The sequence below is a fragment of the Schistocerca nitens genome, chromosome 8 (assembly GCF_023898315.1).
Source record: "Schistocerca nitens isolate TAMUIC-IGC-003100 chromosome 8, iqSchNite1.1, whole genome shotgun sequence".
Classification (NCBI taxonomy): domain Eukaryota; kingdom Metazoa; phylum Arthropoda; class Insecta; order Orthoptera; family Acrididae; genus Schistocerca; species Schistocerca nitens.
The window spans coordinates 556,811,425-556,883,513 of record NC_064621.1 but is presented as its reverse complement, the minus strand read 5'-3'; positions in this window follow the sequence as shown (position 1 = coordinate 556,883,513).

The window sequence follows — 72,089 nt, the reverse complement described above, 5'->3', positions numbered from 1 at the left end:
CTTCAGACGTTAGTCGAGTCCATGCCACATCGTGTTGCGGCACTACTGCGTGCTTGTCGGTGGAGTTCTGGTTCACCCTATTTGTACTATGGAAGACGGCTTTTGGATCACTGTGTATAACGGGGACTATTTTGAAAGCGATGACATTAATGTAGACGAATAATTCTCTCCAAAAAAAAAAAAATTCTCGTTATTTTTTAGTACATTTTGTATACACTACCGACCATTAGTTTAGTATCTAAAAATACTAAGATCTTAACCCTCTTAATCTAATTTCGACCCTAAATGTTTGACATGCCCAGCACGAGTAATAACCCTTTCTAAAAATTATTTTTTGTTTGCAAAATTTTGTGTTACGATTCCGGGCGAAAGAGTCCATATTTTAACATTTACATTATCTGTCGAAATTAACAATTTTTTCGAGGCCAGCTATGAGATGCTTGGCTGTTCGTTTTGTCGTTTACAGTCCTGATCGTGCCATGCACGCATTGTTCTCTGTACCTCTGAGTAACTTATAATATATTAAAGTGATTATCAGTCAAAATGCTTTAGAATACTTTCTTGCCACAGCAGTCCACTGAATTATGCTATCAGTGTGTTAACGGTTTCATATTTCAGCCTTTGTGGGAGAGACGCATCATTTCGACCCCCAGTGGCGTGACTTTGTTACACATTTTTAGTAACTTAATTTCACTTATTGTGCGACCTATAAATGGAGTCATTCTAAGAAGAAATCCGAGAATTTTAACTAATTACGGAGTACAGAGGGATTACGTGATCGTGATATGCGGTATATTCATTTCAAAATTTCCATCACTCCACACACACCAGATATAGACTGGGACACTCAGATGTTTAGAACGGGTGGTAGGGACAGAGCATCGAATGATATTGTACTGAGTGCACTATCCGAAAATTACCCCGAGCAATTAAACAGAGAATAGACTCGTGGAGATAACATCTTGGACCTACTGATAACAACAGACCCGAACTTTTCGACTCTGTAAGCGCAGAACAGGGAATCAGTGATCATAAGGCCGTTGCAGTATCCCTGAATATGGAAGTAAGTAGGAATATAAAAAAAGGGAGGCAGGTTTATCTGTTTAGCAAGAGTAATAGAAGGCAGATTTCAGACTACCTAACCGATCAAAACGAAAATTTCTATTCCGACACTGACAATGTTGAATGCCTATGGAAAAAGTTCAAGGCAATCGTAAAATGCGTTTTAGACAGGTAGGCCTAAGTGCCGATTAAAACTGTGAGGGACGGGAAAAACCCACCGTGGTTCAACAACAAAGTTAGGAAACTACTGCGAAAGCAAAGAGAGCTTCACTGCAAATTTGAACGCAGCCAAACCTCTCAGACAAACAGAAGCTAAACGATGTCAAAGTTAGCGTAAGGAGGGCTATGCGTGAAGCGTTCAGTGAATTCGAAAGTAAAATTCTTTGTACCGACATGACAGAAAATCCTAGGAAGTTCTGGTCTTACATTAAATCAGTAAGTGGATCGAAACAGCATATCCAGACACTCTGGGATGATAATGGCATTGAAACAATGGATGACACGCGTACAGCTGAAATACTAAACACCTTTTTCCAAAGCTGCTTCACAGAGGAAGACCGCACTGCAGTTTCTTCTCTAAATCCTCGCACGAACGAAAAAATGGCTGACATCGAAATAAATGTCCAAGGAATAGAAAAGCAACTGAAATCACTCAACACAGGAAAGTCCACTGGACGTGACGGGATACCAATTCGATTTTACACAGAGTACGCGAAAGAACTTGCCCCCTTTCTAACAGCCGTGTACTGCAAGTTTCTAGAGGAACAGAAGGTTCCAAATGATTGGAAAAGAGCACAGGTAGTTCAAGTTTTCAAGAAGGGTCGTCGAGCAGATGCCCAAAACTATAGGCCTATAACGCTGACATCGATCTGTTGTAGAATTTTAGAACATGTGTTTTGCTCGCGTATCATGTCATTTCTGGAAGCCCAGAATCTACTCTGTAGGAATCAGCATGGATTCCGGAAATAGCGATCGTGTGAGACCCAACTTGCTTTATTTCTTCATGAGACCCAGAAAATATTAGACACAGATGCAATTTTCCTTGACTTCCGGAAGGCGTCCGATACAGTTCCACACTGTCGCCTGATAAACGAAGGAAGAGCCTACGGAATATCAGACCAGCTGTGTGGCTGGATAGAAGAGTTTTTAGCAAACATAACACAGCATGTTGTTCTCAATGGAGAGACGTGCACAGACAAAGTCACTTCAGCCGTGCCACAGGGGAGTGTTATGGGCCATTGCTTTTCACAATATACATAAATGACCTATTAGATAGTGTCATGGTTCCATACGGCTTTTCGCGGATGATTCTGTAGTATACAGAGAAGTTACAGCTTTAGAAAATTGCAGCGAAATGCAGGAACATCTGCGGTGGGTAGGCACTTGGTGCAGGGAGTGGCAACTGACCCTTAACATAGACAAATGTAATGTTTTTCGAATACATAGAAAGAAGGATCCTTTATTGTATGATTATATGATAGCGGAACAAACACTGGTAGCAATTACTTCTGTAAAATAATTGGGAGTATGCCTACGGAACGATTTGAAGTGGAATGATCAAATAAAATTAATTGTTGGCAAGGCGGATGCCAGGTTGAGATTCATTGGGAGAGTCCTTAGAAAATGTAGTCCATCAACAAAGGGGGTGGCTTACAAAACACTCGCTCGGCCTATACTTGAGTATTGCTCCTCAGTATGGGATCCGTACCAGGTCGGGTTGACTGAGGAGATAGAGAAGATCCAAAGAAGAGCGGCGCGTTTCGTCACAGGGTTATTTGGTAAGCGTGATAACTTTACGGAGATGTTTAGCAAACTCTAGTGGCAGACTCTGCAAGAGAGGCGCTCTGCATCGCGGTGTAGCTTGCTGTCCAGGTTTCGAGAGGGTGCGTTTCTGGATGAGGTATCGAATATATTACTTCCCCCTACTTATACCTCCCGAGGAGATCACGAATGTAAAATTAGACAGATTCGAGCGCTCACGGAGGCTTTCCGGCAGTCGTTCTTCCCGCGGACCATACGCGAGTGGAACAGGAAAGGGAGGTAATGACAGTGGCACGTAAAGTGCCCTCCGCCACACACCGTTGGGTGGCTTGCGGAGTATAAATGTAGAGATGTAGATCTTTAGTTGCACTGTTGCTGACACCAATCTGGCGCAATTACATCGTGCGTTACCAGACAGCTCCGGTGCATGTTCAGTGAGCGGAGGTGGGAGCCAGCTGACATGTGGTAAGAGTAACCAGAGGGGCCACTTTTTCAGTTCTTATAACTGGTAAACAGCCCGTTATCGTGGGCGGGTGCGCAGCAGGAAGCCGCCGCCTCGGCAGCGGCAGGTCGCCGGCCCCGTGCTTCCCACAAACGCAGAGCGGAGGAAGTGGCTAATTTCTCAGGTTTCGCGCCACGGAGTGCAGTCGGTAACGTACGCCGCGGGGTCACGGCCCAGCGGACGGGCGCGCGCCAACTGCCCCAGATTCTGTCCCCCGACACCCAGGGACACGGCCGGCCGCGGAAATTCATCCAAGGGCGGGTTGGGAGGGGCGGGTGGTGGGCGGCAATATACTAAACTACCGGGTGATCAAAAAGTCTGAATAAATTTGAAAACTGAATAAATCACGGAATAATGTACATGGAGAGGTAAAAATTGACACACATGCTTGGAATGACATGGGGTTTTATTAGAACCAAAAAAATACAAAAGTTACGAAAATGTCCGACAGATGGCGCTTCATCTGATCAGAATAGCAATAATTAGTAAGACAAAGCAAAGATGATGTTCTTTACAGGAAATGCTCAATATGTCCACCATTATTCCTCAACAACAGCTGTAGTCGAGGAATAATGTTGTGAACAGCTCTGTAAAGCTTGTCGGGAGTTATGGTGAGGCATTGGCGGCGGATGTTGTCTTCCAGCATCCCTAGAGATGTCGGTCGATCACGATACACTTGCGAATTCAGGTAACCCCAAAGTCATTAATCGCACGGACTGAGGTCTGGGGACCTGGGAGGCCAAGCATGACGAAAGTGGCGGCTGAGCACACGATCATCACCAAACGACGCGCGCAAGAGACCTTTCACGAGTCTAGCAATATGGGGTGGAGCGTCATCCTGCATAAACATCGTACGTTCCAGCAGATGTTTATCAGCCAGGCTGGCGATGATGCGATTCTGTAACATATCGGCGTACCTCTCACCCGTCACGGTAGCAGTTACAAAACCAGAATCACCCATTTCCTCGAAGAAAAAGGCCAGATAACGGTAGATGTGGTAAATCCAACCCACACCGTGACTTTCTCGTCGTGCAATGGAGTTTCCACGACAGTTCTAGGATTTTCGGTAGCCCAAATTCTGCAGTTGTGGGCGTTGACAGACCGTCGGAGCGTGAAATGAGCTTCGTCGGTCCACAACACGTTACTCAACCAATCGTCATCTTCCACCATCTTTTAAAACACCCACACCGCAAATGCCCTCCACTTCACTAAATCGCCAGGTGACAGTTCATGATGCCGATGGATTTTGTACGGATAGCAGTCACTGACGTTTTGCTGTCCAGCGCCATCTGTCGGACATTTTGTGAACTTTTTTTTTTTTGGTTCTAATGAGACCCCATGTCATTCCAAGCATGTGTGTCAATTTTTACCTCTCTATCTACATTATTCCGTGCTTTATTAAGTTGTCAAATTTATACTGACTTTTTGATCACCCGGTATATATTTTATTTATTTAACTTATGGCATATAACACATCATATAGAAAAGACCTAAAAATCATAAGACACAGAAATAAAGAGTAGTCACAGTGTGTAACATGTAGTTGTAGATATAAAAGTGTTTAAAAATAGTGTATATAACAAACAAAAGTTCACAAACAAACATCCAGATTTGTGACATAGTCTATTGCACTTTCAGTCGCGGTCAGAAACACATTGGGGTCTCCTGCAAAACGTCTCAGAGGGCAATCTTCCACGATGTGACGAATCGTCTGCCGGTCCGCACCGCAGTCGCATCTCGGGGTGGTGATTTTACCCCACCTGTGGAGGCTGTCTGCACATCTGCCGTTATTTGTCCGAATTCGATTCAGGGTCGTCCAAGTTTTCCTTGGCAAATTGAATCCTGGTGGTTGGACGTTGATGCATGGCATATTCTGCAGGTTTTGGGGCACAGATTCTCTCCATCGCATTTTCCAGAGGTTGCCATAATCCGGGTTGAGAGGATGCGTATTTTTTGCCTTTTTTAAAGAGGGGTGTATTGAGCGCAATCTGTTCATCTCCAGGGCAGGAACATCCTTATGGATTGGCAGTTTCTCGTTGTTCAGCACTTTTCCATACTCGCGTAAGAGAGCGTTCTCTCTGCGCAGGTCCGGTGGGGGAATGTTGCTTAGTATAGGTAGCCAGTGTAAAGGCGTTGGCTTTATTGTTCCTGATATCATCCTCATTGTGTAGTTTAGTTGAGCATCGATCAAGCCTGTGTGTTTACTGTTTAGCCATACCGGTGCGGCATATTCTGCTGTTATGTAGACAAGTCCCAGAGCCGAAGATCTCAGTACAGCCGCGGAAGAGCCCAACGTGGTCCCACATAGCTTCTGTATGATATTATTTCAAGTTTTAAGTTTTGCGGCTGTATTACGTAGGTGTTCCTTGAATGTTAGGGTTCTGTCAAAGGTGACGCCTAGATATCTGGGGTAATTATTATGGTTTAGCTGCCTGTTTTCGAAATGAACGTTGAGCTTTCTTTTTGCTTGGGCATTGTCGAGGTGAAAGCATGTCGCCTCCGTTTTTGTCGCGTTTGGCCGTAATCTCCACCTTCGGAAGTAATCTCCCAGCTTTGTTTGATCCTAAGTTAATGTGTTTTCCGTTGCCTCCATTGATCTGCCTCTAGCAGCTATTACCCAGTCGTCGGCATATCCGAATTTTTGAGAAGTGGTTTCAGGTAAGTCAGATATGTAGAGGTTAAACATCAATGGCGCCAGAACGGAGCCTTGTGGTAAACCATTGTTGAGCTTCATTTGGTCACTTTTTAAGTCGCCCATTATGACTCTGAAACTTCTATCTGTGAGCATGTTATCAATGAGGTTGGCCAGCTTATTACATGGTATGACCCGCAGCAACTTAAATATCAGGCCTTGTCGCCAAACGGTATCATAAGCGGCTGATAGGTCAATAAAGGCTACTGATGTTTTGAGTTTTTTCTGAAAGCTCGCCTCTATATGAGTTGCTAGGGAGAGGATCTGGTCGGTGCAACTGCGGTTGGGTCGAAAACCTGCCTGTTCAATCGGTACCACTTCAAGAATTTTTCCGCTTATTCTATTGTAGATGATACGTTCCAACAGCTTATAGACACAGTTCAGCAGAGCGATAGGGCGGTAGTTTTGGGGCATGTCATTAGGTTTGCCTGGCTTTAGTATCGCTATAATCTTTGCTCGTTTAAGCTGGTGTGGGATATTACCCAATTCTAAAATATCTGTTAAGAAGTTTGCGAGCCATGTTCTAGTATATTTTCCACAGTGAAGTAGGAATTCCGGGTGGATGCCATCGAAGCCGGGAGCCTTGCCACTTTTGATTTTTGACAAGGCTGCTGCAACTTCTTCCGCTGTAATAGGCTGGGAAAATTCGGAGGTAGGCGATGCCCTTTGTTTTAAGGATCTTAATTCACGTTTGACGGTTGTGGTGTGTGTTCTGTCCCTTGGTGCTCTTGAGGTTCTAACTATGTGTGCGGCCACGTTGTTAGGGGTTATCGGGTGGGTGTCTTTTATTTTACGTTTACTGCCTCCCAGGTTACGGAGTAGGGTCCATGCTTGCCTACTGGATTTAGTGAAATCTAGATTCTCCACGGTGTCCATCAATTTTTCCCGTCGAGCTGCGTCTAAGCTGTGCAACAGTTCGTCCGCGATTTCTTGGTTGTTGGTTTCGGTAAATTCCTGGTACAGGTCTTCGCATCTCTCATTCCAGCCAGGGATGTACTCTTTCCGGTAGCCTCTGGGAACATTCCTCTTAGCCGTGGCGATGACTGCTCCCACAAATCTGTCATAGTTGTCCCTAGTCGGGGGTATCCAACCTAGACACTTGACAAGGTTTTCTGCAAAGGAGGCCCAGTCTGACTTCTGGAAATTCCATCGTGGGCGAGGAAAGGATTTTATGATTGGGATGTTAATTCCGACTTTTAAGATAACAGGGCGATGCTGGCTATGTGGGAAATCGGACAGGACTTCACGAGTTGCGGCTAGCGGTTGGTTGTTTTTGTTTTTAGTGACAAAACATAAATCAGGGTTATAATCTCGTCTCCATGCTGCTGATCGAAATGTTCCGCGGTCCTTGGCGTCGAAAATCAGGTAGGTGTTAGTCTCCTCACTCCAGCTCATCAGGGATTCACCGTTCTGGTCGTTTCGTGCGTACTTCCAGTTCTCATGGTGACTATTAAAGTCTCCTACGTAGATAGCAGGGTGGGGATATTCTTGGAGTACTTCTGGAGGCCATGGACAGCCAGGAGGCTTATAGATGTTAACTATAGTGGTCTCGCCAATTTTGACAGCAACTTCATGTATGTTGTTGTCTGTAGATATCTTACACAGGGAAGCATTTTCTATCTTATTTCGTATGTAGGTTGCCACGCCGTAATTGCGGTGATAGGTGGCTCCCAGTATCTCGAATCCAGGGATTTTTCCTCTAGAGGCCAGCTGATCTATGTTTTCCGCGTGAGTCTCTTGTATCGCGACTACGTCGATTTTGTTCTGAGTCAGAACTCTCTGGAGAAATTCACATTTGCTCCTACTTATGCCTTCAATGTTTAGGTGGCAGACTCGGAGGCACGGTCCGAGTGCTCTAGTCAATTCTTCATCGTTCATTTGGTCGGTATCATTCATGATGTGTTTACCAGGAGATCCAGCACAAGATTATCTGGATTATCTGGTTGCCTTTAGTGCTAGTTCATTTAGCGTTACCCAGGGTGCACGTGTAGTATTCTACTACGGACGCGAACTAGCCTTACACCCCACCCGGTATATAACCAGCTGAGTATCCAGCGTTGCACGGGTATGTATTTGTTCCGGTCTCCTTCTTCTCTGTCAGTCTGCTTCTCCCCCTCTGTCCTTCTGCTCCTTCCCCCACTCTCTATCTCCTCCTCCCCCCTCTAATTCCATTTTCTCTTCCCCCTCTCTGCCCATATAGTCCACACCCCTTGCTCTGCCCATCTCTTCTCTCCGTCCCCCCCCCCCCCCCCCCCTGTTTCTGCCCAACTTCGTTTCTTTCGTTTCGCTGTCTAACTACACCCTCCCCTCTCTCTGTCCATTTCCCTCTAACTCTCTCTCTGTACATCTCATTCTCCCCCCTATCTGTTTCCATATCGCCGGCCGGAGTGGCCGAGCGGATCTAGGCGATACAGTCTGGTGCCGCGCGACCGCTACGGTCGCATGTTCGAATCCTGCCTCGGGCATGGATGTGTGTGATGCCCTTAGGTTAGTTAGGTTTAAGTAGTTCTAAGTTATAGGGGACTGATGACCACAGCAGTTAAGTCCCATAGTGCTCAGAGCCATTTGAACCATTTTCTTGTTTCCATATCTACATCTACATCTACATTTATACTCCGCAAGCGACCCAACGGTGTGTGGCGGAGGGCACCTTACGTGCCACTGTCATTACCTCCGTTTCCTGTTCCAGTCGCGTATGGTTCGCGGGAAGAACGACTGCCGGAAAGCTCCCGTGCGCGCTCGAATCTCTCTAATTTTACATTCGTGATCTCCTCGGGAGGTATAAGTAGGGGGAAGCAATATATTCGATACCTCATCCAGAATCGCACCCTCTCGAAACCTGGACAGCAAGCTACACCGCGATGCAGAGCGCCTCTCTTGCAGAGTCTGCCACTTGAGTTTGCTAAACATCTCCGTAACGCTATCACGCTTACCAAATAATCCTGTGACGAAACGCACCGCTCTTCTTTGGATCTTCTCTATCTCCTCCGTCAACCCGAATGCTCAAGTATAGGTCGAGCGAGTGTTTTGTAAGCCACCTCCTTTGTTGATGGACTACATTTTATAAGGATTCTCCCAATGAATCTCAACCTGGTACCCGCCTTACCAACAATTAATTTTATATGATCATTCCACTTCAAATCGTTCCGTACGCATACTCCCAGATATCTTACAGATGTAACTGCTACCACTGTTTGTTCTGCTATCACATAATCATACCATAAAGGATCCTTCTTTCTATGTATTCGCAATACGTTACATTTGTCTATGTTAAGGGTCAGTTGCCACTCCCTGCACCAAGTGCCTATCCGCTGCAGATCTTCCTGCATTTCACTGCAATTTTCTAATGCTGCAGCTTCCCTGTATACAACAGCATCATCCGCGAAAAGCCGCATATCCTCCTTCCCTTCTATGTACGTCCGTCTCTTCCTCTGCCCTTCTATCTATACGTTTCACAATACTCCAACTGATGGCTGGTTACCCCACACTACCTCTTCCCTAATCGTAGCTAATACGTGTATCAAATTTAGTTGAAACCGTTCCAGCGGTTTAGGATGACCTCTTTACTAGTGGCTTTGCCCTCGTACGCACATATCAAATATAGGTAATATACACTCCTGGAAATTGAAATAAGAACACCGTGAATTCATTGTCCCAGGAAGGGGAAACTTTATTGACACATTCCTGGGGTCAGATACATCACATGATCACACTGACAGAACCACAGGCACATAGACACAGGCAACAGAGCATGCACAATGTCGGCACTAGTACAGTGTATATCCACCTTTCGCAGCAATGCAGGCTGCTATTCTCCCATGGAGACGATCGTAGAGATGCTGAATGTAGTCCTGTGGAACGGCTTGCCATGCCATTTCCACCTGGCGCCTCAGTTGGACCAGCGTTCGTGCTGGACGTGCAGACCGCGTGAGACGACGCTTCATCCAGTCCCAAACATGCTCAATGGGGGACAGATCCGGAGATCTTGCTGGCCAGGGTAGTTGACTTACACCTTCTAGAGCACGTTGGGTGGCACGGGATACATGCGGACGTGCATTGTCCTGTTGGAACAGCAAGTTCCCTTGCCGGTCTAGGAATGGTAGAGCGATGGGTTCGATGACGGTTTGGATGTACCGTGCACTATTCAGTGTCCCCTCGACGATCACCAGTGGTGTACGGCCAGTGTAGGAGATCGCTCCCCACACCATGATGCCGGGTGTTGGCCCTGTGTGCCTCGGTCGTATGCAGTCCTGATTGTGGCGCTCACCTGCACGGCGCCAAACACGCATACGACCATCATTGGCACCAAGGCAGAAGCGACTCTCATCGCTGAAGACGACACGTCTCCATTCGTCCCTCCATTCACGCCTGTCGCGACACCACTGGAGGCGGGCTGCACGATGTTGGGGCGTGAGCGGAAGACGGCCTAACGGTGTGCGGGACCGTAGCCCAGCTTCATGGAGACGGTTGCGAATGGTCCTCGCCGATACCCCAGGAGCAACAGTGTCCCTAATTTGCTGGGAAGTGGCGGTGCGGTCCCCTACGGCACTGCGTAGGATCCTACGGTCTTGGCGTGCATCCGTGCGTCGCTGCGGTCCGGTCCCAGGTCGACGGGCACGTGCACCTTCCGCCGACCACTGGCGACAGCATCGATGTACTGTGGAGACCTCCCGCCCCACGTGTTGAGCAATTCGGCGGTACGTCCACCCGGCCTCCCGCATGCCCACTATACGCCCTCGCTCAAAGTCCGTCAACTGCACATACGGTTCACGTCCACGCTGTCGCGGCATGCTACCAGTGTTAAAGACTGCGATGGAGCTCCGTATGCCACGGCAAACTGGCTGACACTGACGGCGGCGGTGCACAAATGCTGCGCAGCTAGCGCCATTCGACGGCCAACACCGCGGTTCCTGGTGTATCCGCTGTGCCGTGCGTGTGATCATTGCTTGTACAGCCCTCTCGCAGTGTCCGGAGCAAGTATGGTGGGTCTGACACACCGGTGTCAATGTGTTCTTTTTTCCATTTCCAGGAGTGTACTTCACAAGTTTACGTACATATATTTCACCTGGATCTCTAGCATATTTGTCCCTGCAGATTTGTTCTCATGCAAGTTAAATGTTTATGACCTCATATCTCTTGAACGTACAATGATACAATTTTGTAGGTACATTCAGCAACATGTGGTTATTGTTTGCGTAAAGTATTATGAATATAGTTACCAGGACAGAAGTAATAAAACCTCATATGTGATGCGGCGCTTTTCCATGCATCTCACTGTTTATGTGGTCTTCTCATCAGACTTACATGTCGTACAATGACATAACTTTGCTGATTCATCCAGTGGTATATGTGAATAATATCTGCAAATGTGACGCGAATACGTTTGGAAGTAAAGAAGTAATAAATTAAACCGTTATACTTCATGCGGTAATTTTCCCGCCCGAACAGAAAAAGTGCAGTATTTATGGGGGCGTCAGGGATAGAAACCTTCATAAAGGTTTGAAACTATGTGTAAAGTTTGTTGCAAGTCATTGCGTGCTGTCGGCTGGTGTGGCCGAGCGGTTCTGGGCGCTACAGTCTGGAACCGCGCGACCGCTACGGTCGCAGGTTTGAATCCTGCCTCGGGCATGGATGTCTGTGATATCCTTAGATTAGTTAGGTTTAAGTATTCTAAGTTCTAGGGGACTGATGACCTCAGATGTTAAGTCCCATAGTGATCAGAGCCATTTGAATCATTTTGAACCATTGCGTGCTATCGTTCTTAAATACTGGATGAATAAAACACTGGTATTCGCGCTTCATGAGCTAGGCTGCATTTCACCCCACCCTCATCTCTTTGATGGGTAGGCCCTACGGGGCTTTTGTACCCACAGCGATTCTTTCCAGGCGGTGAGTGATATGCGTGTCGAGTTTGTTTGAAATCTGTCCAGTGGTTTAGGAGGTGTGGAACACACACACACACTCACACACACACACGCACACACACACACACACACACACACACACACGCACACACACACACACACACACACACTTTTAGCAACGGCTGAGAAGTTCAGGTCATATATATATATGTGTGTGGATTAGGTGAACTGGAAGACGTATGTGCACCAATAAGAACTAAATCTGACAAGAAGTATATAGGATACGCATTGAATGTTTAATAACTTATAGCTGTCCACACAATATAGGCACCGTATGACACCAAATTGCTTTGAAACCTGAAGATTAAGCATATGATATTAGTAGGCCTATGTGGAAAGGACATCTTTTATATTTTTCGTTTTGTTACTGATGTCTTCTATCTAGATTTAATGATCTAAAATTACATTCTCATAGGATTAAATCAAGCACATGCAACGAGTTAGGAAATGAACCTAGAAGGTATTCATTAAAATGTACAGAGCATTAAAAAAGTATTCCATATTTTGAGGGGACCAAAATAAGACAGAAGCGGCGAGTGGACACGGGCGCTTAAGAGCTATGGACATTTGTTCATATTGGCTACAGTGATAAACATCTCTGTTGGTGCAAGCTCTTCGCTATTACTAACGAAATACAGAATGCGTAAACAAATGAAGGCACATTCCACTGTTATTTTCCATGGATACAGGATGCAGTTAACATATGTTAGTGTCGTTGCTGTAAACAGTAATCACTGTTCTCGTTAAGTGCTGTGCATACTTCACTTCTAATGAAACGAGTTTGTGTTTTGATAAGTTTGCGAAATAACTTTACATTGTTGTTTTATCTTTCCACTTGCCAGCTTAATGGATGTCTATGAATGAATGGACACCTCACTAACCTCTTCCTTTTAGCAACAGCTGAGAAGTTCAGGTCATAAGCAACGGCAAGCAGATGTCGTTAGAAGCTCTGCTGTTTGACAGTAGCGGAATAATTTATCCTCATTTGTTTGCTGCATTCTGTAGATCGTTCGTAATAGCAAAAATCCTGCCGTAGAAGAGATGCCGTAGAGAGTAGCGAAGATGAGCAAGTGCTCGTAGCTATTAAGGGATGCATTTTAGGCTCCCTATTTGCTGGAGATTTTTTTCCTCGTTCTGATCCATATCAGGACCTCTCAAAATATGAAATACTTTTTTTAACACTCTGTATTTGTATTCCATTCATTTACCGGTAACAATATTGTTACGCTGACACTGAAAATTATTGCAATAAATAGTATGTCAAGTGTAGTTCTAGAAAGATCTGCTAATGATATTTTCATGGATATTAATAAATGGTGTAAAGCCAACTCACTGACATTAAACTTCGAAAAGACTCACTATATGCAATTTAGAACCTGTAAGAGGTTTCCACCCAGCATATGCATAAAATACGAAGAAGAGCAGATAGAAGAGGTTGACAGTCTTAAATTCCAGGGATTACAACTTGATAATAAATTCAGTTGGGAAGAGCACACCACAGAACTGCAGAAACGCCTTAACAAATCTATATTTGCAATTCGAGTGTTAGCAGACATAGGCGACATAAAAATGAAAAAGCTTGCATACTTTGCCTACTTTCATTCCATAATGTCATATGGTATAATATTTTGGGGTAACTCTTCAAGTCAAACAAAAGTTTTCAGAGTCCAAAAGCGTGTAATACGTATTATTTGTGGAGTATATTCACGGACGTCCTGTAGAAACCTCTTCAAAGAACTGGGTATACTAACTACTGCCTCTCAGTATATTTACTCATTAATGAAATTTGTCCTAAATAATATATCTCTTTTTCCAACAAACAGCTCAGTTCATACGTACAATACCAGGAACAAAAATGATCTGCACAAGGACTTAAAAGCACTTACTTTAGTTCAAAAAGGGGTCCACTACTCAGGAACACTCATCTTCAATAATTTGCCAGTAAACATAAAAAATTTTGTTACAAATAAAGATCAGTTCAACTCCTTCTACCCCATTGACGAATTTTTTAATAGAAACAAATGATGTATTGTATATATTCATACTATTGGTATTGTTATTTCAGCTTTAAAAAAAAAATTGACATGTTCCACATCCACGAGGATCTCCTCAGCACGGATCTATGGAACGTAAACTAATCTAATCTATTAAAAATTGGACGTCCGAAACGAGTAAAAATGACAGAAAATCTTGCTGGATGTCAACAAAATAACTAGTAAGGAATGTCACTCTTAAAATTGGAGAAACAATAAACATACATTAGATGGTTCAAATGGCTCTGAGCACTATGGGACTCAACTGCTGAGGTCATAAGTCCCCTAGAACTTAGAACTACTTAAACCTAACTAACCTAAGGACTTCAGACACATCCATGCCCGAGACAGGATTCGAACCTGCGACTGTAGCGGTCGCGCGGTTCCAAACTGAAGCGGCTAGGACCGCTCGGCCACACCGGCCGGCTAACATACATTAGAAAATCGCTTATACAATTAATGCTATATATGACACATTGTTGAGCTAACAAAGCTTCAAATAGGATCGTGTTAAAGGAAGTATTGCGTCACTATAATGCCTTCTATTTTTTTATTTTTAATAGTGACTTCAGGTTTTCTACTTAATCGAAAACGAAACTTAAACGAATTTAAATTAATTATTTTCAGGCACGTACGAGCTATAATGAGTTGAAAGTCTGTTACCCGACTTCCGGAGGTGGGGGGAGGGGGGTGGTGGTTGGAGCCGCCTCCCTCTTTTCTGTCCTAAGAGTTTAACGCCCCGTTGTCACCGACGTCATTAGAAACAGGGAAATGAATCGAGTCGGTCGAGGAACACATCTACAATTATACTTCGCAAGCTACCTTACGGTGTATAGCGGAGGGTACTTCGCACGCTGCTGTTCCTTCATCCTGTCCATTTTCAGTCGCAAATGGTGCGCGATCTCGCGTCCGTCGGTCGTCGTATTTTAATATATTATTATTATTATTTTTGTTGCCTACTTACGTGGTGGGCCTTAATAAAAATGATATTTCAGTCAAATTTTAATTTACGATTAAATGCTTTCGTGAAGTTCTCCTTCTTAACAATATTAATCTTAAATTATTTGTTACGTTAATGACTGTTAGACTGGCTGAATCTTAAAACATGAGCATGTAAATTGAACAATGGAATAAACTTTTCATATTAATTTCCTCGGCTAGTCAGTTCACTTTAAAGCAAAAAATCTTTAGTTATTCATTACAACTGCGGCCCATACACGCGCGAGAGTATTTTTTTTTTTACCTCCGTTAACCATTGTATTGTAGTCGGAGTCCTGGCTCTGGCTCTCGGCTATGGTACTGAAAATAAGAATCTTAAAGCTACGCACTTTCTTCAACTTCGTGCGGCTGTGGAGAAAAATGAATATTATGTTAATAGCGGGCGAGTTTTTCGCTTCCGCTAGTTTTTTATAAGTTAATATCGCCACGTAATGGCGTCGTTGGCTGCATAGGCCGCTGCAATTGTTGAACTGTAAATTACTTGAGTGCAGGTTAATTCAAGGAAAGCGGACATGAAATCGGGATCACCTCTTAAAAATTAAAAGTGCACAATAATATCAATATATTATCTGCTTAACTCATACAAATATACTTACATTTGCCAGCACTCGCAAGATGTCCGTCTACATGCAACAAAGACAAGAGAAGAAGTGAAGACGACTAAAAAATTAACAAAAGAGCGTATCTTGTCGTCTCTTTAGATCATTTTGTTATATTCCTTTGCACTCGAAACTTACACAGAGAAATTGTTGTTTTACGGGTACATTATAAAAAATATATATACATTATTCAATTTTTAAATGTCTCTTCTTTATAAATACCGTTTTTTAAGTCTTTTCGTAATATAGCACTGGGGACGCTATAGCGGGAAGAGCGATTGCTGGTAGGACTTCACGAGAGCTCCAATCTCTCTGATTCTATCTTCATGGTCTTTTCGCGAGGATACGTAAGAGAAAGCATAATACCAGTTGACTCCTCTTGGAACGAACAGTCTCGGAATTCTGGCAGTAAACTGCACCGTGACGCACAACGTCTCCCTTGCTGCGTCTATGACTGCAGTTGGGCGAAACATCTCCGTTGCACTTTCGCACTTGCTAAGTGAATCTGTAACGAAGCATTCAGCTCGTCCTGGGATCTCTGCTTCCTCTAACAACCCTGTCTGGTACACTCGCTAGACTGGTTAGCAATAATGGTTTTGTAGGCTGCCTCATTCGTAAATGAACTACTTATACACATTCGGCAAATCACAATACGGTGCATGGCGGTGGATCCCTTGTAATACTGTCAGCGATTCCGTTTCCTGTCCCATTCGCAAATTGGGACGAGGGAAAAACGACTATACATATCCCTACGAGCCGTCATTTCTCTTAACTTGTCTTTCCGGTCCTTACTTGAGGCGTATGTGTTTAGCGGTCTGTCGCAAATGCCGGTTCTCTAATCTTTCTTAAGAGCTTTTCGCGAAAAGAAGGACGTTTTTACTGCACGGATTTTCTTTTGGAGTTCAGAGAGCATTTCCGTATTACTCATACGTTGATCGAACCTACTGTAACAAATCTAACAGCACGTCTCTGAAGTGCTTCGATGTTTTTCTTTAATTCGACCTCACGGTACGAATTTTCTACTCGTCGTCTCCTACATAGGTGAGTTACACTTTTTAGTATTCGTCGATAAACTCGACCATTCACTTTCCCTACAATAAAAGAAAAGAAAAAAACCTTACGATCTGCTTCGATTTCTTATCGATTTGCAACATTACGCCTCGTTATTTGATCGATGTGTCTCTATCAAGCAGCACATTAATTATGTACTCGCACATTAACGGATTGTTTTTCTCACTCATCTGAATTAGCTTACAAGTTTCTACACTTAGAGCTAGCTGCCGTGCTGTTAAGGATTCTTAAAATGAGTTTCATTCTGCCATCTGCCTTATCTGCTATTAGTTTTATGTGCACGTTCCATATTAAATTGCTACTTATGGATACTTCTAGATATGTAAGTATTTGAATGACGTCTGTTCTGTCGGACATTTTTAATGGTGTGATTACTTCCAGTGATGGCTGTGCAACTCTGAAATCATAGAAAAGTGCCTCTGACTGCCTGTTTACCCACAAGATGTTACCCTGGTTTATGTTGTTGGTCTACTGCCAGTCCCTGCACCAAGTGTCGATACTTTGCAGATCTTATTGCATTTCACTACACTTTCCTTTGTATATAATAGCATCGTTTGCGATAAACCACATGGAACTTACGCAACGTCATGTATTTATTTTTGATTTTCCCTTGGGCCCGCAGTATTGTAGATGTCTTGCAATGACGTAATAAAATAATAGACGATAATGCCGCTATAATTGCTAGTTGCTAGACGTTTTACATTAGCAAATAGGCCTATTTCGGCATTATCGCCACCTTCAGGCTATCTGCAACCAGATACGCTTTGTTAAAAGTTGTAACATCATAACTAATAACAATTTTGTTTTACTGTGTGCTAGTACTTGCTTCCATATTGCATCGTGGCGCTGTCGCTGGCTTATAAACTTACTGCTGCGTAGGTCGTTTCCAACTGCAGCCAAGTTTTATTTATCTTAATTTCTGTTAATTGCTGTTGTCCGTAAATGTAAGCTACATCTTTTATCTCTTTATGTACTGTTGTGGTTTTGACAGCTACGACTGACAGCTAATCTAGCGATGCTGTATGGTTCGTTTGTCTGAGTACCGTAATTATCTGTAGCTGTGTCATAATCTTTGTTATTTGTAGTGTGTATATATCTGTCTTTTTATTTTAATCGACTAACCAGATCCGAGCTGTATGATTTCAATAAAGTTACTTACAAAATTTTTATGTTTTAGGTCCGTTTGTTCGTTTAATATTTTATCAGGGACTGACCGTGAGTGTGTATAGATTTGGACCTCTTTAAAAACGTTCATTTTAAATGCCTTTGGTGTAATATGTAGGATTTTCATTGCGGTTTGTTATGTGATCAGCTTCATGATTTTCTGTTTTTAAATGGTTAAAGAACGGAGATTGGTTTATGTCGCTAATTCTTGAGTGTTGTCTCTACCTAATTTTAAAGATTCTGCCTTCTATCCCATAAAGAATTTAGTTCTTAGATTTTATTTTATGTATGCCTGGTTGTGTGTGTAGTGCTGGTTGTAATTTATCGGAATGGATTAGTGTTTTGACATTGTGTCTGTTTCTGTACGCGAATTTAACTGCTGTCTTCTTTAGTAATGTGTTTAGTTTGTTGGATATTTGTCCTATTTAAGTTTGCGGCATGTATTTGAGCTTTTGTTTTGTGGGCATTTCCTTCGTTAATTTTATATCGTTACGGATCTTATTGGATTTAGGTTTAAGGCGTTAGTCGTACAGTGTTCTCACTATACTTGAATCAAAGTTATTTTGTTGAGCTTCGCAAAAACGGGGCAACGGCCTTGCCGCAGTGGATGCACTGGTTCCCGTGAGATCACGGAAGTTAATCGCTGTCGGGCGTGGTCGGCACTTGGATGGGTGACCATCCAGGCCGCCATGCGCTGTTGCCATTTTTCGGGTGCACTCAGCCTCGTGATGCCAATTGAGGAGCTACTCGACCGAATAGTAGCGGCTTCGGTCAAGAATACCATCGTAACGGACGGGAGAGCGGTGTGCTGACTCCACGCCCCTCCTATCCGCGTCCTCCACTGATGATGACACGGCGGTCGGATGGTCCCGGTAGGCCACTCGTGGCCTCAAGACGGAGTGCTTTTTTTCGCAAGTAAGGACTGCCAATTATTTTTGTATGGCTGTATGTTCTAAAGATAGATTTGTTAGTGTGTTAACCATAGTGTAAAAGTATGCGTATTTGTGTCTTTTCGGGCAGCAAGAATTTGCCTTAGTAATGTTGTCTGTGCGTTTTCGGTATATTTCAAGTTTGTACTCATTGTTACTATTTTATTTATTTATAGCGAAAAGAAATCGACCTAAAACACTCCCTTTTGGTACGTCCAAAGCTACTGTTACGCTCTCCGTTACGAATTACGTACTGTGTTTGCGCTACCTCACCAAAGCTGACTGCCTCTGTTTTCGTATCCCAGTAGGCCTCAATAAAAAGAGCTTGCACCATTGTGCGGGAGAAAAACTATTGATAGGCTATCGGGATCTCATATTATTGTTCTACTGAGTATCAGACCATGGGGAAGGTATGGACTACAATACAGCTTGCAGGAAGCCATTGATCTGAATCGATACGGGGGGAAATGTGGTAGAAATCGCAACACTAATATCGTAAAAGTTTTAGAAACTAACACCAAGAGATGCATTCTGAAATTATCAAGGAACAACGTACTCTTAACGGAGGGTAGCCTCCACCGACAAAGCACATTCACAGAACGACATATAGACACATCACTGGCCTATAACTGCACAAGTGTAACTCGAGCGCTGTTCAGCGAGAGAACACTGAACCACGAGAACCGGGTTTCGGCGAGAGAAAGGGGAGCTGGCAGATTGCGGTGAACCTTGCCGCATGGCTGGCGCTACTGCTCTCCCGTAGTATCGCGAAATGATTGAGTTCGCCAAACGACGGAAACGGTGATCGAATCCGAGCACCATTACTAGACAGTGCTTGAAGTAACCAACGAACCGTTAAGCTTTACCACAGCATGGCGGAGCATACCTATAGACAAGACGCGATCGTGGGCTTCGCGTTGCAGAATGCCACGGAACGCCGATGCTCGGGGGGTTTTGTTAGCTGGCCGGCACCTCACACTAGTGTGCAAACGACTGGAAAAAAAAAAAATAGTAGTGGTGCCAACCTGCTGAGTGGTCAAGCGGCTAGCTGTCGCCTGCTGGGACATAGAACTCGCCACTTCCTTTTTGCCCCAGAGGTTTCCTAACCTGGCGCAAGCTCGGCCTTTGGGACGGGGGGCTTTTTCGTTTCTGTATTCACGAGCACCTCCAGACCAAGGAGACGCTCCGCTTCAACTTGAATCTCTTCAACGGCCGCCGCCGTGTTGAACAATTTATTAATACCGTTCAAAATGACGGCAGCCGAAACCCGTTTATTTATTACAAGGTTTCTTTCTAATTATTTCGGTCCTTTAATTCCCTATTGAATCTTTAGATATCTCGAAATGAATGTGATACGCAAATTATGTATACAGCAGCTGTTTGCTGCTCATCAAAAGGTCCCGAATCTGTCAACTGATTTTACATTCATTAATGACTTCTCGAATCATCCTTCGTTTCACGCCTTGTCCCCCACGCGCTGGCCACTGCGCCTAGCGCTCTTGGGATTTTCGTAACACGTTGTCTTATATGCTGTCTGTCTTTGTTAGGCACTCTTCAGTCGAATGACACAGCTGGTCTTATACGCCGTACGCCCGTATTTTCTTCATTATGCGGCAGTGTGGAACTGTATGGAACGCCTCCTGTAACTGAAAGAACACGACATGAAACCGGGAGCGTGTTTGTAAAGTAACGTGTGACGAGGGCCTACCGTCGGGTAGGCCGTTCGCCGGGTGCAAGTCTTTCGATTTGGCGCTACTTCGGCGACTTGCGCGTCGATGGGAATGAAATGGTGATGATTAGGACAACACAATACCCGGTCCCTGAGCCGAGAAAATCTCCGACCCTGCCGAGAATCGAACTCGGGCCCTTAGGATTGACGTCCGTAAAGTGAAGAGCGAGCAGGTTTGGGATTGGGGGAAGTAGACCATCCAGGAGGAAACTTACAACAGCTGTACAGCACGACTAATAATCGATTTCGTGTCTAGGTGCGCTGTGCAGCATGCTGTCACTTACATTCCGTGTGCGCTTCTTATGGAATACTAATTACTATATTCTGTACTATGTTGGCACATACAGTGGGGAATAATCAGCCTCTCCCCGACTGCGATTGTGCACTGCGTCGTCTTTGATACAAAAAGCGGGCCGTCGAAAGGTCGACATAACTTAAGGAAGGAGCCTGTTCGAACTTCCGTTGAAGTTGCTGTGTAGACGGAATGGTGACTCGACTGCTCGCTCTCCAATTTGCAGGCAGACTGTATTTACTGTCTTCTGGCTGTCGTGGACCAACAGCCCTGTCTGAGCTTCACACGCAGTCATGAACTTCTAATTATCACTTCCAAAAAGTAACGTTACGTAATTAATGTTTTTTAAAGGATATCATATACTGCGACATCATATATCACTAAAAATTAATGTTCTTCCACAGTGTTTACATGTGAGCAGTGTTTTAGAACACAGATTCGTAGCAATTTATGTGAAGCATGTTAACATTGGTGACAGAGCATGCAATTTACATCAGTTCACGATGTACAGAGCTTCGAACTCGTTTGATGTTACTGCATTTCTACAGTGAGGATTTTAATGTCTGACACGTGCAAGAAGCAAAATCTTTTGCTGTACTACTTGAAAATGATCCAAAGGCCGAAATTGCAGTTGTGGAATAACGCCTATAAAAAATCTACGTGACTGTGAAGCCCGACCATGAGAAGTTAAACAATTAATTTCCTGTTTGTTTACAGGTGCGTGTCTGAAGTCACCTACATAATGAGATCCCGAAACTTTATCAACGGGCTGAGCCTTTGGTTTTGGCTCCTCTACCAGTGAGGGAGGGTATTTCAGTGCGCAGCAGGGTCGGCAGACACGTACCTGCGCCGGCCGAAGTGGCCGTGCGGTTAAAGGCGCTGCAGTCTGGAACCGCAAGACCGCTACGGTCGCAGGTTCGAATCCTGCCTCGGGCATGGATGTTTGTGATGTCCTTAGGTTAGTTAGGTTTAACTAGTTCTAAGTTCTAGGGGACTAATGACCTCAGCAGTTGAGTCCCATAGTGCTCAGAGCCATTTTGAACACGTACCTGCAACACAAACAGAATCACCGAGCGAGGTGGCGCAGTGGTTAGCACATTGGACTCTCATTCGGGAGGACGACACCCCGCGTCCGGCCATCCTGATTTAGATTTTCTGTGGTTTCCCTAAAACGCTTCAGGCAAATGCAGGGATGGTTCCTGTGAAAGGGCACGGCCGACTTCCTTCCCCTTCGTTCCCTAATCCGATGGGACCGATGACCTCGCTGTCTGGTTCCCTCTCTCCCCCCCCCCCCCCCCTCAAAGGGACGAATGAACAAACAAAATATTAATTACGTAATTTTAGTTTTCGAGGTGACAGAAGTTTGAGGCTATCCCGTGAGATATGCACCACTCAGAAGCAGAAAGAAATTTCGTTTCGTCTCAAAAAAATGTTCAAATGTGTGTGAAATCTTATGGGACTTAACTGCTAAGGTCATCAGTCCCTAAGCTTACACACTACTTAAGCTAAATTATCCTAAGGACAAACACACACACACACCCATACCCGAGGGAGGACTCGAACCTCCGCCGGGACCAGCCGGACAGTCCGTGACTGCAGCGCCTCAGACCGCTTTTTTTTTTTTTATCTCAGTTTTGTTCTTTTTTGTTCGTTGTATCTGCTCGGGGCGGACGTCACAAGACGTCCGTTTCAGTTTCTTGTTGATCGATTAGCTCAGTTTTTTTATTACAGAGGGAAGCTAACCCTCTGACCGAACACGCTGAGCTACCGTGCCGGCAAATCTCTAGTCCGTAACGTAGCTTACGGCCTGTGTTGGAGGGTCACTCGTGTACCAGTGTCACTCTACAGGCGCAAATGGTATTCAAGAAGAATGACACTACATGTTGGACTGTCTGTAATTTTACTTTCTTTCTCTTTTCACAAAACACACAGGATGTTTGAGATAAGGATTTTTTCTCAGTAACACACAAAATAATAAATGCGAGAAACATTTATTCCGATAGATAAACGGAAGAAAAGTTATTCTTTCTGCTGAGTTACGAACACAGTTTATTTAGTTATTTCCGAGAGAGTTACAGCAAGGAGTTACAACTTTGTAAAGAAAACATTTTTTTCCTATCTTGTAGCTGATGTACATTATGAGGGGGGAAAAAAAGAAAGATATCACAACGAAGCAGTTACTCAGATGGGACGGAAATCGGTGTATGTAATGTACGATACATGTTCGGATAAACAAATAATTACAGTTTCAGAAAAATTGGTTGATTTATTCAAGAGAAAGAGTGTCACAAATTGAGAAAGTCAATATCACTTTGTCCATGTCTGGCCCTTAGGCAAACAGATATTCGGCTTGACACTGATTGATAGAATTATTGGCTGTCCTTCTGAGGGATATCGTGCCAAATAATGTGCAACTGGGGCGTTAGACCGCCAAAATACCGAGCTAATTGGAGGGCCCTGCCATAATGATCAAAATTTTCTCAATTAGGAGGAGATCCAGCAGCCTTATTGGCTGCAAGGTAGGGTTTGGCAAGTACGAAGACAACCAGTAGAACCGCACGCCATGTGTAGGCGGGCATTATCTTGCTGAAATGTAAGCCCGGGATGGCTTGCCACGAAGGGCAACAAGCGGGGTGTAGCATATCGTCCTGTACCGTTGTGCTGTAAGGGTGCAGCGGATGGCGACCAAAGGGGTGCTGCTAGGAAATGAGGCGGCGCTCCAGACCATGACAGCGCTTGTCGGTCCGTACGGCAGGCGACAGTCAGGCTGGTATCCCGCCGATGAAGGGAGCACTTTGTTTTGATGGCTTCATATGTTGCCATAAACTTACCTATCTTGCTGATCTTGTCACTGCCTACAATAACTTTGTCTTTTTCTCCTGATTTGTGTGTTCGTCATTCATGGTCGATGCGGGTGCCGCTACTTGATCACACGCCAATTGAATGTGGGTTAATAGGGTTGCTATTAGTTCATCACACGCCATATCTTTAGGGATTGGTGATGGTATCACCATTACATCAAACGCCACGTCTTTGGGGATCGGTGGAGGTATCCCTCCTACTTCAGACACTGGGGGTATCCATACTGCATTACAGGATACGTCATTTTTAGTCTGTTTACACACTTCACTGATGATATCGCTCTGGTTAGGGGGCGTTGTTGCAGGTGGAGGCGGGGTCGTCACATTGATGACAAAAGAGGTTACCCCTGGGTTGTGGTTCCCTCCTGAGGCGTTTGATACAGTTCCCCACAGTCGTTTAATGAGCAAAGTAAGAGCATATGGACAATCAAACCAATTGCGTGATTGGATTGAAGAGTTCCTAGATAACAGAACGCAGCATGTCATTTTCAATGGAGAGAAGTCTTCCGAAGTAAGAGTGATTTCAGGTGCGCCGCAGGGGAGTGTCGTAGGACTGTTGCTATTCACAATATATATAAATGGCCTTGTGGATAACATCGGAATTTCACTGAGGTTTTTTGCGGATGTTGCTGTAGTATATCGAGAGGTTGTAACAATGGAAAATTGTACTGAAATGTAAGAGAATCTGCAACGAATTGACGCATGGTGCAGGGAATGGCAATTGAATTTCAATGTAGACAAGTTTAATGTGCTGCGAATACACAGAAAGAAAGATCCTTTATCATTTAGCTACAATATAGCAGGTCAGCAACTGGAAGCAGTTAATTCCATAAACTATCAGGGAGTAGGCATTAGGAGTGATATAAAAGGGAATGACCATATAAAATTAACCATCGGTAAAGCAGATGCCAGACAGATTCAGTGGAAGAATCCTAAGGAAATGCACTCTGAAAACAAAGGAAGTACACTTGTGCTCTCACTGCTTGATTACTGCTCACCGGTTGGGATCCATACCAGATAGGGTTGATAGAAGAGATAGAAAAGATGCAACGGAGAGCAGCGCGCTATGTTACAGGATCATTTAGTAATCGCGAAAGTGTTACGGAGAGGATAGATAGACTCCAATGGAAGACTCTGCAAGAGAGATGCCCAGTAGCTCGGTACGGGCTTTTGTTGAAGTTTCGAGAACATACCTTCACGGAGGAGTCAAGCGGTATATTGCTCCCTTCTACGTATATCTTGCGAAGAGACCATGAGGATAAAATCGGAGAGATTAGAGCCCACACAGAGGAATACCGGCAATCTTTCTTTCCACGAACAATACGAGACTGGAATAGAAGGGAGAACCGATAGAGGTACTCAAGGTACCCTCCGCCACACGCCGTCAGGTGGCTTGCGGAGTATGGATGTAGATGTAGATAAACTTAACAGGTTTTATGTATCGTTTACATTTTGTTGTTTCATATGATTTTGCAACTTCGGACTTTTTAATGACTTGTAGTGGATTGTGTTGCGTTTTGTTGCGTTTCGTAGTTCTGAGACGCACTTTGATATATGCGTGTGTGTGTATCAGTGCCGTGGTGCCATTTTTCAACAGAACAATGCTCGTCTACACCGTCCACACATGGCACGTGTGTCTGTGAGCTGCCTGAGTCATGCTGATGTATTCCCGTGTCAAGCAAGGTCCCCAGATCTGACCCCGATGGAAAATGTGTGATACCAGCTAGGATGCCAACTATATCCAGGTGTCATTGTCCAGGATATCAACTACCAATTACAACGATTGTGAACCATATTACCTCAGGAAGAGACACAACGACCTTCTGATACCCTTCCCAGCCGAGTCAATGCATACACGCGCGCAACAGAGACTGCGATGTGATTCTGTTAAGTCGGCTCGTACTCCAGACTTCTTGGTAAATTTGAATGAATAACATCATATATCCGCTGAACCCACGAAATTTCATTTCATTTCCTCCTCCCCTTCTGCTTGCTTCTTCTGTGCGCTTACTTCTTTTGTCAGGCAGTGCGTCTCGACGACTTGTAATATTAGTAACAATAGCAATAACAGAAGCTGTAAACATTTATGAATGTATAAAAGTAAGATATCTACACACTAATTTCTAAGAGAAACATTTATGAATGTATAAAAGTAAGATATCTACACACTAATTTCTAAGAGAGAAAAGTCGGGTGCACAGCATCAGCAACTTATTTTGAAAAATGGAAAAGGCCTGCTGGAAAATAAGGGTATTAATTAATTAGGTAAACACAATAAACGAAGGCAGATATTGTAGTTTTAATAGAGAGAATAGATAGGCAATTAGCCGCCCTATGGAGCCGATGATATTATTCAGTGCTCTGGTATAATACGTAGGGACGAAATGTTCTACTGTTTCGTTCAGAACGGTAAGGGTGACAGATTGAGTGATAATCTATCATGCTTATCTGCACGTAGCCGCGCTAGCTGTGCTTAAGATGATGAAATGTGATTAAAACGCCGAATATCACAGATGTGTATCACACGCAGGTGTTCGTCACTAGCTACAAGCACCTTAGAGTCGCTGTAGCCAAATACTGGAAGTGTAACCGTTTGTGCAAGTTTTCGGGTCCGAAGGGAAAAACTTTTCTGTATTTTTCTAGGCCACCGAGAGACGCTGAAGCCTCCTAGCAAATTGTAGCTGCTTGTTCAGCCCAGTTTAGGTTGTGATCCATTATTGTTCCTGAAGGCAGTGGTTCGCTGTCTGTGCTGCAAACAGGCCTGGTATGCAGCGACCTCTCCTACCTGATGAAGACCACTAGTTTAGTCGTCGAAACGGTCTCTGCGGAATATAATTGTCCTGTTGGGTGGACAACGTAGGTTTTACAAGGGGGGCTTAGAGCCGTGTGGAGGGGAGAGGAGAAAAAGGAGCGGAAGCAACGTGACTCCTTAGTCCACCATTTGTTCGCCATTGTTAGGTATTTAATACGCGACACGAAGTTTACTGAAGCGAGTACAAAAAATGTCCACAGCGCCGTGGCGGGGACGCCTAGATAAAAAAAAAAGCACGCATGTGCATTGCGCTCAGCGACTACTGTGGTGACCCGGTGCTGCAGGAGTGATAATTTCCATTGTGAGAGTCACTACAATGCCGGACACGGAGCGTGTCTTTGAAGTAATTCCTGGCGAGCTGGGCACAGCAAGGGTGGGGCGTGTCCGCAGCCCCTTTGTGCAGCCGCCTGGCTGCGCGCCCATTGAATACGAAATTGAAAAATTCCACAGGGGAGGAAGGCGCCCCCAGCGGACGTGGCCGGAGCCGCAAGTGCCGCGCGCCGCGCGCAGCGGACAAGCCGGAGTCTTCCGTGGGAACCGCCGACCGCCGACCACCGACCACCGACCACCGACCACCAGCCGGCTGGCTGTCTGCAGCCGCGGCGCGAGACCCTCGCAACCCTGCTGCACAGGGCCGGTGACTGCTTACGTCCGAAAGCCAGGGGTGCAAACTGTATGCTCCAAGTCTCGATCGCAGCTGTAACTTCAATAATTACCAGTTTCGGCTGATGGGTATTGCGATAGTATAAGTTGAGTATAGCATTAGAGATTTTAAAAGATGTTGTATTGCAGTTGCACATGCTGATCGCTTAACCTACAGAAACAAGCATATCGAGGTCTTCTTTGCACCTCTAAAGCAAAATTGATCCCCACCTACCCTGCACCTCTCTGCCCTGTCGTACAGAGGATGCACGCAACATTCTGAATACAGCGTGTGCAGAAATATCAGCAGGAAATAATAAAACAGCCAAGGTCGCCGTATTGGAGTATGTTATCTGCTCAGATTCTCTCAGCTCTCTCCTCAGTCTCCAAGCTCTCTACCCTGTCCACCCTCTGGTCCACCGGATTCAGGACTGCCTCCACTTGCTCCACTTGGGGGGGGGGGGGGGGCGTCTCTGTGGCGTTCCTCTAGATCCGAGGACATGTTGGTATCTGTGGAAATGAGGCGGCCGATATAGCGGCCAAGGCTGCAGTCTCTCTTCGTCAGCCAGCTATTCGCATTATTCCCTTCGCCGATCTACGGAGTGTTTTATGTCGTCGTGTTGCTCTTTTATGGCACGCACATTGGTCGACACTTCCCAATAATAAATTGCGGGACGTGAAAGTTTTTCCCTGTGCTTGGACCTCTTCCTCCCGAACTCGTCGTCGGCAGGAGGTAATTTTAACTAGACTCCGGATAGGGCACTGTCTTTTTAGCCATCGACATCTTTTAAGCGGCGATCCTCCCCCACTCTGTCCCCACTGCTCTCAACTGTGGACGGTGAGACATCTTTTACTTGAGTGCCCCTATTTTACTCCGTTACGCGCCCGTCTAAAGCTGTCACCTGATATATCTTCCATTTTAGCAGATGACACGCGCTCAGCCGATCGCGTTCTCGAGTTCATTAGTGCCAGTGAGATGACGTCAGTCATTTGTAGCCCTTTTTGGGGACAAACAACCCCCCTTCTATAGTGGATTTTAAGCTTTCCTTCTGTTTTTGGTTTCCCCACTTTTTTGAGTTTCGCTCCCATTGCGGCTGGTTTCCAGTTTCGTTTTTTACCTTTTCCTAAGTCACAGACCGGGCGCTAATGACCGTAGTAGTTTTGCGCCCTAAAACCATGACAAAAAAAAAGGTCGTCGTAGCTCTTGCAACAAATGTCTTCAATTATCCGCTGGATATATTCCAATCTCTGTCTTCCTGTACAATTTTTACCCTCTACAGCTACCTTTAGTACCATGGAGGTTGTACCTTGATGTCTTAACAGACGACCAATCATCCTGTCCCTTCTTCTAGTCAAAGATTTCCACATACTCCTTTCTTCGCCGATTTTGTGGGGAACCTCCTCATTCCTAACCTTATCAGTCCATTTAATTTTCATCATTCGTCTGTGGCACCGGATCTCAAATGCTTCGATTCTTTTCTATTCCGCTTTTCCCATAGTCCGTGTTTCACTACAGTACAATGCTGAGTTGCAAAAGCACATTCTCAGCAATTTCTTCCTCAAATTAAAGCATGTGTTTGATACTAGTAGATTTATCTTGCCCAGGAACACCCTTTTATCCAGTGTAGTCTGCTTTTTATGCCCCCTTGCTGCATCCGTCATGGATTATTTTTCTACCTTGGTTGCAAAATTCCTTAACTTCATATACTTCATGATCACCAATTCCGATATTACGTCTCCCGCTGTTTTCATTTCTGCTACTTATCATTTTTTTCATCTTTCTTCGATTTACTCTCAATCCATACTCGGTACTCATTAGACTGTTCATTCCATTCGATGCATCCTGTAATTCTTTTTCACTTCCACTGCGGATAGCAATGTCATCAGCGAATTTTGTCATTGATATCCGTTCACGACGAATTTTAATCGCACTCTTGGATCTTCCTTTTATTCCGTCATTGCTTCTTCGAAGTACGGATTGAATAGTAGGGGATAAACACAACATCCTTGTCTCATAATCATTTTAATCCGAGCTCTTCGTTCTTGGTGTTCCACTCTTACTGTTCTCTCTTCGTTCTTGTACATATTATGTGTCACCCGTTTTTCCTTACAGCTTACCCCTACTTTTCTCAGATTTTCGAACATGTTGCATCATTTTATATTGTCGAATACTTTTTACAGCTCGACATATGCTATAAAAGTATCTTGATTTTCCTTCAGTGTTGTTTCCATTATCAACCTACTCGTTTGCAATGGTACGAAAGCAATACTTAAAACCGCTTAGCAAGCCTTATTGTTGAACACTCGTGCAGTGTACGTAAACAGAAGAGTGTAAATTAGTGCTGTGTGATGTAATAATTCAAAAATCTTGTAAAATTGTTTACTACTTGTGTTCGTCTTTTCTTCGTAATTTTCTCGACGTTTCTCATTGGCTCATTATACCTAGAAATATGTTTTGTGTTTCAATAGGAGAGCTACGATCGTAAATCTGTTTACGCATCAACGTTAAAATCATTTATTGCGAAGGTTTTCGTGTTGCTTATTTCCATCATTTAATGCTCTGTTTTGAAGAGCACATCATTTCACTAAAAATTCAGTAATTAAAAAACTTTCTATAAAAATGTCTGCCTTAACATCACACTGACAACCAACGCACTGCTTACAGAGAGACTAAACGCACCAGAAAAACAAAGAGATCAGTGATGTATTTTGCTATGCGAAGATGTCGAAGCTCGACAGATACAACGAAAGGAAATTTTATGTGTCATTAATACTTGTGATAACTGACATTATGAAAGTTTATAAGCGATCATACAAATTTTAGAAATAAAAATAATAATAACCATTGTGGATGTTTTTTTAAATTATCAAATATGTCGACACAATTTTAGTATTACGATCTTCTATCAGAAATGACTTTTTATTAGATGTTTCTACATTTGAATACGAACAAATTGTAGTTTAATATCTACTTGAAAGTAAAAGAGTATCAAAATTAAGTGTTTTGTAAGAAAGTAATTGGACCAGTTGGTGACTCTATTGTCTGTATCAAGTTGTACACTAAAAACAAAAGTGTGTACCAGTGACCAGTTCCATTATAACGAATGAAATAATTTGGTCAACTCTTCGGAAGCTCTGCTTATATCTTACGCTAATTATTTGCACTGGAACGGCTAGTCGACAAATTGTTCCTGGATAAGGAAAACTAGCACCAGTGACGCAACGTATGATCCTCAACCTGTCGCCAGTGCGGTGCGTCACTACACTCAGACCCACCCGCCAGCTCGCGAGTCTCAATGAATAAGTCCTGCGCGTCTGCCGCTGAGGAGTGCCCAATGAGAAGTGCCTCCTTCAAGCGGTATCATTTCCATAACGAATGTTCGTGCGAGCCAACCAGTGCCCGATACGTCGTTCCAGGCTGCTTAGGATTTTACCGTCATTTTTTTAATAACTGCTATTTTGAAAAAGTAATTAATTTTTGCAGATGACCTGGTGGGACACCTACTCTGTTCCCACACATGTCTTGAATTTTGGATTTAGTTTTTACATTAAACAGGACACACACAGTTTAAACGGATGGCTGTGATTCGTTGGATCAGGTTTTGGCCGACTCCCAGTATTTTCTTAGGCGCCAAGTCTGGCTGGACCGTTGACTCCCGCCCACGGGCGATCAGCGGCGACGTCTGGCATCACTCTGTAAGTAGGTTGTTTAGGTTTTTGTAGTGTCGGCAGACTTGACAACACTACGCACACTAATTGAAAGAGGCGGCCAAGATGCACGCGCTAACTCACGAAGGATGGAGTGAGGTCTGAAACAGGATACGTAATGAATGTTATAAAGAAAAGTACGTAGCTCCTTGAATACTTAACTTTTAATACATCCTTGTATACATCGTTCTTGATGAGACATCTGGAGATTGTGGCGATACAAGTGAGACTCTTTAGATACATGCAATGTTACAAATGGCGCCTTGCTAGGTCGTAGCCATGGACTTAGCTGAAGGCTATTCTAACTGTCTCTCGGCAAATGAGAGAAAGGCTTCGTCAGTGTAGTCGCTAGCAACGTCGTCGTACAACTGGGGCGAGTGATAGTACGTCTCTCGAGACCTGCCGTGTGGTGGCGCTCGATCTGCGATCCTGACAGTGGCGACACGCGAGTCCGACATGTACTAATGGACCGCGGCCGATTTAAAGCTACCACCTAGCAAGTGTGGTGTCTGGCGGTGACACCACAGTTTTTATGTTGGTAACGCCACGTAGCGCTCTGTATGAAAATCACTGACTGTGCTGTGTGCAGTCTGTGGCTGGTTGGCATTGTTGCAATATTCGCTATTGTAGTGTTGGGAGGTTGGATGTGAACAGTGCATAGCGTTGCGCAGTTGGAGGTGAGCCGCCAGCAGTGGTGGATGTGGGGAGAGAGATGGCAGAATTTTGAGACTGGACGATATATATGATGACTTTTGAATATTATTAAGGTAAATAAATTGTTTGTTCTCTATCAAAATCTTTCATTTCCTAACTATGCCTATCAGTAGTTAGTGCCTTCAGTAGTTAGAATCTTTTATTTAGCTGTCAGTATTGGCGCTCGCTCTGTTGCAGTAGTTCGCGTAACGAAGATTTTTGTGAGGTAAGTCTATCCATGAAAGGTAAAGGTTATTGTTAGTCAGGGCCATTCTTTTATAGAGATTATTGGAAGTCAGATTGCGTTGCGTTAAAAATATTGTGTGCGAGTTTAGTGTTGATCAGAATAAGTAAAGAGAGAAATGTCTACGTTCAGTTCTGCTCAGCTGTTTGAAAATCAAATAATGTAAGAGTTTTTCCAGCACTGTCAGTCATAATTTTCCAAACGGGACGTTACATATGGAATCCTGGCAGAGTCGACCTATGAAACTCTTACATTATTTGATTTTCAAACAGCTGAGCAGAACTGAACGTACTCAGACATTTCTCTCTTTACTTATTCTGATCAACACTAAACTGGCACACAATACTTTTAACGCAACGCAATCTGACTTTCAATAATCTCTAAAAAAGAATGGCCCTGACTAACAATAACCAATACCTTTCATGAATCACTTACCTCACAAAAATCCTCGTTACTTAAACTACTGCAACAGAGCGAGCGCCAATACTGCCAGCTAAATAAAAGATTCTAACTACTGAAGGCACTAACTACTGATAGGCATAGTTAGGAAATGAAAGATTTTGATAGAGAACAAACAATTTATTTACCTTAATAATATTCAAAAGTCATCATATATATCGTCCAGTCTCAAAATTCTGCCATCTCTCTCCCCACATCCACCACTGCTGGCGTCTCACCTCCAACTGCGCAACGCTATGCACTGTTCACATCCAGCTGCCCAACACTACAATAGCGAATATTGCAACAATGCCAACCAGCCACAGACTGCACACAGCACAGTCAGTGATTTTCATACAGAGCGCTACGTGGCGTTACCAACATAAAAACCTAAACAGCCTACTTACAACCCTGTCGGCGAAATCGCGTCTCATCCGTCCATTCGTAGAGGGCTGTTGTGTGGGTTAATCGGCCACTATCGCTGGCCGAGTTTTCTCTCCAGCACCTGCCCTCTCGTCATTTTTGAGAGCAACCACAACACCTGACAATAAACGTAGTGTTCACTTGTACAAATGCACCGTTCCATTACACTATCAAACGTTCTCTCTTGTCGGACCTTACGTAGCGTCGGCAGAATTCCTAATCACGGCCTCGGCCAGTGCCCAAAGCGGTCTTCTCACGGGACGTGGAAACGCACGTGGACGAGCAGCCGCTGACGTCTCAGCGTGCAATTCCACCTTCACTACACCACGAAGCGTGAATTAAACGATCTGACATGTCAAATCTCTTCCTTCTAATGTTTTCCATATATTCCTTTTCTAGCCGATTCTCCGGGGAACCTCCTCATTCCTTACCTTATTAGTCCACCTAATTTTTAATATTCTTCTGTAAAACCGCATTTCAGAGACTTCGATTCTCTTTTTTTTCCGTCTCCTCACAGTCCATGTTTCGCTACCATACAGTACTGTTCTCCAAACGTACATTCTCAGAAATTTCTTCCTCAAATTACGGCCTTCTGATACGAGTAGACTTCTCTTGGCCAGGAATACTCCTCCTTCCAGTGACGTTCTGTTTTAGATGCCCTCCTTGCTCCTTCCGTCACAGGCTAATTTGCTACCTAGGTTGCAGAATTCCTTAACTTCATTTATTTCGTGATCACCTATTCCGATGTTAAGTTTCCCGCTGTTCTCGATTCCGACACTCATTTTGTCGCTGTTCTCGTTTCCGACACTCATTAGACTGTTCATTCCATCCAGGAGATCGAGTAGCTCTTCTTCACTTTCACTAAGGACAGCAATGTCATCAGCGAATCTTATCATTTATATCCTTTCACCTTCAATTTTAATTCCACTCGTGAACCGTTCTTTTATTTCCGTGATTGCTTATTCGATGTATAGGTTGAACAGTAGGGGTGGAAGAGTACACCCCTGTCTTACACTGTTTTTAATCCGACCACTTCGTCTCCCTCTCTTATTATTCCCTCTTGGCTGTTGTGCATATTGTATAACACCTGTCCTTCCCTGGAGCTTACCTCTAATTTTTCGAGAATTTCGAACATCTTGCACAATTTGACATTGACCAACGCTTTTTCCAGGTCGACAAATCCTGTGAATGTGTCTTGATTTCCTTAGTCGTGCTTCCATTATCAACCGCTTCAGAAAGGCCTCTCTGGTGCCTTTACCTTTCCTAAAACCAAACTGTTCGTCGTCTAAAACATCCTCAATTTTCTTTTCGGTTCTTTGTATATTATTCTGGTCATCAGCTTGGATACAAGGTTTTAAGCTGATTGTGCGGTAACTCTGGGACTTGTCAGCTCTTTCAGTCTTCGGAATTGTATGGATGATGTTTTTCCGAAAATCAGATGGTATGTCGCCAGATTCATACGTTCTGCACACCAACGTGAATAGTCTTTTTGTTGCAATGCCCTACAATGATTTTAGAAATTCTGATGGAATGTTGTCTGTCCCTTCTGCCTTATTTGATTTTAAGTCTTCCAAAGCTCTTCTAAATTCTGATTCTACTCCTATTTCTTCTCCTATCACGTCATCTGGCAAGTCTTCTCCCTCCTAGAGACCTTCAATGTACTCCTTCCACCTATCTGCTCTCTCCTCTGCACTTAACAGTGGAGTTCCAATGGCACTCTTTATGTTACCACCCTTGCTTTTAATTTCACCCAAGGTTGTTTTGACTTTTCTACATGCTGGGTCAGTTCTTCCGACGACTATTTCATTTTCGATTTCTTCGCATTTTTAATGCAGCTATTTCGCCTTACCTTTCCTGCACTTCCTGTCTTTTTTTTCCCTTTCATATCTAAGTGACTTGTATTTCTATATTCCTGAATTTCGCTGAGCATATTTGTACTTCCTTCTTTTAACGATCAACTGAAGTACTTCTTGTGTTACTCATGGTTTCTTCGCAGTTACCTTCTTTGTACCTATGTTTTTCTCTTCAACTTCCGTGACTGTCCTTTTTAGAGGTATCCATTCCTCTTCAACTGAACTGCTTACTGAGCTATTCCTTATCGCAGTAGCTATAGCCTCAGAGAACTTCAAGTGCATCTCCTTATTCCTTAATACTTCCGTATCCCGCTTATTTGCGCATTGGTTTTTGCTGACTAATCTCTTAAACTCAGTCTACCCTTCATCAGTACTGAATTGTGACGTGAGTGTATATCTACTCGTGGGTACGCCTTACAATCCAGTATCTGATATCGTAATCTCTGTCTGACCACTAGTAATCCATGCGGCTTTTCGCGGATGATGCTGTAGTATACAGAGAAGTTGCAGCGTTAGAAAATTGTAGCGAAATGCAGGAAGATCTGCAGCGGATAGGCACTTGGTGCAGGGAGTGGCAACTGTCCCTTAACATAGACAAATGTAATGTATTGCGAATACATAGAAAGAAGGATCCTTTATTGTATGATTATATGATAGCGGAACAAACACTGGTAGCAGTTACTTCTGTAAAATATCTGGGAGTATGCGTGCGGAACGATTTGAAGTGGAATGATCATATAAAATTAGTTGTTGGTAAGGCGGGTACCAGGTTGAGATTCATTGGGAGAGTGCTTAGAAAATGTAGTCCATCAACAAAGGAGGTGGCTTACAAAACACTCGTTCGACTTATACTTGAATATTGCTCATCAATGTGGGATCCGTACCAGATCGGGTTGACGGAGAAGATCCAAAGAAGAGCGGCGCGTTTCGTCACAGGGTTATTTGGTAACACTCAAGTGGCAGACTCTGCAAGAGAGGCGCTCTGCATCGCGGTGTAGCTTGCTCGCCAGGTTTCGAGAGGGTGCGTTTCTGGATGAGGTATCGAATATATTGCTTCCCCCTACTTATACCTCCCGAGGAGATCACGAATGTAAAATTAGGGAGATTAGAGCGCGCACGGAGGCTTTCAGACAGTCGTTCTTCCCGCGAACCATAGGCGAGTGGAACAGGAAAGGGAGGTAATGACAGTGGCACGTAAAGTGCCCTCCGCCACACACCGTTGGGTGGCTTGCGGAGTATAAATGTAGATGTAGATGTAGATGAACTGAAATGTTTCTGTATTTCCCGGCCTTTTCCTAGTATACCTGCTCCTCTTATGATTCTCGAATAGAGCAGTCGTTATTACTAACTGAAATTTATTACAGAACTCTATTAGCCTTTCTCCTCTATAATTTTTGGTACCAAGCCCACGTTCTCCCGTATCCCTTTCTTCTTCTCTTTCCCCTAGGACTTCATTCCAATCCCCCACGACTATTGAATTTTCCTCTCCTTCGACGTACTGAATTACCCGTTCAGTATCCGAATATACTTTCTCTATCTCTTCATCTTCAGCCTGCGACGTCGGCATGTTAATCTGAACTATTCTTGTCGGTGTTGGTTTGTTGTCCATTCCGATGAGAACAATCCTATTACTGAACTGTTCACAGTAACTCACTCTCTGCCCTACATTCCTATTCATGACGAATCCTAGTCAAGTTATACACTATACTCACAAATGTTTGTCTTCTTTCTATTTCATTTCACTGACTCCACTATAACTAGATTGAGGCTTAAAATATCTCTTTACAGATTTTATAACTTCCCTACCACGTTCAGACTTCTCGCATTCCACACCCTGGCTCGTAGAATATTACCCTTTTTACCCTTTCGTTAGTTATTCAGTTTTGTGTCGTGGTCACGTCCCTCCCTAGCAGTCCCGTCCCGGAGATCCGAATGAAGATTCGGGAATCTTTTACCAAAGGAGAGATCATCGTGACACTTTTTCTTTAGAGGCCACATGTCCTGTGGACACACAGTATGTGCCTTCAGTGCACTGATTTCCATTACCTCCTTCAGCCTCATGCCCTTGACCATTGCTGATTCTTCCGCCTTTATGTGCAGTTCCCAACCCGAGGACAAAAGAGTGCCCTGAACTTGCGTCCGCTTATCCGTCCTGTTTGACAAGGCTGTTGGCAGAATGAGGGGGATTTCTTATCCCGGAAGTCTTCGGCCGCCATTGCTGACTATTGTTAGCCGAAGGCTGAGCGTTGGTGGGGTTCGAAGGGACCGAGGACGTTTTGATTAGCAGTGACAGACGCTCCCCCTAGACCACGGGCTAACACAGCTACCGTATGTGCGTCCATTATTATACAGAGACTGTGTGGTTTGAGAGCGAAATAATGCCGATAATGGACGCTGGAGGGCTTTGCGAGCGCAAGCAACGTCAACCAGCTAGTACCGTGTGCTGGCGGCGGGCCGCGGTGGTCTAGCGGTTCTGGCGCTGCAGTCCGGAACCGCGGGACTGCTACGGTCGCAGGTTCGAATCCTGCCTCGGGCATGGGTGTGTGTGATGTCCTTAGGTTAGTTAGGTTTAAGTAGTTCTAAGTTCTAGGGGACTTATGACCTAAGATGTTGAGTCCCATAGTCCTCAGAGCCATTTGAACCTTTTTTTTTTTTGCTGGCGGCGTTGTCTCTTGTCAGGTCAGATTTCCTGTCCACGTCAACATTAGCTGCCTCGTCCCGTGGGAGGACGCTATAACGTCGTGCGGTGCGCGTGGTAAATGGTGCGTCGTATCGCTCTGAAGAGTACCTGAAAAGTTTGCTGGCTTCTACGCGCAGCTATACCTAGACTATTAGCGGCAGTCAAATAAAAACCCACCGCACGGGACCATGGAATGGTGCCACTGAAAAGAAAGTAATGACCACACGCAGTAAGACTTTCAACCCACTGGGAGAGGAGACGATCGATTCCTGTTTCGTAGAACGCGGTCGGCTGCTGATGATCCACAACCATACCCACAGTTGCACTTCCTCGTCCTCCTGAAACCAACGTCCACTGATGTCTTTCTTCAGGTCGCCAAAGATGTGAAAGTCACACATCCTGGCTGTGCGGAGGATGTTGCAGTGTTTCCCAACCAAATCGTTGGAGCTTAGCCTCCGTCCAGTTGGGTAGAGGGAGTGTTTTGACTTTATGCCGCGTCGCAGTTTCTGCGAAGTGTCTTCATAGCGCTGCACATTGATTGTGGCTCCACGCTCGAGGAACTCGACGAACTTAGGAATCATCCTCGCCCCCACACCGTGAGTCAGACCGTGATGGTGTACCCCTTCGCTTGCAGACCGGTCGGCACGAGGAAACATTGTATAGCATTCGCTGAACTAGGGGCGTCTCTAACAAGAGAAGACCAAGACACGCCCCCAGGCTACGTGCCGATAACGTCCCCTGGGCAGCGTGCATACAGGCCGCCGCTGCCGACCGAGCTGTCTCATTGCCTCAGTCTCAGTACCTCAGTACGTCGCATCGGGATTCAGTTCGCATCGCGCCTCAACACGTCGCACTGTGCTCCATTCTTCCACAGTAATAGTCGTCGCCTCGCACCTTAGCTACCTGTGAGGGAACTTTAGTCACTGTATGTAGCTGTGGTATTGACACGGACAAGATTCAAGAATCAGTACGTGTTATTTGATTGCTGTTAACCACAGAACTCCAGACTGGACATCACTGAAGTTGAGTACTCAACTGGTTACTATAATAAAGTGCATTATAACTACTTGTGTATTTTGTGCTGTAGTGAGAGGGAACTGGCCACCCACCCATCCTATCATCCTCTCCTCACCCAGCCAGGAGCCACAAAATATTACAAGGGGGCACAGCCACAACACAGACGAAGGCTATGCTTTGGCGATTTGATTGGGAAACGCTGCAACATTCTCCGCGCAGCCCGGATCTTTTACCACGTGATTTGCAGATATTTAGCGACTGAAGAAAGGCATCCGTGGACGTCAGTTTCAGCAGGACGAGGAAGTGCAAGACTGGGTGCGGTTGTGGATCCGTAAGCTGCCGACTGCGTTCTACAAACAGGAACTGATCGTCCCGTCTCCCAGTGGGATAAATGTACTAGAGCGTGTGGTGATTACTTTTGAATGGAACCACCCTACGGTCCCGTTCTGGCGGAAGTTCGGTTCTCATTTGACTGCCTATCACAAAATATTTATTGAAGACACTGATTTGTCCCACAACCCAGATCTGGGGCCTTCGGAGTCTCGTTATCAGATGGTCGATATTTACAGTCTCTTTCTGATTCCTAAGCACAGGGGACAAACAAACTGTCAACCCAGGAGTCATGAGGCTAATACCGTGTAATACCGCTTCTAGCATTTCACTAAGACTGTCCGTAAGTTTGTTCAGGTATGCCACACCCAAGTGAAACCAATCACTGATGATTAGATCCCGTACAATAACCAAATTTCGGAGATACTGACAGCTCGTTTCGTTCATTCTTTCAAATACTCTCAGACATTTTGTGTGGGATTAAGATCGGAAAATTCAGCAGGTCTGTCGAGACGCGAGAATGTACCTGACTGTTCGTTAGACCGCGGCCCTGCCAGCACAGGTGTTGTCATCTTGGAAGACGGAAGTGTCCACAACATATTCACATCCTAGATGTAAAGGAAAGGGCAACACCTGCTCGCAGAGAAGGCCGACATAGGCGCATCCTGGTTCACGTTCACGGTATGAAGCACCAGCAGGTAGGACAAATTTATTCACTGGGTGATCATCGGCATGTCCCAGCACGACATGTCTCTCTGCGATTCTGTGACGCATCCACGGCTTCCGATCATAGCGCACTGTTTCGATACAGCTGACAATCATTTACACACGTGTTCACTGTCATGGAGTGTCACGTGACCGCCTGTTACCGGCTGTACACCGCCTACGGTGCTCCAAAGCGACCAGTGGCGCTGACTAACATTTTATGCGGTGACCTCATTAAGTACAGTTAGCCTCTGGCACATCGGCGATGCCATGTGAACCACGTGCGTCTGAGTGCCATGTTTTCCACGCTGGTGTGGGTTGTACCTTTTGAAAGTGCCCTACTTACAGCTTCTGGTATTACGTGCCTTAGCCACCAGCCCGCCGACTACCTGCTCTTGGTGAGAAATATTAATTTCTTGTAAGTAGCCGCCATCCGACAATGAGCCTACAGTTGCTCTTGGAAGACAAGTGACTGCAGAGCAAAAGCATTTTTTTAAACTTTTTAGAAGACTTGTTGCAGTTGCAACACAAAGCGTAAAGCATTTTTACTATAGTCGCTTTCACCGTATGAAACGAGCGAGATATGTTCAATTTGCAATGAGTGGAGAGCTGAATCTGAGGGTAGGCAGTGAGAAACTGAACCTGATAACTACACTACTTACTGTTATGGTTGTGAAACAATTACATAGATCAAGTACTGTATTGCTTTTCTCGTCCCAAGAGTTCTGTCTATTCAGAGAGCTTTCACCAATATACCTTTGACATGAATAGTCCACAAGGGACTTTGTGCATATACGCGGTTTTAATATTTTAACTTACGTTTACTGCACTGAACATGGCCACACAGTGACGGAAATATGGATATGCAGTAAATATTATCTGAAACTGATTGCTACACCCTTTACTACTTGAGAAATGATTTTATTTCATTTTCATTTACGGTGTCATCCTGGACAGTAAATAATTAGCTTTGTATTCTTCAATGAAAAGGGAATGAAAATAAAATTGCTTTAGAGAAATGTGTTTCTTAGATGACGATTGAACAAACCATGCCGCATTCATCAGTTCATCACTCTCTTCTGAAATTTAGGGCGTCGGCTTCCAGTAGTTCCTCTATTTTTAGAACGGCTACATTAATGTTGTGGAAGATACAAACGGTATTATTAATTAGTTCATCAACTGGTGCCAGGGGAATATCTCATTGGAGGGCCCATTTTGTACCCGGATGGATGTCAACCTCTCTTTTCACTTCCAAAACACGGATTTGTACATGATGCAATAAGAGATTCAAATGTTCAAATGTGTGTAAAATCTTATGGGACTTAACTGCTAAGGTCACCAGTCCCTAAGCTTCCACACTACTTAACCTAAATTATCCTAAGGACAAACACACACACCCATGCCCGAGGGAGGACTAGACCTCCGCCAGGAACAGTCGCACAGTTCGTGACTGCACCGCCTTAGATCGCTCGGCTAATCCAGCGCGGCAATAAGAGATTCGTGAAATTTTTGTAGAATTAGGGGATGGTAAGAGGCGAACAGTTTCAGTAAGTGAACATGGTGTTGCCGACGTATGGTTAGGACGTTAGGCGATGTCATTGTGTCGTCGATCCGCCTGGTTGTTAGACAACCAGTGGTGCAGAATTGTGTTTTGGCAGTCTAGTGGTTCCTACACTCACCCACTAGGCGAATCACATTGCGCAACAGAATTTAAGGTCACGTTTCCGAAACCCCGTAACTGTTTCCCATTACGACTCATAAGTTTGAAATTTGTGTCGCAGATGCCTGCGACCTCCGTTTGTAATGGCGCTAAAGCGTGGCGCCCTGCGACCTCTCCTTCGGGCTCGGCGGCACTTCAGACAACAATGTGTCGACACATGCGAAAAAAAGGCCACAACCCAGAAGTTCATGTGAGGTGTAAAGTGGGTTAATAATGTCACACTGGCAACACGTTGCACCACAATTCTGACAAACGCCACCGTGGACATGTCGCACGATGGGGAGGTAGTCGCACCCTCTCTTACCCCCCGGCCATCCTGATTTAGGTTTTCCGTGATTTCCCTGAATCACTCCAGGCAAATGCCGGGATGGTTCCTCTGAAAGGGCACGGCCGACTTCCTTCCCAATCCTTCCCTAATCTGATGAGACCGATGACCACGCTGTCTGGTCTCCTTCCCCAAACCAACCAACCAACCAATCTTACCCCCGTTCCACTTCTCCTTTTGGCGCCTACTTGATGGAGGTTACAACCGCGACTCCAGAGTTGATATTAAGCAGTTATCTTACAAGTGCCGAGGAAAATATTTCAGACGTGAAAAGGTTTCAGGGGGTGGCATACAGGACGTTAAAGAAACCACTCCAAGGCGAGAGGCGTTTTTTCCCACAGATTTCGCTGTCGAAAACGACAGTCGGCAATGCGATGAGCATCAGGACGAGGTAACTGACACGTCTCCGACGCTGTTGACAGACCACGGATGCACCAACAGTTCTTTCAGTACATTATTGGCCACAGTCCCCAATGTACATGCTCGCACCTATTTGGAGTACATTTACATCTACATCTACATTTATACTCCGCAAGCCACCCAACGGTGTGTGGCCGAGGGCACTTTACGTGCCACTGTCATTACCTCCCTTTCCTGTTCCACTCGCGTATGGTTCGCGGGAAGAACGACTGCCGCAAAGCCTCCGTTAGCGCTCGAATCTGTCTAATTTTACATTCGTGATCTCCTCGGGAGGTATAAGTAGGGGGAAGCAATATATTCGATACCTCATCCAGAATCGCACCCTCTCGAAACCTGGACAGCAAGCTACACCGCGATGCAGAGCGCCTCTCTTGCAGAGTCTGCCACTTGAGTTTGCTAAACATCTCCGTAACGCTATCACGCTTACCAAATAACCCTGTGACGAAACGCGCCGCTCTTCTTTGGATCTTCTCTATCTCCTCCGTCAACCCGAATGCTCAAGTATAGGTCGAGCGAGTGTTTTGTAAGCCACCTCCTTTGTTGATGAACTACATTTTCTAAGGACTCTCCCAATGAATCTCAACCTGGCATCCGCCTTACCAACAATTAATTTTATATGATCATTTCACTTCAAATCGTTCCATAGGCATACTCCCAGATATTTTACAGAAGTAATTGCTACCAGTGTTTGTTCCGCTATCATATAATCATACAATAAAGGATCCTTCTTTCTATGTATTCGAAAAATATTACATTTGTCTATGTTAAGGGTCAGTTGCCACTCCCTGCACCAAGTGCCTATCCACTGCAGATGTTCCTGCATTTCGCCGCAATTTTCTAAAGCTGCAACTTATCTGTATACTACAGTATCATCCGCGAAAAGCCGTATGGAACCATGACACTATCTAATAGGTCATTTATGTATATTGTGAAAAGCAATGGTCCCATAACACTCCCCTGTGGCACGCCAGAAGTGACTTTAACGTCTGTGCACGTCTCTCCATTGAGAACAACATGCTGTGTTCTGTTCGCTAAAAACTCTTCTATCCAGCCACACAGCTGGTCTGATATTCCGTAGGCTCTTACTTTGTTTATCAGGTGACTGTGCGGAACTGTATCGAACGCCTTCCGGAAGTCAAGGAAAATGGCATCTACCTGGGAGCCTGTATCTAATAATTTCTGGGTCTCATGAACAAATAAAGCGAGTTGAGTCACAGACGATCGCTGTTTTCGGAATCCGTGTTGATTCCTACAGTGTAGTACAGTGTGGCCGCAATTTTTGCTCTGGTTTACAGGGCGGAACCCGGAGGGGCAGTTGAAAATCATCCGAAGCAGTTTGATCGTAATTCGAAGCAGCAAAAGATGCTAATGCCTTTCTAGGTCTCCTGCTTCACGCCCTCCTCTGGCGTGGTAATGGAAGTGTGTGACACTGGCACATACATGAGTAAAACAGCAAAGAGTCCCTCCACGTGTGCCGGTTGAGCAACACCCTCAGCGCGACCCGCCCACATTTGCTGACCACTTTAAAAATACGACTGTACAAGAAAAGCTCGTAACGAGAGCGCTGGCCACCTGCTGGTGGATATGCTGGACAGGAGATGTGTCAAGGGGTTGCCTGCTTGCGGACGCCTGGGGCCCTCGTCACGGTTCTTCTCTGTACGGGTACGTCTACAAAGCCCTCCACAAACGTGGGTGTGTGGCACTGAGGGTGTTGCCGAACTGGGAGATCTTAGAGAGCCTCTCTGCCGCTTTATTCACACACGTATCAATGTCGCAACCCTCCAAGATCATCTTTCAAGAGGGCACAAAACGGGAGGGATGAAAAAGCATTAGAACCCTTTGCTGCTTCAGATGCATTCGTATTCTGTCAAATGGTTTCGAACGCTCTCTAGTGGTTCCACACTGTCGCAATGCAATCCAAATGTCGCCGCCCCCCCTCCCCTCTACCCACCTTGTTGCTTATATTTTAATCTGTTACATTCCTCCTTATAGGTGTCATTTTTTTTCATGCTACAAACTGTTGGTGGCAGGGGTAAAATACAGGGAGCGAAAGGCTATTTGCAATTTGTACAGAAACCAGATGGCAGTTATAAGAGTCGAGGGGCATGAAAGGGAAGCAGCGGTTGGGAAGGGAGTGAGACAGGGTTGTAGCCTCTCCCCCATGTTATTCAATCTGTATATTGAGCAACCAGTAAAGGAAACAAAAGAAGGATTGGGAGTAGGAATTAAAATCCATGGAGAAGAAATAAAAACTTTGAGGTTCCCCGATGACATTGTAATTCTGTCAGAGACAGCAAAGGACTTGGAAGAGCAATTCAACGGAATGGACAGTGTCTTGAAAGGAGGATATAATATGAACATCAACAAAAGCAAAACGAGGATAATGGAATGTAGTCGAATTAAGTCGGGTGATGCTGAGGGAATTAGATTAGGAAATGAGACACTTCAAGTAGTAAATGAGTTGTGCTATTTGGGAAGCAAAATAACTGATGATGGTCGAAGTAGGGAGGATATAAAATGTAGAATGGCAATGAGAAGAAAAGCATTTCTGAATTTGTTAACATCGAGTGTAGAACTAAGTGTTAGGAAGTCGTTTCTGAAAGTATTTGTATGGAGTGCAGCCATGCATGGAAGTGAAACAGTTTAGACGAGAAGAGAATAAAGCTTTTGAAATGTGGTGCTACAGAAGAGTGCTGAAGATTAGATGGGTAGATCAAATAACTAATGAGGAGGTATTGAATAGAATTGGGGAGGAGAGGAGTTTGTGGCACTACTTGACAAGAAGAAGGGACCGGTTGGTAGGACATGTTCTGAGGCATCAAGGGATCACAAATTTAGCATTGGAGGGCAATGTGAAGGGTAAAAATCGTAGAGGGAGACCAAGAGATGAATACACTAAGCAGATTCAGAAGGATGTAGGTTGCAGTAAGTACTGGGAGATGAAGAAGCTTGCGCAGGATAGGGCAGCATGGAGAGTTGCATCAAACCAGTGTCAGGACTGAAGACCACAACAACAACAATACTGTTGGGAATGCAGGAGGATGGCGTAGGTTATCTTCAGTCAGAAAGATTCCCAAAAAATTAGTAATAAATTGATATTTATTAAATATGAAGAAACACTCAACTTCAATGATGCTTCTTCTTGTGAAATGTGCAGCACAATTAGACGCTTGAAATTATTACAAGTCCCCTAAAATATTAAAAGTCCTGTCACTGTTCTTCTGAGTGGTGCCTACGCGAAGTCCAGAGCTGGCCTGCGATTACGGAGCACGAGTCTCGGAGAAGACGGATGAACACTGCAGCTTGTAGAGTCGACCGTAACACGTCTCGGCCCTCTGAAGAGAACTGTCCGCCGTAGCTCATTGCTCCGGTGTATAACGAGGCATCGACCAATTACTATCCACACACTTGATGCCCATGGGTTGTCAGCTGCGGTCCCTGGCGGCCCTCGGTGTAGTTCGTGCTGCCGAGCCATGCAGCTGCTGCTCTTCGAGTGTTTCGAGCGCGGATTATCGACTGTGTTGCGGAACTACTGTCTGTCTAGACTCGTGAGTACCGTCACTGCAGTTACGAGCTGATTCAGGCGTCTCTATATATTTATTCCTTTTTACGTTATATTAACACGTTTTACGAAGGAACTGACTTCATATACTTCATAAACTATTTATTTGCAAGTATTTCTCGTGCTGCTTAATGCACACACATGCAAATAATTAAAACTGTTTACCTGAACCTGCTTGCTCTTTATGAGTTTGTGGGCTTTCATAAATTAAAATGAGGTGTGGTGGCCCTCAACTATGTACCCATAGACTTAGAGATGAATTATTAAAATTCTTGGCTGGTTTCGTTGTCTAGGGGCTGGGATACATATTTGCCGCATTACCAGCCAAATACTGCTGAGTCAACAGTATACAATATGAATGCACACATGAATCGAATGGTCGAAGGTTCCTATCACTCGGCAATTGCGAATTATGAATGCAACATATAAATTTATAAATGAAGGATTGCAATTAAATAAAATCTGCTGGTACTATTTTAACGACTTTAAATGATGAGTACGATAGCAGAAGTACCTTTAAGAACGCCCTTTATTACTGTAAAATACGTATTGGTGTCGATGGTCCAGCAATTAAATAAAGTATAAGTTGAATAACAGGGAAACTGTTTCACGTAATTAGTTACGAACAACAACATAGCTCGCAAGATATTCACTTACACACGCGTACTATGCCTTCGCTGCAGAAGCCACGGTAATCTCACAAGTGCACAAGTCGGCACTACGATATATTTCCATCTTTCACAACCACGCGCAAACTGGTCCACTCTCCAAGTCTTTCCCGCGACTGTGGGTCCGTCACGCCGTACTGTCCAGGACTCTCTAGTGTCCTCTCACATACTGTGCAACTGTCCCTCACGCCGCACTGTTCAGAACTGCCTCTCCATTCACCTCGGTAGTCGCGTCCCTTAGTAACAAGCGCTGTGATTGGCGACAGCACTCCCGTCATGTCTCCAAGACAACGTTCACTCTCAAACAGTTCGAAACACATTCTAAATACTGGATTTAAATTTAAACAACTTGAAATTAAATAAATATTCCTACGGCTGGACCATAAACACTCTCTAACACACATTATTAAATACATAAACAAATTAAATAAACATATATCAAAGGAATAGAAACAAAACGTAGGCCAATAGCCTAATGTCTCTGTGCTTTCTAAAACACAGTTAATATTTAACCAGTTTCTTCATGAATAGTATATATCGGATATAAACAAAGACACAGATGAATAAATACATTTATAAGGATGCTTCTAACGTTTTTCCGTGTAACTGTGGAGTACTTATGGCCTGACGCGATTAATAGTAATCGGACACTTTGACCTCCAATTACTCATGCACTATTCAAGTTACATGCCTGTAATTTATACCAATTTAGGTTTACACTAATAGCTTTCTAAAGACACGTCGATCGGCTAAATCGGATGAACCGTTCATATTTAGGAAATTCGTTTCTGGGTGTTACTTGTATAATTTACTGTCAGATACTAAACTTTAAACTAATAAATATATTGAAAATCTGATTACACCATCAGAATCTTGGTGCAAATGATGGTAATGTACATGTTTCTTTTTGAGGTATCATGATTCATCTGCCTACTATTAATTTCTATACGAACTGTGAAATGTCTGCCGTTAAGGTTTCACAAAGTGCGCCATCTTTGGCATTCCTCGCATGTCTCCTTCATCGACACAGCATCACCATGCGGCCTATGGACCACGTGGTCCGGCTGTTGTGCGGCATCACGCGGTTGCTGAGGACCCGCGGCTTGCCGAGCGGCACCAGCCGTGGCGCCAACTCTGAACTTAGAATATTTTCAGGGCGCCACAGCTCGCCCGTTACTTCACAAGTTTAACGCCTTCCTTCCCTCTCCTCTCTCCTTCCTCCCCCATTTTTCATATTTCCAATAGCTTTATTCTGCTTTGATTCTATCTATCAACCATTTAACTTGCTGTACCGGGCACTGGCTGCTCAGTGCGACCGTGTGGACTCTCGTTCGCGCAGTAGACGCAACCTCTCATAGCTTCCCCGTTGCCAGTGCCTGCGCATCTTAGTCCGCTCAAGTCATGATGCTTGCACGTGCCATACTAAATGTCTGGTGGAGCCATTTGAATGTGTGTTGTATTTACAGTTTTACGATAAAACCCTACAGTATTGGGGTACTACCTTTGTTATGCATTTTGCCTTTTGATATTTGTGGGTGACATGCACATTGTACCAGACAAGAGCCTTATGGCTTCATCATCCGTTTGTCCATTTTCCTACTGAAGAAGACCAATTTATAGTTGTCAAAACCATGGTAAAGGATTTGTAAATCTTGAATTCTGCAAGTGGTTGACTCTTATTTTCCAGTCCTAAGAACTTGAAATGTGAGTGTTATTTGGAGAGAAAACATCAAATTGAAACAATAATGGCAATAACGCACTAAAAACTTCGTAAACATGTCGAATAATTTTGTCATTTGAAAAAATATCAAGTCGCTAAAATGTAAATCGAAAAAGAAAAGAAATGGAAGGGGACTACTAAACATACAGGGTGATTCAAAAAGAATACCACAACTTTAAAAATGTGTATTTAATGAAAGAAACATAATATAACCTTCTGTTATACATCATTACAAAGAGTATTTAAAAAGTTTTTTTTTTCACTCAAAAACAAGTTCAGAGATGTTCAATATGGCCCCCTCCAGACACACGAGCAATATCAACCCGATACTCCAACTCGTTCCACACTCTCTGTAGCATATCAGGCGCAACAGTTTCGATAGCTGCTGTTATTTCTCGTTTCAAATTATCAATGGTGGCTGGGAGAGGTGGCCGAAACACCATATCCTTAACATACCCCCATAAGAAAAAATCGCAGGGGGTAAGATCAGGGCTTCTTGGAGGCCAGTGATGAAGTGCTCTGTCACGGGCTGCCTGGCGGCCGATCCATCGCCTCGGGTAGTTGACGTCCTTTTTCGTAGGACTCTCCATACAGTTGATTGTGGAATTTGCAGCTCTCTGCTAGCTCTGCGAGTCGATTTTCCTGGGCTGCGAACAAATGCTTGCTGGATGCGTGCTACATTTTCATCACTCGTTCTCGGCCGTCCAGAACTTTTCCCTTTGCACAAACACCCATTCTCTGTAAACTGTTTATACCAACGTTTAATACACCACCTATCAGGAGGTTTAACACCATACTTCATTCGAAATGCACGCTGAACAACTGTCGTCGATTCAATTCTGCCGTACTCAATAACACAAAAAGCTTTCTGTTGAGCGGTCGCCATCTTAGCATCAACTGACGCTGATGCCTAGTCAACAGCGCCTCAAGCGAACAAATGTACAACTAAATGAAACTTTATAGCTCCCTTAATTCGCCGACAGATAGTGCTTATCTCTGCCTTTTGTCGTTGCAGAGTTTTAAATTCCTAAAGTTGTGGTATTCTTTTTGAATCACCCTGTATAATTCTGCAAGTCTGGTGGACCAATAACAGTTTGATGTCGCTTATGGTCGACATTATGCCATCGTGACACCGTGTTCATCTCCTCGAAATGATCGCCCTTTATCCACGCCAACATCCAACAATAATTTTGTTCTCTATACTGAAAAACACTGTGTAATCGGCAGCAATAAAGTGACTAACAAGATGACGCCGCTTATACAGTAATGGAGTCTCTTTGAAGTATGCCGCTAGTGCAGCTGTCACATTTGAATTACTTGGGATACACCGGGCAGCGCGGCGGTGTCAGGGTAATTTAGTCGCTGCAACAAGCGGAGGGATTATCTTTAGTGACAGCCGTCTGTGTGACGTCACTGCTATCGAACGACACACGTGAGAAGCAAGTTGCGATGCAGTAGACTGCACGCTGTCTGTTGTCCGCCGCTTCCGTTAGCCTGGAGAGCCACAAGTTAATAAAAGTCAGCCACCAACACCAAGAATACGTTTTAAGACACACAAGATTTTCCTAGAGGTATTGTGGGATACATTGAAGCATATATTACAGACATACGAATTCGCACTATAACATAAACTTCGTCTCATTGTTGCGGGGCGTCAAGTAAACTCACAGTGCTGCCAGAGGTCTCGCAAACCCCCACAGAACTCTTCCCGTCTGTCCTCTGTCACAATGTCTAAAGGAACGCAAGTGCAGGTAGAAACAGGTCAGGCGTCAGCATCGTAAACATGTTTTCTGCTGGAATGGATCGACCAATGGATATTCGAGTTTGAAATATTTATTCATTTAAGCTACCTGGGAAGATTAAAGCTTTGAGGGCCTGTCTTAATCCCTGCTAATGTCTTCATAGAATTAATGCAACAATGTTTCAGCACATGAGCTGTAAATACACTACTGGCCATTAAAATTGCTACACCACGAAGACTACGTGCTACAGACGCGAAATTTAACCTACAGGAAGAAGATGCTGTGATATGCAAATGCTTAGCTTTTCAGAGCATTCACACAAGGTTGACGCCGGTGGCGACACCTACAACGTGCTGACATGAGGAAACATTCCAACCGAGTTCTCATACACAAACAGCAGTTGACTGGCGTTGCCTGGTGAAACGTTGTTGTGAGGCCTCGTGTAAGGAGGAGAAATGCGTACCATCACGTTTCCGACTTCGATAAAGATCGGATTGTAGCCTATCTCGATTGCGGTTTATCGTATCCCGATATTGCTGCTCGCGTTGGTCGAGATCCAATGACTGTTTGCAGAATACGGAATACGTGAGTTCAGGAGGGTAGTACGGAACGCCATGCTGGATCCCAACGGCCTCGTATCACTAGCAGTCGAGATGACAGGCATGTTATCCATATGGCTGTAACGGATTGTGCAGCCACGTCTCGATCCCTGAGTCAACAGATGGCGACTTTTGCGAGACAACAATCATCTGCGCGAACAGTTCGACGACGTTTGCAGCAGCATGGACTATCAGCTCGGAGATCATGGCTGCGGTTGCCCTTGACGCTGCATTACAGACAGGAGCGCCTGCGATGGTGTACTCAACGACGAATCTGGGTGCACGAATGGCAAAACGTCATTTTTTTCTGATGAACCCAGGTTCTGTTTACAGCATCGTGACGGTCACATCCATATTTGGCGACATCACAGTGAACGTACATTGGAAGCGTGTATTCGTCATCGCCATACTGGCGTATCACCCGGCGTGATGGTATGGGGTGCCATTGGTTACACGTCTCGGTCACCTCTTGTTCGCATTGACGGCGGACGTTACTTTTCAGATGTGTTACGACCCGTGGCTCTACCCTTCACTCGATCCCTGCGAAACCCAACATTTCAGGAGGATAATGCACGACCGCATGTTGCAGGTCCTGTACGGGCCTTTCTGGATGCAGAAAATGTTCGATTGCTGCCCTGGCCAGCACATTCTCCAGATCTCTCACCAATTGAAAACGTCTGGTAAATGGTGGCCGAGCAACTGGCTCATCACAACACGCCAGTCACTATTCATGATGAACTGTGGTATCGTGTTGAAGCTGCATGGGCAGCTGTACGTGGACACGCCATTGAAGATCTGTTTGACTCAATGCCCAGGCGTATCAAGGCCGTTATTAGTGCCAGAGGTGGTTGTTCTGGGTACTGATTTCTCAGGATCTATGTACCCAAATTGCATGAAAATGTAATCACATGTCAGTTCTAGTACAATATATTTGTTCAATGAATACCCGTTTATCATCTGCATTCCTTCGTGGTGTAGCACTTTTAATGGGCAGTCGTGTAGCAGTAATACACTGAGGTTACTAAAGTCATGAGATAGCAATACAGGTGGTGCTAGTTTAGCGTACACAAATAAAAAAAAAGGCAGCACATTGGAAGAGTAGTCACTTGTACTCGGGTGATTCATGTGAAAATGTTTTCGTGGTATGGCGACACGGCGGGAATCAGTTGTTCAGATGTGTGTGAAATCTTATGGGACTTAACTGCTAAGGTCATCAGTCCCTATGCTTACACACTACTTAACCTAAATTATCCTAAGGACAAAGACACACACCCATATCCGAGGGAGGACTCGAACCTCCGCCGGGAGCAGCCGCACAGTCCATGACTGCAGCGCCTCAGCCGGCCGAAGTGGCCGTGCGGTTAAAGCCGCTGCAGTCTGGAACCGCAAGACCGCTACGGTCGCAGGTTCGAATCCTGCCTCGGGCATGGATGTTTGTGATGTCCTTAGGTTAGTTAGGTTTAACTAGTTCTAAGTTCTAGGGGACTAATGACCTCAGCAGTTGAGTCCCATAGTGCTCAGAGCCATTTGAACCATTTTGTGCAGCGCCTCAGACCGCTTGGCTAATCCCGCGCGGGACGGCGGAAATCAACGGAGTTTGAACGCGGGACGGTAATTCGGGCTAGACGCACGGGGCTTTCCATTTCGGAAATCGTTAGAGAATAAAACATTGCGAGATCCACAGTATCAAGAGTGTGCCGAGAGTACCGAATTGAAGACATTAGCTCTCACAACGGACAACGCGGTGGCCGATGGCCTTCACTTAACGGCCTAGAGTAACAGGGTTTGCTTAGAATTGTCAGTGATAATAGATAAGCAGTTCTGTGTGGAATACCTGCAGAAATCAGTGTGAGTCGTACGGCGAACCTGTGTGTTAGGATAGTGCGACGAAAGTTGGCGCCAGTGGTCTATGGCAGTAGCCGACCGACCCGAGTGCCTTTGCTAACAGCACGACATCGAAACTTCCTGGCATATTAAAATTCTGTGCCACACCGAGACTGGAACTCGAGACCTTTGCCTTTCGCTGGCAAGTGCTTTACCGTCTGAGCTACCCAAGCACGACTCACGACCCGCCCTCACAGTTTCAATTCTGCCAGTTTCATGTCAGCGCACATTCCGCTGCAGGGTGAAATTCTCATTCTGGAAGCACGACATCACTTGCATCGCCTCCCCAGATTTCGTGGCCATATCAGTTGGATCCCAGACGACTAGAGAATCGTGGCTTGGTCGATAAATCACGATTTCATTAGGTAAGAGCTGATACTGGGATTCGAATGTGGCGCAGACTCCTCGAAGCCACAGATTCAAGTTGTCAACAAAACACTGTGCAAGCTGATGGTAGCTTCATAATGGTGTAGGTTGTGTTTACATGGTATGGACTGGGTCCTGTGGTGAAACTAAACCGATCAGTGACTGGAAATGATTACGTTCGGCTACTTGAAGACCATTTGCAGGCATTGTGGACTTGATTTTGCCAAACAACGGTGTCATGTCAGCGGGCCACGGCTGTTGATATGGCGAATGATATGGCCCTCCAGATCGACAGACATGAATCTCATCGACGATTTATGGGACTTACCCAGAGCTGGGCAAAAGGAGGCTCTACAAGATATTAGGGGGTGTCCTATAGTCATGGGATACCCCCATAGTCATGGGATACCCCCTAATATCTTGTAGAGCCTCCTTTTGCCCAGCGCAAGGTAGCAGCTCGACGTCACATGGGCTCAACAAGTCTTTAGAAGTCCCCTGCAGAAATATTTGTCCACGTTGCCTCTATAGCCATCCATAACAGCGAAAGCATTACCGGTCCAGGATGTTGTGCACGAACTGAGCTCTGGATTAAGTCCCATAAATCGTTGATGAGATTCATGTCGGTCGATTTGGTGGGCCATCTCATTCGCCATATCAACAATAGTGGCCCGGTGAGATGACGCCGTTGTTTGGCAACATGAAGTCCACAATGCCTGCAAATGGTCTTCAAGTAGCCGAGTGTGGTTTTAATAATCAATGTACCATAGTACACTCATTAACACTGTTTTAAGTCATTTTCGGTTAACGTTTTCTCGCATGAGAGGGACGATGTAAGAGCAGAAATGCACAGCAGCAACACTGAAGAAATCAGATCTGGAGAAAAAGTGCACCGATTCGTGGAAGATCGAAAAGCATTAAAGACCTGAGAGGTGGCATGAGCCCCCTCTCATATTTCTACCTTACGATTTTCCTCTCTAATTGCATGCGGTGAAAAGTTGCTATTCCTTCACACGCGGACTTCCCACACAGCGTCTCTCATCACCCGGGTGGTCCGGTGACAGGCGGGCTCTGCTGATCTTGAAAGGGTAAGCTGTGTGAGGGAGTCCAGTGTATGCTTTCCAGACGCCAACATTGTAGAATAGTGGCGGAGACCCGCTCGCAGGGGCTTGAAGTAGCAGCTGGGCTAGAGGTTCCGTTACTTCACAGAAACTTAGCGAAAACACTTTCTGGCAGGCTACCAGCGAGGCGTGGGAATGACTTGTGTACCCAGGCAGTTTTGACGGGAAAATTCCCGCGCTTTCTGCAAAATCGTAACTGTGATTGGCTTGCTCAGGGCATAGCTCCGTGACGTAGCAAAATCGGCGCAGAAATTGGCGCCAAGAATCTCCATTGGTGGAATGGTAGTGCTCCAGCAATAGAGTGGAATTTTCCGCCGGTTTTCGAGTTGCTGATTGGAACATTTAACCACGGCCACTGTCGTGGGGGCGGGAATGTTCTGTGTTCGGCTTGTATGGGTGCTCTTGTAAGGAGTTGGCTCTCGCCTTTCGGTCGGAGTAAGTTACAAGACTGAGCTGTCGCTGCTCTGGACAGCCTGCCTTCCGTTGGCTGTCTAATATACTTTTATTTGATTGTAACTGTTTAACGAAGTTGCTGAAGTTTCGACTTCAACGTAACTTTCCGAGTACAGTTGGCAATTGAGCGTTCTGCGTACAAGCGGCCTATGTTGTCTGTCTTGGGCAGTTTTGTCTAAAGTTGACTGTACCGGAGTTACTGTGTGACTTCGCTTGTTAAAATCAATCACTTTACCGTCAGTGATTGTGTGGCGAGCCTTATTTGTCTCCTTGAGAGGCGCATTTGTACTGATAGGGAGTCTTTAGTCTGGAACAACCAGACCAGGACAATTTGTTTCGGGCTATACTCGCGTAATTATCATCACCACGACGGGACCTCGAAGCAACCAGCCATCGCTTCTGGTACGCCAGATCGTGTCCTTGCAGTTAAGAAGACAGCTTGGTAATGTATGTCCGCAGCACCGGCAGATTAGAGAATTTGCACTGTGATAATCAGAGCTCAGCAGAGCGCGCCTGTTCGTCTTTTTCTAACTCTGTTCTGTCTTGGGTGTTCTTGTCTGAGTTCTCACTACTGTAGTAGCAATTAATGTTGGGTTGGTTGTGTGTTTTTCTTAAGATTTGAATTACAAGGGATTGGCTCCACATACCACTTCGTCATAAATGTCACAATCTAGTTTATGGACAACTTCACCTTCACAGCATTTATTTGAGTATCCAGTTTGATCCATTTTGATGTATTGTAAATGTTTCATGTGTTTTGTTTATGATTTTGAGTTTAGTCATAATAAATCAAATTGTTATTTTGGACAGAACTTTCATTCTGTTAATCGGTAGAGCAACCCTTTCATTTCTCACTACGTTAGTGAAACTTTCCTTTATTTAATTAATGTATATCAAATTAAATTATTGCAGGTGCCAAACTCTTTTCTACTCCACTTGCAGGGTCGATTACAGTCAGTTCGCGTTTCTTCTTAATCCATGTGCAACAGCAAAAGTAGGAGTTAGAAAAGGGGGGGGGGGGGGCTTGGAGCATCATTTCCATATGAAGATTCGAGAAGAATTTAGTGTTAAATACACTGCTAGCCCCGGCACCTCGCAGACCGGCGGATGAGATAGGAGTCGGCAACTTACGAATATCAATAGGATTTTCATCTGTTTTATATTAATTTCAATGATACTTTCCATTTTCTTTAATTTTATTTTGACGTTCATCTGATGTACATGCAATCGATTTCGGGACGAGATCTCAAGATGAGACAATATTGTCTTGAAATCGATTGTACAACATGAAGTAAACATTTAAATTAAATAACACACACAGCTGTAACGGAACCGACTGTCATTTGAATAAACAAAGTAGATACTCTTGAGCAAAGCCGAGACAGTACCAACAGTGCGGCAGAAATACTGGTTCGCCGTTGTACCGAAGACAGACAGCTTTGAGATGCAGAGAGGGAAGCTTCGCTGATGTCAACACGTAGCCTAAATCTATAATAATAATCCGAAATTGGTGGTATACTGGGATTGTAATGCCTATATCCTGTTTTTCCTGAGCCCTAGTTTTAACCGTTAGGCTCCCTAGGCATGTCCCCACGTCTGAATCCAACTTTCATTGTTGTCACTGATGTTTTCATGCCAACGGAGGCCATGGCATCATTTAGGGTTCGGAGTCAGGGTTCGGAGTAGGTGGACAACCATGGGTTAGCCTACCACTTGGGATATACGAGGTCTCCTATTTCTTTATAAGTACATAGACCACTTTCTTTCTACAATGGTTTACATCAGTTACAGATTGAACATTTAGCTATTTTTCGACTTAATCACCATTTCTGTCGATGCAATTTTGTTTACGCTGTGGCAGTTTTTGCATGCCCATGCCATATCAGCTCGCCGCCATGCTGTGCAGAAAGTTATGAACCTCTTCTTTCACCTCGTCGTCGGCGCTGAATCACTGGGACCACAATTAACACTGACAGGTACTGTGAGACTCTGAAAAAAACTCAATTCGGAACCGGAGAAGAAGAATATTGAGCAAGGGCGTACACCTTTTCCATGACAACGCTCGCCCACACATCGCTCGGCAAACCATTGCTCTCCTGCAACAGTTTCAGTGGAACAAAATCACCCACCCACCCTATAGTCCTGTCTTGGCACCCAGTGACTATCACCTGTTCCCTAGGTTAAAAGAACATTTGGCCGGAAAGCGATTCAGCTCCGACGACGAGGTGAAAGAAGAGGTTCATAACTTTCTGAAACAGCATGGCGACGAGCTGGTATGACATGGGCATACAAAAACTGCCACAGCGTCTAAAAAAATGCATCGACAGAAATGGTGATTAAGTCGAAAAATAGCTAAATGTTCAAGCTGTAAACTGATGTAAACCATTGTAGAAATAAACTGGTCAATGTACTTATAAAACAATAGGAGACCTTACTTTTGGGATTACACTCGTATATACAGCCCAAGTAGTATATAATATAACTGGACCTCGTGTAGTACGCATTTCTGCCGCTAGGCGTGCATAGCGCAACTCATTGCGAGCGCAGTGCTGTCTGTTTTGTCGGCCTGGCTTGTTCTGTTATCTGTGGTGACTGTTTTTGGTAGCGGTGTTTTGTTCTTGTTTCGTTTTTTATGGTGGCAAGTTTAAGGGGCTCCGGAAAGGCTCAAAATCAAGAAAAGTTCAATTTTTACTTTTTTGCGTTTTCTGAATCTGCAGACTATTACCTTTTAATAGATATATAATTTATTCAATTCCGAAGACTACAACTATTTTTAATTTTTTTTTGAAATGTGTTCTACATTGGCGTGACCCACTGTGGCGCTGTTAAACTGCTGTCAAATGGTGTTATTATTAACGTCCGTGTTCATCAGGTACATTTTAGTGATGTGAGATAAAGTATGTGCTGTGGCTAACCTGTGATGGTTCAATATATATCGCTGGAATGGGAACAAGACTTCGGCGACTGAAAGCTTCGTACAAAAAACAAAAACTCAGTGATGGTAAAGGGTTGGATGGGAAGGTTAACTGACAGTGTAATTGACAAAATACAGAACTATTATGGAATGGCTATTAGGCAAAATACACAAAGTGTCGACGAAATGAAGAAGGCTGTTTGGGCTCTTTTTTTTCATACTTCTTCAACCGATGAAAATCCCCAACATAGCTTGTGTCCCAAAGAAGAAGACAGTTGGTGTAAATATAACAAAGGATTGCTAACTGGTGAAGTGTACACTCATAATCATAGTCTGCCTCATGCAATAATGGAGGTGATAAAACCTATTTTCAGAGACTTAGCAGCACCTGAACTGTTGAAAAAGTGTATTCATGGAAAAACTCAAAACCCCAATGAAAGTGTAAATAGTGTTATATGGTCGAGAATCCCCAAGACTGTATTTGTTGGAATAGAAACACTTCACTTTGGTGTGTATGATGCTGTTGCGACTTTCAATGATGGCAACATTGTAAGGTGCAAGGTATGTAGAAATATGGGAATGAAGATAGGTTCTAACATGGTACGAGCGATGCTTGCTTTAGACAAGGAACGCCTTCGGGCTGCAGACAGGGCTGTAAAGAGTCTAGAAATACAAGCAAGAGTAAACAGGAGGAGGAACAAGAGGAAGCTGGAGGAGGAGTTTTCAGAGGATGAAGATAATCCATCCTATGGACCTGGAATGCACTAAAAAGTTAGTACAATCTTTGTCGCTCGATTCCCAAAACTTTTATTTTCTCATACTAATTACATGTTTTCTAAGGATCTTCCAAACATATTTGTTTCAAACTTTCAGTAAATGTTACACAGTACCTTCTGCATAATTTAACACAGCCTTTTTCCAAAAAAACTGTATATTTTTGAATATATAAATAAAAAAATTGCAAAAAAATGTTGTGAATTTTCATTACAATTGAAAAAAAATCATCTTTAATAACTGAACTAAAATTTTGTAAAATCCCTGTGTTAAGTTGTAGCCCATATTCCAATAAATAATCTGTAAAAAGTTCAACTTCCTACCTCAAATACTTTGTGAGGAAAGATGTAATTTATAAGCGTTATTTTAACATTGCAAGTATAGGGCGTTCCGGAGCCCCTTAAGTGAACATGCGCAGTTGTGAAATTTTTGTTTTCTACTCGGTAAAAATGCAGCTGAAACTGTTTTGATGTTGAAAACGCTATCAAGCGTACGAGTGGGTTGCTTGATTTAAAAATGGCGAGATGTCCATTGATGACAAACCTCGTTCTGGACGTCCATCAGCTGCCCGAATCGGCAAAAATATTGAAAAATTTCGTGAGCTCGTGCTTACAGACTGTCGACAGAGAACTGATCAACTGTCAGAGATTAATGGGTTGTCTGGGGCTCGGTTCAGTTAATTTTAACGTAAGATTTGGGAATGAAAACGATTGCTGCCAAGTTTGTTCCTCAGGTTCTCACTGACAGTCAAAAGGAACGTCGAATTGAAACATGTCGTACTTCCAACAACTTGAAACTGATCCAGATTACTGGTGATGAGTCATGGTGCTACGTTTACGAACCAAAAACAAAGCAACAGTCAGGCCAATGGAAGATGTCATCGACTCCCCGTCCAAAACAATGTCATCAAGTCAAATCAAACAGCACAACAAAGCTGATTTTCTTTTTGAGGCCAAGGGCATAGTTCATTCAGAGTTTGTTCCTCGGATCAGACCGTCCATCAAACCTTTTATTTAGAACTTTTAAGAAGATTGCACAACAGTGTTAGTCAAAAAACACCCGATTTGTGGCAGGCAAGAGACTGGTTCTTCCACCGCGACGAGGCACACACAGCCATCTCTGTTAGACAGTTTTTGGCTAAAAATAGCTTTGTTGCGATAACCCACGCACCTTACTCACCTGATCTGCCTCCGTGAGACTTTTTCTTACTTACACACATGAAAAGAAGCATGAAAGGACGCCGATTTAACAACACTGAAGAATTCAAGGGAAAAACGAGGGAAGAGCCGTTAGCCATTACAAAGAAGACCACAAAAAATAATCTGGTGTGTGTGTGTGTGTGTGTGTGTGTGTATTCTAAGACTAAGGTCTATATTTGAAAGTTGAGTTTTCTTGAAAATTTTGCTGCTAGAATGATTATGTTTTCAAAACAAAATGTTTTAATTCCCTATAAGACTTTATGTTGGAAATGTTTGGGCTATAAGATTTTGTGTTTCAGGAAGAATTTCCGTTTCTACAAATAATTTAAGTTAGAAAGAAAATTTGATTTGATTTTAGTGGCAGAGAAGTCATTTCGTTTCTGAATAAAGATCCTAAAATTCTTTCCTTGCTGAAAGGTTTTATTTTGGAGGAAGTATTTTGTGTTACTAGAAGTTTACAGATTTAAAAAAGTTGTGTACGGGAATTTTAGTTTGTAACATTTAAATTATTTACTTACAGGAAAAGTTATGTTTTCTTACATTTTGTTCCTTGATCGGAAGATTGTATACGGTTTATTTTGAATATAGTACTTTAACTAAAATCTGTTATAATTTGCTTGTAGAGAGACAAACACCGAAGAAGATTTTCATTTTATCGAAGATCTTGTGCCAAGGAGGCCAAATAATGATGAGCTGTGGGCTGCGAGGGTAGAGTGGTATTTTCGTTATTAGCGAAAAATGTAGCCTTTCGATTAATTCGACTCCACATGATAATCAGGACATCCGAGTTCTAGTCATGATTTTCTTTTGTGGCAACAGAATCATTATATTGAAGCTTCTATGTTTCTGACTGCTTGTCGCTGATGTTATTTCATGTCCACCTCTTGATAGAGTTTATCCCCGTCGAATCAAAGTTCATTTCATTTTAGCGAGATTAATTCACTTCAGAAATACAGAGAGTAGCGTGTGCATGTGTCAGAGAGTGTAACGCAGTAAAAGGGGCGACACGCCCGACATGTACCCCTCCCTCATTTACTGCCGTACCCAGCAGGTTTACGACCTGCGGAACTAACTAGTCTAGCCTGCCGGTAGACGTCACGTGACCGCCGGGAATCCCCGTGCCAGGCACGGCGTCGCTGCGCCTGTCCTCCCCCTCCCCTCCCCCACCCCCCTCAAACCGCACCTCCGCCACCCACCTAACCAAATAGCACTGTTGGACGCTGTTCCAGCAGTCCCACACGACTGTAAATGCACTCGTAAACAACGAGGGCATGTCAACTGATATCCCATCAGCCACCGCGTTTGTTTATGGTAGAAGGCACAGGGCACCGTTGCCAGTCCGTAACGTCCCCGTTCGAGGTGGCTGACGAGCCTGCTAGAACAGGCATTTACGTCCTGCCAGGAGCACCTTCGTGCAGCTTGGACCAACCATTAGACTACTTTTTTTTTCTTTCAGTCTGCTCGTTTCAGATATCTTCAGTTTTAGCACGTAGTGTACTACCAATACCAGTGATCTCAATGCTACCAGGATAAAAAAAAAAATAATTCATGCGGCATGTTTGCCCCCAACAGAGATGCACAGCCGTGTCCTTGCAACTTCTTTCAATTGGATGCCACTTCGGCGTCTTTTGCTCGCTTAAACTAATCCACCCAGTAATCTCACCGGGGAAAGAGCACTGTAACGTCGACTCGGATCTTAGGTCTTGGCTAACACTCAGCGGTAGAGCAATGAGATTGTTATTTCTTATGTATCGGTATCGACGTTACAAACATAACATTGATAAACTGAACTCGCGACTTGTGCAAGATATACAGTATATACTTCACCAAATGTCGTAATTAAATCGTTTATAATCGATGGTTTATCAGTTGCTATTTAAATATTAATGATAAGTTCAAATTAGTTCCAGCGACACCAAATTCCCTATAGACTGGTTGTAATCTTAAATCTATAATCAGTCGTAACAGTGTTATTAATTCCTAACGTCAAGGAGTTTCTATATAAGCGCCGAGCGCTTCAGTCAAATAATATCGCAGCACGTTATCTCTATAAATAATATTGTAAACTTGAAAGATAAATGCGTGAATTGACACGATATGCTGATTTATTACACAATATTAGCCACTTCCTAACAGAGCCGTAAGGAAGAAGCTTTCCAAGGTGTTGAGGGAATTATAAATTATATGCTTCGTAACTATCGCCAAGTTCCATAGTCCATTCGTTATTACGAATAAAATTGTCTATCTGTGTTCACTTCCTAAATAGTGTTAAGTTCAGGTTATCTAATTAAAAGTCACTTCTGTCTAATATATGCAAGTCCTCTATCTGAATTCTAAATAAAGCAATATTTGAAGTCCAAAGTATCGTTTCACTGCGTCATAGTAGATCGCAATAGTCAATTCTGAAAAAACAATCAATTGCACTTACATATACGAGCGTTCAAAAGTATGACCCGCTTCGGCTAACTCTCGTAACGTAGTGACAATGGATTTAATTATCCTTAGCCAAAGAGTACTCACACGGAGTATTCTTTGGGAACCTTGGTACTACTTGGCGAATTTTAATTTTAATGATTTTCCGATTTACCATGATTTTGAATTTTGAGTTTGATTTTACTGGAATCCTATCTTTCTTTCGTATGTTAATAAATTGCTAAGTATTAGATTCCTGATTCAATTACTGGTTAATATCCAAATAATAGTGTTAACTGGAAATTTGTTCGCTTGTTCATTTTTCATGGAATTTGGAACTTGTTTTGGGGAAATCTATGGGAATTTTGGAGCTAATTTTTGATTTTCATTTCTCGTCCGAGGAAGTGGCATTACACCACCTACAGCTTAACGTGGAATTCGAACCACGTGTCGTTCCTGGCAGTGTTTCACATCGATGAGACGGAAACGCCTGAGTAAAGGCAGACTGAAAAATGTCCATGTGTGACAGGGATTAGACCTCGCAAACTTACATTCTCCAGGCTCTCTGAACAGACTGGCCAAAGATGCTGGTATTTCGTTTCTTTTGTAAATAAAAAAACGCGTTTTCTGTTTGCAGAACAAATATTTCTGCGCCTGCTGCGGAGAATGGCCGCAAATCTTTTAATGTTAATAATACAAATGTGACGTAAAGTCGAACTGGAGGCGGACGACCATTATTATAACAGCGAGTTGTTCTCCATTTAGGCTGGCTGGCTCTTAATGAAAAAAGTCAAACATCAGGCGAGGAATGTCTTCAATGCTCATGTGACAAGTTCAGAAATTATCCGTGATGAGATACCCAGGAGCGATTACTGCGTGTAAGCAGATACAGCGTTTCAAGTTGTGTGTGAAACCATTCCTTGCCTGATGTTTGACTTTTATCATTACGACCCAGTCAGTCTGAATGCAGATCTGCTGATTGTTTTTAACAAGTCAAAAAAGAAATACTTTTTCTTGTGGTATAATTACAAATGAACTATTTTCAAAGTTTTTCCTTTAATCTTTCTGTGAAAACTTGCTTCTCGTCAAATTTCATGATTCTAGGTCAACGGCAAGTACCTTATAGGTATTGGTGAGTGAGTTTGCGAGTGTCAAAATACCGGGTGATCAAAAAGTCAGTATAAATCTGAAAACTGAATAAATCACGGAATAATGTAGATAGAGAAGTACAAATTGACACACATGCTTGGAATGACATGGAGTTTTATTAGAACAAAATAAATAAATAAATAAATAAATAAAATACAAAATCTCAAAAAATGTCCGACAGATGGCGCTTCATCTGATCAGAATATCAATAATTAGCATAACAAAGTAAGACAAAGCAGGAAATGCTCAATATATCCACCATCATTCCTCAACAATAGCTGTAGTCGAGGAATAATGTTGTGAACAGCTTTGTAAAGCATGTCTGGAGTTATGGTGAGACATTGGCGTCGGATGTTGTCTTTCAGCATCCCTAGAGATGTCGGTCGATCACGATACACTTGCGACTTCAGGTAACCCCAAAGCCAGTAATCGCACGGACTGAGGTCTAGGGACCTGGGAGGCCAAGCACGACGAAAGTGGCTGCTGAGCACACGATCATCACCAAACGACGCTCGCAAGAGATCTTTCACGCGTCTAGCAATATGGGGTGGAGCGCCATCCTACATAAACATCGTACGTTCCAGCAGGTGTTTATCAGCCAGGCTGGGGATGATGCGATTCTGTAACATATTGGCGTACCTCTCACCCGTCACGGTAGCAGTTACAAAACCAGAATCACGCATTTCCTCGAAGAAAAAAGGCCCGATAACGGTAGATGTGGTAAATCCAACGCATACCGTGACTTTCTCGTCGTGCAATGGAGTTTCCAAGACAGTTCTAGGGTTTTCGGTAGCCCAAATTCTGCAGCTGTGGGCGTTGACAGACCCTCGGAGCGTGAAATGAGGTTCGTTGGTCCACAACACGTTACTCAACCAATCGTCATCTTCCGCCATCTTTTGAAACGTCCACATCGCAAATGCCCTCCGCTTCACTAAATCGCCAGGTAACAGTTCCTGATGCCGATGGATTTTGTACGGATACATCGGAGGGTACGCCTAAGTGCCAACCAAACAGAAGTGTAAGGAATGCCGGTGCGACGTGCGACTGCACGAGCGCTGACTTCCCCGTGCAAAGACGAACGTACTACAGTCTCCATTTCCTCCTGAACTGTCCCAGCAGCATTATGCCTTGTGCTCGGTCGGCCACTACGGGGTCTATCGTCTAAACAACCCGTGGCTTCTAACTTCGAAATCATTCTCGCCACAGCTGCATTTGTCAACGGACCTTTATCCGTTCGAAACCCCTTCCTATGGCGATAGGATCGTAACGCTGAACTAGCACATTCCCCATTCTGATAATACAGCTTCACTAAAAGCTACTTTTCAGGTAACGTCAACATGCTGCGACTGCTGGCGCATCTGATTCTCTCTCTTATTACAGCTCTTTTTATACACGATTGTCATGCGCAGTCACTGACGTTTTGCTGTCTAGCGCCATCTGTCGGACATTTTGTGAACTTCGTTTTTTTGGGGGGGTTCTAATAAAACCCCATGTCATTCCAAGCATGTGTGTCAATTTTGACCTCTCTATCTACATCATTCGCAAGTTTTCAAATTTATACTGACTTTTTGATCACCCGGTATGTCACATACATTGACGTAGAAGCTACAATGTTTTACACCGTCAAAAGACCAGAGACCTCAGTGTGTGGCATAAATTTCAACTTGATCCGGTTATCCGTTCCTGAGAAAAATGGTTTTCAACAGTCGGACGGACGGACAGACAGAAACCTAGTAAGTAAATAATCCTTCATCACTTTCAACCAGTACTTTTTTAATTTATTTTATTTTATTTTGCGGAAATACAGGAACATGAGAGGAATATGCTCAAAGGCCAGAGGCTTAACAAGGGCAATTATCGTACTTAGCTATCAGAATATGGGGCACAGTTTGTAACAGAAAACCAAATAAAGTAAACATAAACGTGTAATCGTGTAAGGTAATGAAGCTGCACCATTACAACAACCCACCGCGACGTTGCATGCAGCCTGGAGGCGTTGGGAGCCTCTGACTCGGTAACAAAAGTAGGTAAAAAGTACGTAAGCGGAGCAGACCTAGAGATGATATGGGCTGGAAATGGGGAAATCCACTGAGATAAGCGACTTTGATAAAGGGCAGATTATTATTACTCAGAGCCCGTGAGTATTTCGAAAACGGAGAAGCTGGTCGAATGTTCACGTGCTACTGTCGTGAGCAACTACGGAAAGATGTAGAAGGACAGTGGAAGTACCACTAGGCGCTAAATGGTTGGACATCCACGACTCTTCACAGAACGTGGAGTTCGAAGGCTTGTCTGCCTGTAAAGTAGGATATATGGTGATCTACGGTATATCTGACAAAAGGGCACTTTGCTGGTGCTCGCACAAGCGTTTAGATGGACAGCGTTGTTGAACATGGAGCTCTGCTGGAGAACACCCCCGTGTGTTCACTTTTTGACCCAACGACATCGTCACTTGCGATTGCAGTGGGCTGGGGACCGTCAGGATTTGCCTCTCGATCAATGGAAACGTGCCGGCTCTTCTGGTAAATCACGTGTTTGCTACACTAGGTCGGTGGTCGTCTTCACAAACGCCGTCATTGAGGTGAACTGTGGCTCGAAACGTGCAGCGCGCCACGGACGCAGCCTGGTGGGAGCAGTATTATGCTATGGGAGACACTCTCCTGCGCTTGCGTGGGACCTGTGGCAGCAATAGAAGACACGCTGACAGCTGCGAACCATCTGCATCCCTTCATGCTCGATGTCTTCCCCGACGACGATGTAATCTTTCAGCAGGATAACAGTCCGTGTCTCCGAGCCAGAACCGTGCTACAGTGGTTTGAGAAGCATAATACCGAACCTACGTTGATGTCTGCGACCAAATTCGCCTGCTGTAAATCATATGGGACCCATCTGGATCGCTATCTGGCGCCATCACCATGTACGCAAATCAGTAGCCCGTTATTTACGCGAATTACATTAGACTTCTAATGCCACATACCCCCACATACCTATCAACAAACTGTCGGGTCCCTGATATGCAGAATCAGTGATGTACTTAGTCTCAAAGACGGAAAAACAAGATGTTAAGCAGGTGCTCATAAGGTTTTGGCCTATCGGTCAGTAAGTAGCACAATATATTGGTGTGCAAAAGTTAAGGAAGAAAGTAACTTTCGCATGACGTGTCACTGCCAAGTAACATAGCTCGATGAAACTTGTAACGTACAGAGAAAGAACTGCTCTAGTGCAGTACAGAAGGTAACTCAAGGAACTACGCAATGAGACGAAAAGAAACAACATTTTTATTCAAAGACGATAATTACTCACAAGGGAACCTCCCCATCGCACCCCCCTCAGATTTAGTTATACGTTGGCACAGTGGATAGGCCTTGAAAAACTGGACACATATCAATCGAAAAAATAGGAAGAAGTTGTGTGGAACTATGAAAAAAATTAGTAAAATATACAAACTGAGTAGTCCATGCACAAGATAGGGAACTTCAAGGAAAATGTGAGCTCAGGAGCGCTGTGGTCCCGTGGTTAGCGTGGGTAGCTGCAGAACGAGGGGTCCTTGGTTCACGTCTTCCCTCGACTGAAAATTTTACTTTCTTTATTTTCCCAAAGTTATGATCTGTCCGTTCGTCCACTGACGTCTCTGTTCACTGCAATAAGTTTAGTGTCTGTGTTTTGCGACCGCACCGCAAAACCGTGCGATTAGTAGACGAAAGGACGTGCCTCTCCAATGGGAACCGAAAACATTTGATCGCAAGGTCATAGGTCAACCGATTCCTCCACGGGAAAACACGTCTGATATATTCTATACGACACTGGTGACGGCATGTGCGTCACATGACAGGAATATGTTGTCGACCCACCTAACTTGTACACTTGGCGAATGGGTAAAAAGATTCTTCTACCTTGCCCGATTTAGGTTTTCTTGTGGATGTGATAATCACTCCCTAAAAAGTGATGAAAACAAAAGAGTTTGTCACATAAACTGAAAATAAAAAATTAAACTTTTCGCTCGAGGGTAAGACTTGAACCTAGGACCTGTCGTTCCGTAGCTACTCTCGCTAACCATGGGACCACGGCTCTCCTTGACTCCTAGGGTCCTTGATGTTGCCTATCTTCGCGTGGACTACTCAATTTGTATATTTTACTAATTTTTTTCATAGTTCCACACAACTTCTTCCTGTTTTCTCGATTGATCTGTGTTCAGTTTTTCAAGGCCTATCCTCTGTGCCAACTTATAATTAAATCTGAAGGGGGTGCGATGGGGAGGTTCCCTTGTCGGAAGACACCATGATTTGTGGCTGTCCCCTGGACATTACAAAACGTGTGACATGGTTCTTAATAGGATGGATGATCACCACAGATGACAATGCATGTTGTGCAACGGTCTCCCATGCTGGCCACGGGTTGGTGAGGGGAGCCAAGAAAACCATTATAGGCATGCGCATTCAAATACAGAGATACGTGAACAGGCAGGTCCATGCCATGTAAACACAACCTACACCATTATGAAGCTACCATCAGCTTGCACAGTGTTTTGTTGACAACTTGAATCTGTGGCTTCGAGGAGTCTGCGCCACATTCGAATCCCAGTATCAGCTCTTACCTAATGAAATCGTGATTTATCGACCAAGCCACGATTCTCTAGTCGTCTGGGATCCAACTGATATGGCCACGAAATCTGGGGAGGCGATGCAAGTGACGTCGTGCTTCCAGAATGAGAATTTCACCCTGCAGCGGAATGTGCGCTGACATGAAACTGGCAGAATTGAAACTGTGAGGGCGGGTCGTGAGTCGTGCTTGGGTAGCTCAGACGGTAAAGCACTTGCCAGCGAAAGGCAAAGGTCTCGAGTTCCAGTCTCGGTGTGGCACAGAATTTTAATATGCCAGGAAGTTTCGATGTCGTGCTGTTAGCAAAGGCACTCGGGTCGGTCGGCTACTGCCATAGACCACTGGCGCCAACTTTCGTCGCACTATCCTAACACACAGGTTCGCCGTACGACTCACACTGATTTCTGCAGGTATTTCACACAGAACTGCTTATCTATTAGCACTGACAATTCTAAGCAAACCCTGCTACTCTAGGCCGTTAGTGTGTAAGCTTAGGGACTGATGACCTTAGCAGTTAAGTCCCATAAGATTTCACACACATCTGAACAACTGATTCCCGCCGTGTCGCCATACCTCGAAAACATTTCCACATGGATCACCCGAGTACAAGTGACTACTCTTTCAATGTGCTGCCTTTTTTTTATTTGTGTACGCTAAACTACCGCCATCTGTATTGCTATCTCATGACTTTAGTAACCTCAGTGTATTACTGCTACACGACTGCCCATTAAAACTGCTACACCACGAAGAAATGTAGATAATAACGGGTATTCATTGGACAAATATACACTCCTGGAAATTGAAATATGAACACCGTGAATTCATTGTCCCATGAAGGGGAAACTTTATTGACACATTCCTGGGGTCAGATACATCACATGATCACACTGACAGAACCACAGGCACATAGACACAGGCAACAGAGCATGCACAATGTCGGCACTAGTACAGTGTATATCCACCTTTCGCAGCAATGCAGGCTGCTATTCTCCCATGGAGACGATCGTAGAGATGCTGGATGTAGTCCTGTGGAACGGCTTGCCATGCCATTTCCACCTGGCGCCTCAGTTGGACCAGCGTTCGTGCTGGACGTGCAGACCGCGTGAGACGACGCTTCATCCAGTCCCAAACATGCTCAATGGGGGACAGATCCGGAGATCTTGCTGGCCAGGGTAGTTGACTTACACCTTCTAGAGCACGTTGGGTGGCACGGGATACATGCGGACGTGCATTGTCCTGTTGGAACAGCAAGTTCCCTTGCCGGTCTAGGAATGGTAGAACGATGGGTTCGATGACGGTTTGGATGTACCGTGCACTATTCAGTGTCCCCTCGACGATCACCAGTGGTGTACGGCCAGTGTAGGAGATCGCTCCCCACACCATGATGCCGGGTGTTGGCCCTGTGTGCCTCGGTCGTATGCAGTCCTGATTGTGGCGCTCACCTGCACGGTGCCAAACACGCATACGACCATCATTGGCACCAAGGCAGAAGCGACTCTCATCGCTGAAGACGACACGTCTCCATTCGTCCCTCCATTCACGCCTGTCGCGACACCACTGGAGGCGGGCTGCACGATGTTGGGGCGTGAGCGGAAGACGGCCTAACGGTGTGCGGGACCGTAGCCCAGCTTCATGGAGACGGTTGCGAATGGTCCTCGCCGATACCCCAGGAGCAACAGTGTCCCTAATTTGCTGGGAAGTGGCGGTGCGGTCCCCTACGGCACTGCGTAGGATCCTACGGTCTTGGCGTGCATCCGTGCGTCGCTGCGGTCCGGTCCCAGGTCGACGGGCACGTGCACCTTCCGCCGACCACTGGCGACAACATCGATGTACTGTGGAGACCTCACGCCCCACGTGTTGAGCAATTCGGCGGTACGTCCACCCGGCCTCCCGCATGCCCACTATACGCCCTCGCTCAAAGTCCGTCAACTGCACATACGGTTCACGTCCACGCTGTCGCGGCATGCTACCAGTGTTAAAGACTGCGATGGAGCTCCGTATGCCACGGCAAACTGGCTGACACTGACGGCGGCGGTGCACAAATGCTGCGCAGCTAGCGCCATTCGACGGCCAACACCGCGGTTCCTGGTGTGTCCGCTGTGCCGTGCGTGTGATCATTGCTTGTACAGCCCTCTCGCAGTGTCCGGAGCAAGTATGGTGGGTCAGACACACCGGTGTCAATGTGTTCTTTTTTCCATTTCCAGGAGTGTATATACTTCACCAAATGTCGTAATTAAATCGTTTATAATCGATGGTTTATCAGTTGCTATTTAAATATTAATGATAAGTTCAAATTAGTTCCAGCGACACCAAATTCCCTATAGACTGGTTGTAATCTTAAATCTATAATCAGTCGTAACAGTGTTATTAATTCCTAACGTCAAGGAGTTTCTATATAAGCGCCGAGCGCTTCAGTCAAATAATATCGCAGCACGTTATCTCTATAAATAATATTGTAAACTTGAAAGATAAATGCGTGAATTGACACGATATGCTGATTTATTACACAATATTAGCCACTTCCTAACAGAGCCGTAAGGAAGAAGCTTTCCAAGGTGTTGAGGGAATTATAAATTATATGCTTCGTAACTATCGCCAAGTTCCACAGTCCATTCGTTATTACGAATAAAATTGTCTATCTGTGTTCACTTCCTAAATAGTGTTAAGTTCAGGTTATCTAATTAAAAGTCACTTCTGTCTAATATATGCAAGTCCTCTATCTGAATTCTAAATAAAGCAATATTTGAAGTCCAAAGTATCGTTTCACTGCGTCATAGTAGATCGCAATAGTCAATTCTGAAAAAACAATCAATTGCACTTACATATACGAGCGTTCAAAAGTATGACCCGCTTCGGCTAACTCTCGTAACGTAGTGACAATGGATTTAATTATCCTTAGCCAAAGAGTACTCACACGGAGTATTCTTTGGGAACCTTGGTACTACTTGGCGAATTTTAATTTTAATGATTTTCCGATTTACCATGATTTTGAATTTTGAGTTTGATTTTACTGGAATCCTATCTTTCTTTCGTATGTTAATAAATTGCTAAGTATTAGATTCCTGATTCAATTACTGGTTAATATCCAAATAATAGTGTTAACTGGAAATTTGTTCGCTTGTTCATTTTTCATGGAATTTGGAACTTGTTTTGGGGAAATCTATGGGAATTTTGGAGCTAATTTTTGATTTTCATTTCTCGTCCGAGGAAGTGGCATTACACCACCTACAGCTTAACGTGGAATTCGAACCACGTGTCGTTCCTGGCAGTGTTTCACATCGATGAGACGGAAACGCCTGAGTAAAGGCAGACTGAAAAATGTCCATGTGTGACAGGGATTAGACCTCGCAAACTTACATTCTCCAGGCTCTCTGAACAGACTGGCCAAAGATGCTGGTATTTCGTTTCTTTTGTAAATAAAAAAACGCGTTTTCTGTTTGCAGAACAAATATTTCTGCGTCTGCTGCGGAGAATGGCCACAAATCTTTTAATGTTAATAATACAAATGTGACGTAAAGTCGAACTGGAGGCGGACGACCATTATTATAACAGCGAGTTGTTCTCCATTTAGGCTGGCTGGCTCTTAACGAAAAAAGTCAAACATCAGGCGAGGAATGTCTTCAATGCTCATGTGACAAGTTCAGAAATTATCCGTGATGAGATACCCAGGAGCGATTACTGCGTGTAAGCAGATACAGCGTTTCAAGTTGTGTGTGAAACCATTCCTTGCCTGATGTTTGACTTTTATCATTACGACCCAGTCAGTCTGAATGCAGATCTGCTGATTGTTTTTAACAAGTCAAAAAAGAAATACTTTTTCTTGTGGTGTAATTACAAATGAACTATTTTCAAAGTTTTTCCTTTAATCTTTCTGTGAAAACTTGCTTCTCGTCAAATTTCATGATTCTAGGTCAACGGCAAGTACCTTATAGGTATTGGTGAGTGAGTTTGCGAGTGTCAAAATACCGGGTGATCAAAAAGTCAGTATAAATCTGAAAACTGAATAAATCACGGAATAATGTAGATAGAGAAGTACAAATTGACACACATGCTTGGAATGACATGGAGTTTTATTAGAACAAAATAAATAAATAAATAAATAAATAAAATACAAAATCTCAAAAAATGTCCGACAGATGGCGCTTCATCTGATCAGAATATCAATAATTAGCATAACAAAGTAAGACAAAGCAGGAAATGCTCAATATATCCACCATCATTCCTCAACAATAGCTGTAGTCGAGGAATAATGTTGTGAACAGCTTTGTAAAGCATGTCTGGAGTTATGGTGAGACATTGGCGTCGGATGTTGTCTTTCAGCATCCCTAGAGATGTCGGTCGATCACGATACACTTGTGACTTCAGGTAACCCCAAAGCCAGTAATCGCACGGACTGAGGTCTAGGGACCTGGGAGGCCAAGCATGACGAAAGTGGCGGCTGAGCACACGATCATCACCAAACGACGCTCGCAAGAGATCTTTCACGCGTCTAGCAATATGGGGTGGAGCGCCATCCTGCATAAACATCGTACGTTCCAGCAGGTGTTTATCAGCCAGGCTGGGGATGATGCGATTCTGTAACATATTGGCGTACCTCTCACCCGTCACGGTAGCAGTTACAAAACCAGAATCGCGCATTTCCTCGAAGAAAAAAGGCCCGATAACGGTAGATGTGGTAAATCCAACGCATACCGTGACTTTCTCGTCGTGCAATGGAGTTTCCAAGACAGTTCTAGGGTTTTCGGTAGCCCAAATTCTGCAGCTGTGGGCGTTGACAGACCCTCAGAGCGTGAAATGAGGTTCGTCGGTTCACAACACGTTACTCAACCAATCGTCATCTTCCGCCATCTTTTGAAACGCCCACATCGCAAATGCCCCCCGCTTCACTAAATCGCCAGGTAACAGTTCCTGATGCCGATGGATTTTGTACGGATACATCGGAGGGTACGCCTAAGTGCCAACCAAACAGAAGTGTAAGGAATGCCGGTGCGACGTGCGACTGCACGAGCGCTGACTTCCCCGTGCAAAGACGAACGTACTACAGTCTCCATTTCCTCCTGAACTGTCTCAGCAGCATTACGCCTTGTGCTCGGTCGGCCACTACGGGGTCTGTCGTCTAAACAACCCGTGGCTTCTAACTTCGAAATCATTCTCGCCACAGCTGCATTTGTCAACGGACCTTTATCCGTTCGAAACCCCTTCCTATGGCGATAGGCTCGTAACGCTGAACTAGCACATTCCCCATTCTGATAATACAGCTTCACTAAAAGCTACTTTTCAGGTAACGTCAACATGCTGCGAC